The sequence below is a fragment of the Mus musculus genome, chromosome Y (assembly GCF_000001635.26).
Source record: "Mus musculus strain C57BL/6J chromosome Y, GRCm38.p6 C57BL/6J".
Classification (NCBI taxonomy): domain Eukaryota; kingdom Metazoa; phylum Chordata; class Mammalia; order Rodentia; family Muridae; genus Mus; species Mus musculus.
In genome coordinates, this window is record NC_000087.7 from 85,121,847 (window position 1) to 85,193,935 (window position 72,089).

Consider the following 72,089-nt stretch of genomic DNA (forward strand, 5'->3'; position numbering starts at 1 on the left):
GCATGTTCCATTTTCTTTGATTGTTGATCCGATGTTCTCTATGGGATCTTCTGCACCTGAGATTCTCTCTTCCATGTCTTGTATTCTGTTGCTGATGTTCAAATCTATGGTTCCTGATTTCTTTCCTAGGATTTCTATCTCCAGTGTTGCCTCACTTTGAGTTTTCTATATTGTGTCAACTTCTCTTTTTAGGTCTAGTATGGTTTTGTTCATTTCCTTCACCTGTTTCGATGTGTTTTCCTCTTTTTCTGTAAGGACTTCTACCTGTTTGATTGTGTTTTCCTGTTTTTCTTTAAGGACTTGTAACTCTTTAGCAGTGTTCTCCTGTATTTCTTTAAGTGAGTTATTAAAGTCCTTCTTGATGTCCTCTACCATCATTATGAGATATGCTTTTAAATCTGGGTCTAGGTTTTCGGGTGTGTTGAGGTGCCCTGGACTAGGCGAAGTGGGAGTGCTGGGTTCTGATGATGGTGAGTGGTCTTGGTTCCTGTTAGTAAGATTCCTACATTTACCTTTCACCATTTGGTAATCTCTGGAGTTAGTTGTTATAGTTGACTCTGTTTAGAGATTGTTCTTCTGGTGATTCTGTTACCGTCTATCAGCAGACCTGGGAGACTGACTCTCTCCTCTGAGTTTCAGTGCTCAGAGCTCTCTCTGCTGGCAAGCTCTCCTCTTACAGAGAAGGTGCACAGATTATCTTGTGTTTGGACCTCCTCCTGGCTGAAGAAGTGGGCCAAAAACAGGACCTTTTCCAGAAGCTGTGTTGCTTGGCAGGTCCCAGAAGTGCACACTCTCACCTGTGCAGGCTAAGTTCCTAAGTTCGGTGGCGTCCCAGAACCAAAGTGGCATCTGCTGCTCCTGAGGCTGAGGCCTTCCTAACCAGGCAGATACCTGTACTTTGGTTGGGAGGGTGGCTGGCTTTCTATTGCCTGAAAAGCGTGCTGCCTCAGTGGTTCTGTGGCTCCGCCTGTCCCAGAAGCTGTCCAGTTCTGTGGTGCACTCTCTTACCTGTTCAGATTAATTTCCTAAGTTCGGCATAGTCCCTGAACCCCCGCTATTATAATTAAGGCTGCTGTAAACACTGAAGGTTTACTCATGATATGGTAGAGCATTTTGGGGTATATGCCCATAAGTTGTATATATGAATATTCAGATAGACTTATTTCCAATTTTGTGAAGAAATGCCAGAATATTTTCCAGATTATGGAATCTGGAAAACACTTTGCAATCCCACTAGCAAAGATAAAGTGTTCTTTTTTATCTACATTTGCTCTAGCAGCTATTTTCACCTGACATTTTGGTCTCAACCATTCTGATTGGTTTAGGATGGAATCTCAGCGTGGTTTTGATTTTTATTTCACAATAAATGAGGATGTTGAACATTTCTTTAGGTGCTTCTCAGGCTTTTGAGATTCCTAAATTGAGAATTTTGTTTAGCTCTAGAGCTCATTTTTTCATTAGGTTGTTTTTTGTTTTTTGTTTTTGTTTTTTTTTTCTTTTTTGGAGTCTAGCTTCTTGAATTCTTTGTATATTTTGAATATTAGCCTTCGATCAGATGTAGGGTTAGTAAAGAACTTTTCTCCATTACTAGGTTGCCATTTTGTCCTATTGACAGTGTCCTTTGCCTTACAGAACCTTTTCAGTTTCAGAAGGTCCCATTTGTTAATTGACCAAGATATGCTTTCAGACATGAACATGGCATGACTGTCCTAATAGAGGCTATGCCATCAACTGACTGAGACAGATGCAGATATTTACAGCCAATCATTGGTCTAAACCCAGGAACCCCTATGGAAGAGTTTGATCAAAGACTGAAGGAACTGAAGGGAATTACAACCCTATTGGAAGAACAACACCATGAAAAAACTAGATTTCTCAGAATTCTCAGGTACTAAGCCACCAACCAAAAAGCATACATGTACTAGTACATAACCCCTACTATACATATGTAGCAGAGGATTGCATTGTCTGGCCTCAGTGCGATGAGGGTGTGTGCTTGTCCTGTGGAAGCTTTATGTCCCCAGAAAAGTTGAATTCTAGAGAGGTGGGTGGGAGAGTAACATTTTAGAGAATGGAGGGAAGTGTGGTAGGGGCCTCATGGAGGGAGTATGCTGAAGGGGATCACATTTGAAATATAAATAAATAAAATAATTAGTAAAATTGATAGTATGATATAGTTTAGAATATCTTCAAAACAGGAGCATGAAAGTAATTGGATATAGGAAGATAAATTTAATTTTAGAGATTTTAGGTATGGTAGTCAAAATTCTTTAAAGAAAAAACTGGAATAATTGTGTGTGTGTGTGTGTGTGTGTGTGTGTGTGTGTGTGTGTGTGTGTTTGTAGAGGGATTTATACACTGTGGTCCAGCCCAGGTATTTAAAAATAGATGTCTATGGTCAGATAGTAAAGGAATCCAATAGATCTTCTGTCCACAAGACTGAGTTTCCCAGATGTTCTTCAGTATATGTTGGGCTCTCAAAGAAATATACTCTAAAACCTTCAAAAGAACAAGCATACCTGTGAGAATGAAGACAAAAAGGCAAAAACCAAAGGGGTCTTCTATGTGCTTTACATAGGCTAGCACAAGAATATGTGTCCCAGAGTTAGGATAGGTTTTTAGACCTCAAATGAGGTAATGAGCCGAAAATCACTTATATCCAGTGCTTTTCACTTTCAGTTAATTCAATATTCAGTAAAGTTAACAACTAAGACTAGCAATCAAAAAGGTAGAAGTCATAGAAGTAATATGCCTGGCAACCTATCTCCTATAAAACAACCAAATAGACAAGTAATAAAGTTCAGACAAGTAAGCTTTATTCAATAATAAAATATTGGGAAGACAAACAAGGGAATAGGTGTTGCAAATTCTGTCTTACAGTTTAAACACAGTGTACACGTTTAAACAGGAGGTGGTATATTTATGCCCACCACTGACATGTTAACTCAGTGCCTGTTCTATGGTCACAGTTGTCCATTTAGTGTGAAAATATTACTCAGAAGCAATTTACGCCTCTAGCTGTCACCATAGCTTCAGTCTTATTATGATTTGAATATATAATATTTTGAGTAGGCTAATATATTTAAACAGTTGGTCTCCAGGTAGAGACAGTGTTTGGGAAGGTTATGGAACATTTAGGAATGTTTTTTATGAACATTTCACATATTGTTCTATAATGAATATTAGCAAAAAATCCAATATATCTAGAAAAGAAAGAAAAAGTAGTTCAAGTCTAAGTGGATCCCTGATGCAGGAACACAAAGTCTAACCCTTGTATGTTCTGTTCAACTATCTCAGCCAGGGAATCTACATTTCACTCTAGGTGTGCAATGGATTTTTCTAAGCATTGGCTGTCTTGATCTGTATCTAATATAAGGCTGTATAGTTATTCTCTTACAATGTTAGAGCTGCTATCCCAGTGCCTGCACTAGGTAGCCCTGCTCCCAAAATTATAGCCAACGTTAGGGAAATAGTTTCTCTCTTCTGTCTTTTGAGGTCTCCCCCAACATGCCCTATTAGGTTCTTCAGCACTATTTCCTCTGAATAATAGGTTATGGATGGCACCAATTGGACTAGAATAGAGAACTCCTTTGCAGTAGGGGAATTAAGAACCTCTCCATGCACACACAGAGTCAACCCTGTTGAACAGGCCCACCATGCCTGTTCAGGGGGAAATAACCCATTTGGAATGCACCATGAGGGTATTTTGGTTACAAATATGTTGATGTGACAAGGGAACTTTTCCCAGGCAGGTCCCCTGTCCTGATATGGTCTGTATGGTTAAGGTTCTTCTCTTGGGACCATATGCATGCAGTGTCTCTCTCGGACTCATTATATTTAGTCATAAAACCAACATCTTCATAAAAAGGGTTTCTGGCATAATAACAAAGCCAGCAGAAGATGGTTAGCTCTGGTTGGGAACTGGTCAAAATCTGAAAGGTTTTTAGCATCCTTGACCAGATCAGATCTACGGGGGCGCAGAGCCTGCTGGGGAAGGACTGGGAGGTCAACAAACACTGGTTTGAGAATAGACTTTGGCATAGGTTTTTCAGGGCAAGACCTCTTGGTATAGGTTTAGTGTTTGCCAAAATTCGGTTTGGTCCTACAGTCACATTCAGGGGGTTTACTATTGGTTTTATCAGGAGCCTAATTGTGAAAATGAGTTTGAGGTTTTTCCCCCCAATAATATAAAATCGGAGGCCCCAAGGTTTCCCAGTTTCCCAGCACTTTTCCTGCTTTCCTAGGCTGGTGAACTTTAGTTGAACTTCAGATTCCCTCCCCTGTCAGGTGACTGTAATAAAATTTTCCATTGATGCCTTCTATCCCGATGTTTCACAATCCCAAAAAGCATAATAGAATTGTTCTGGGTCCCCATATGCCACAGTTCTCTTTTCCCCAGACATATACAAAATTCTCCCTAAGTCTACTTAGTGTATGAATGTTGTAAAGTCTGTTGGGAGTCAGGCCATGAGTTATCAGCCAGCCGGCACACATCAAACGTTAAATATGGAAATCATGACATCCCAAGTGGTTTTTCTTTATTAGCCAGTTGGGCCCAATAACCCATTTCAGGATTCTCAATTGTCCTAGTCAAGTCATAAGGCTGCTGCTGGTTTTTGATCTCTGAATGGAGACATGGACTGGGAACAGCAGCACATGCAGTCAGTAAAAACAGCAATCTTAGGACCTAGTTAATTTTAACATGGAGGGATGAATAGGACTCCAGCTCTTTTAATAGTATGAAAAGTGATCATTGCAGAAAACAAGGATGAACCAGTTTTGTGATACCTTAGTTCTAGGATTGTCATAGACTTCATAAAAATGAAAATTTAGCACCAAATATGTGGAAACTAATGAGGGCAGGGGAAGGAAGGGTAGGAAGGATAGCCCACATCTGGCCAGAGTTCCTCCTATGCTCTGGGCAGGCAGACTTGGGAGAGCTGCTAACCCTCACGGCCTCTCTCCTGCCTTCCCATACCTGAATGTGTGCATTTTTTTCCTCCCCCTCCCATCTCCCACCTAGTTCTCCCTCCCTCCCTCCCTCTCTCTCTCTCTCTCTCTCTCTCTCTCTCTCTCTCTCTCTCTCTCTCTCTCTCTCTCTCTCTCTCTCTCTCTGCCTCGTGTGATTTCTTTCTTCTCCCTTACAAGTGTGATTGAAACATTCTCACTTGGACCCTTCTTGTTGTTAAGTTTGTTGAGTTCTGTGGATTGTATCTTAGGAAATCTGTACGTCTTTGGCTAATATCCTCTTATTACAGTTCATTTTTCTTTGAGATTTTATTTGTATTCGAAACAAGAACAGTGTTACATTTATGATAAAAATGATAAAATGTTGAATAGATTCACAAAAAGAAATCTTAGTAATTTACTGTTTATTTACTATTACCTGGACGTTTTAATCATTATCATAGAGTATAAAATAAAATGTGAATGTGAGAAAGAAATTTAGAGAATGAATTGGAGGGTAAGGATGGAAGGTGTCAAAATTTCAGTTTTGTTGTTATGAAGAGACACTATGGCCACAGTAATTCCTATAAAGCAAAGAACGTTGCTGGGGCTGACTTACAGTTTCAGAGGTTAATTTCATTATTGTCTTGCCAAGAATCATGGTAGTTTTCCGGAAGATTTTTGTTAGAGCCGGAGATGAAGCCAAGAGCTATAAATTTTCATCCACAGGCAGCAAAAAGAGGCTGTCTACACACTGGCCAGACATGAGCATATATGATCTCAAAACCTGCCTCTAGTGACAGCCTTCCTTGATTGAGCAGCAGAGTAGAGCTGGCCCTAGATTTGGGGCTTTCTGATGAGCTGCCTGGTGGGCATGGGCATGGGTACCTGGTCCTGCCTCTTGTTTGATGTGCAGTGGTTTGGACAAAGGAGAGACCCTTTCCATCCCTTCTGCCCTCACCACCCTTGGCAAGAGAGCTGTCCCTGATGGGGCCATGAGCCCAATCACCTCTTGCAGCACTTGGGAGATTAGGCCATGCACCTCATCTGAGCAGCAGGGAGGGAGTTGGCCCTGGTTTGGGGGGTTACTGGTGAGCATGCTCAGAGGGAGTGAGAATTAGAGACCTGGCTCCATCCCTTACCTGCTGTAGCACTGTAGAGTATGACCCCTCTACCTTGTCTGGGAAGCACAGTAAAGCTGGCTTTGATGGCAGGGGCACAAATGAGAGAGCACTGAGGGTATGGTAGCATGAAAGTTGTTTCTGCCCCTTTTTGGCTGCAACTTTGGAAAGGGAAGCTTGGGAAGGGCAGGAAATCTCTCCCAGATGGTGGTAGTGTGGCAGAACTCGTGGTCTGATTAGTCAGATCTCTCTCAGGCCCAGATCCTGGGGTTTGAATTGCCCCACCACAACATTGACCCCCATTGGTGAACTGCTGAAGTAGATTAAAATGGTCACCCTACAGATCCCATACTACAGGATCTCCATAAAAAAGGGCAACAACAGGATATCTGAGAGGAGTTACAGTTATGCATTAGTACTGATAGTATAGTAGAAGGCAGAGAGCTCTTAAGACTCATTAAAATGAACAACTTGAAAACAAAGAAGTGTAGATAAAAGTGCACACTGTGGGATATACACTGTGACATTATAAATTCCAGGATGAGATTCTTATTCTGGTGGGGCGGTTGCAATGATGGAAGCGGAATACAAGGTGATGAGGAGATAAGTGGGACTGGGTGCATGATTTAAAACTCAGGAAGATCAAACAAAAAGTTTGAAAAAGAGTACCAAATGTTCAAACCATTATTCATTTCTATGTTAAAGGGAAAAAGTAAAACATACACAGGGGTATACAACTATCTTCATAATATAAAAATAAAAAAATACTAACTTTTCTGACATCTAGGTTTCTACCCTAAAAATTGAACTAATATCATGTAAACATGACATTTTGTGAGTTAACATATTTTATTTTGAAGAGTTATAGTAAGCTATAGGTTTAGAAATAAGTTAGATACGTGCACAAGTGTGTGCATGTGCATGTGTGTGCGGACACACACACACAAATACACATAAGCTTATGCACATAATCCTGGATATATGGTATATAAATCATGATATTTTTTTTTCTGTTCAGGAAATGTGCAACAAAACTGAATTTTTTTAACATATTCTATTTTATTAATATTTTATTCTTCTTTTTCTTACAAAATCTACGGTGCAGATAACTATATCCCAGCTAATAGTTTTCTTGTAAATATCTAAATCAATTCTTGCTGGTATGGTAGTTAATACTCATAGCTACAGCCATAATTGGAAGACCTTTGAGTTAAAAAAAAAGCCTAAGGTAATTGTTGAGATTCTCTTTCAAGACAGTAAAATATGCACAAATACTTCATTACTCAATATTTTAAATGTTAGCAAGATAAATATCTATGTTACTATTTTAATTTTTTTACATATGTGTGGTTCATAATAAGAATGTCAGTGTTCAAATACAATTTTCTTTACTGATTTTTATTTTGGGCGTTTTAGTTTGCATAAACATTTTCAGAGTAGCAGAAGCCTTATGAAACAAAGGCTTGAAACATCTGTTATTTCTCCTAAATTATACGTCCCTACTGAATATTCATAAAAGGAAAGTATATCTCAAGCTTAATTATTTAATCTTCAATTTTTGTTTTAGATTATTTTTATATATGCAGAAACATTGTCAGGATAAAGTTTTCATATACCATTTATCTCTTTTTTCTTTAATAGTAATACTTTAAATAACCATAGTACATTTCTGAAAGTAACATCACTACTATACTACTTGCTAAAGTATAAAGTATAAAGAAATATGAAGAATGTCTTTATGCCAGGATACACCAAGAAAGTAAATCCATAGTCAGCTAAACTATACATAGACTAAACAAAACTAGATATAGACCTTTATGTTATGGGCAGTAGAGATGGTTCAACTGGTAAAGTGTTTCCTGCCAACCCTGATAGCCTGAGTTTGACTCTTATGTCCTATATTGTAGAGAAATAAAAGTGACATCTGATGTCATCTGAGCTATACATGCACACCATGGCATTTCTTCACAGACATGTGTGTGTTCACATGCAAACAAACACACACACACACACACACACACACACACAATCTCCACCACCACAACCACCACCATACCAAACCACACAACCGAGGGGGAGGGATGGAGGGAGAGATGAAGGAAAGGAGAGGGAGAGACAGAGACAGAGACAGACAGACAGAAACAGAGAAAGAGGGAGAGAATACTTCATTATCTCTCTTTAAATAATATATTTAGTCTCGACAGGTTTTCCCGTCCCCTTTGTGGGAGTATTTTAGCTAATGCCATCCTTCTGGAGTCCTGGGAAGCTCTTGCTTTCTTAGCATCTGGGACTTTCTGTTTTTTACCACCAGTTCCTCATCCCCCAGTTGCTATACACCCCTGTTCAATGTCCTTACCCTCTGAACAACTCTCCTGTCTTCTCCCATTCCTGATTCTTCCCCTCTTTTTTGCCCCCCTCTTCTCTTCTTCACAATTCCCTCCCATCATCTACGTCCCTTGATTATTTTGTTCCCCGTTTAATTAGGATGGAAGCATCCACTCTTTGGTCTTACTTCCTCCTGAAGTTCATGTAGTTCATGAGTTGTATCGTGGTTATTCCACACTCTATGCCTAATGCTAGAGCGGTGAGGTAGGAGTGGGTTGGAGGTTGGAGGATCACCCTCATAAAATCAGGGAAAGGGGAGATGGGATATAGGGGTTGTAGGTGGAAAACATGGAATGGAGATAACATTTGAAATGCAAATAAGTAAAGTGTCCAATTAAAAAGAAAGTATTTAGAAACAGTGTGAATAAGGATGGTCCCCATAAGGTTCATATATTTGAATAAGTACTGAGTAACATAATTGAAAGAGTAAGCAGGTATGGCCTTGTTGGAATAAGTATGACCTTGTTGAAATGGGTATAACATTTTTGGAAGTATTGACACTGGGTATTATTTTGATGTTTCAAAATGTACATTACAAGACCAGAGTTTCTCTCTTCTTTCTACCTGAAGATTCTCTCGCTACTGTTCAATTAACATGTCTGTCTACATGCTACTGCACTCCCACCACAGTAAGAATGAACTAAATCTCAGAAACTGTAAGCAAGTCATGATTAAATGGTTTCAGTTTACAATATTTTCCTGGTGATGGTATCTTGTATTAATAGAACACTTATTAAGCCATAGGATCTCACTACATAGCTCAAATTTCCTTGGAAAGTATGATTTTGCTGCATTAGCCTACTGAATACTGGAAATAAAAATTATGTCTTACCAATACCAGTTACTTTCCCCTATTGGAACAGACTAGCCTAAAGATCTAGTGTAGAAAATTATTTTCTCCACAAAAATTTCGTTTTTTAACAACTTCACTAACAATTACTATCTCTCATTTTAAATTCCATTTTAAAAATAATTTTGTAAATTAATTAGTAATGTCAAAACTATCTTCCATTCACTTTCCTATTCTGTTTATTTTCTTATTCTGTGTAATGCTTAAGACAAATATTCATGTATATTCTGATATGGTATAATTCAACATGTGAAGCATTAACCAAAGTGGAAAATGGTCCATGATCAAGCACTTACCTTTGCCAAACCTCTAATCATTAATAGGTCCTTATGATATCTTGTTGAAATTCATAGCTATCATAAAGCTCTAAAACTAGAAGAATTTTATTATTTGTCTGTGTTCACAAAAGAGTATTTAAAGAGATGTCTTAGTAGTTAACTGAGATTGCTATTGAATGACAAGGGCAGAGTTTGAATTTACAGCATCCATATTGTTCATACAGCAACAATTTGGGCAATGGGTGTAGGGATATGATTCAAATTTAGAAGGGGATATTAGCAATACTATTGTTAGAGTTTGCTGGCTTCAAATATAGCCAAATCCTGGGGTGTATAACTCCAGAGGAGACACCCCAACCTAACCTTCCTGGACTGCTTGGTTCATAACGCTTTCTCTTCGCACCCTCACAAAGTTCAAATACACTCACAGAAAGACACACACATACAATGCATACATACATATATACATACATACACATAATACACCCTATTTCAGATAATAAAGGACACAAGTTAAGGGCTTTTCAATGATCTCTCTGTTAAAATATAGTTCACTGCTAAAACATTTTATCACATAAGGTATCTTATGGATATCTTCATTGTGAGAATAATCATATGTTATATTTTGCATTAATTTTAAATGCATCAATTCACACAATAAAATCAGACTTCTTTTTTATTTTTTTAATTTTTATTTTATTTATTTATTTATTTATTTATTTATTTATTTATTTATTTATTTATTTATTTATTTATTATGGTTTTGTGAGACAGAGTTTCACTCTATAGCTCTGGCTGTCCTGGAACTCACTTTGTAGACCAGGCTGGCCTTGAACTCAGAAATCCACCTGCCTCTGCCTCCCATGTGCTGGGAATAAAGGCGTGCACAACCATGCCCAGCATAACATCAGACTATTTATTTAGTCTACAATAACCTGCATGAAAAATGAAATGAAAAATAGTTATTAATGTTGTTTAGTGACAGTTAACATTTTAAATTAATCTAGTATTTAAGGTACAGATGGGAAACATATTCTCAGACAATTAGCATCATGTTACAAAAGATTTTATCTATAATTTCCAATATAAGAACTTCAAGAAAAGACATCTTGTCTTAAAGAAATAATATTCTTGAATTGGAGAGATTGCTCAGTGGTTAGGAGTGATAGCCAGTACTCTTCCAGAGAAAACATTTGTTTCTCTACACATTCTTTGTAAGTTGAAATCATCCATGATTCCAATTTCAGGCGGTCTGATCCATGTACCAGACGTGTAATCTGGTGGTGGGGAGCTCTTAGGAACTCTAGAAAGTCCCAGAGAGCTGGGATGTGAGAGGCTCCCGGAACTGGGTGGTGATCTTAGCCGAAATGCCCAATAGTGCGGAGATGGAACCTGGAAAGACCACCTCCAGTTAATAGACAGGGCCCCTAGTGTCTCTAAAAACAACTGACTGAGACATGCAGATAATTATAGTTAATCATTGGACGCATACAGAAGAGTTAGAGAAAAGTTTGAAAGAACTGAAGAAGATGACAACCCCATAGGATTACCAAGAGTGTCAATTAACCCAAACTCCCAGGAAGATCTGAGAGACTAAGCCACCAGACAAAGAGCATACTTGGGCTAGTCCATGGCCCCTGGCACATATGTAGCAGAGTATTGCTTTTTCCAGCCCAGTGGGAAAGGATAGACTGAATCCTGGAGAGACTTGATGCATCAGGGATGCTGGTGTGGGATATGTTGAGGTGAGATGGGGTGGGTGTCTTGTGGAACACCCTCTCAGAGGAAATGGGGAAGATGAATGGGTTGAAGAACTGTAGGAAGTGGGATCAGGAGGTGGGATATTTGGAATGTAAATAAATTAAAATAAAATACAAACTTACTGCAGCATCAATAGCTAGTCAAGTCATTGCTTTCTTCATACTTGTCAGCAGTGTTGATGTTATGAAAATTTTAGAGAGAATATGATTTCATTAAATGCATCCATGTCTCAAAAGAAGGCATTCCAATTTTGGCATACTATTAATAACTCCAAAGATAAGCTAACGTTTTAGTGTGGGCTTTAGTCTGCTCATTGCCACATGCTTTCAAATAGTTTTTTATTAATAAATATTTCACTAAGTTTTGAAATTACACTTTTATTTAGCAAATGCTGTCTATTTTAATGTTTTGTGTGACTTTGAATCTTATGTTGACTTCTATCCCATTGTCACTATTTTTTCTACAGTCTCATGCAACATTAAACAAATGAGAAATTAAAATTTTCACATCCCACCTTTTAAAAAGGTTTTTTGTTTCATAGCTCTTTTGACCTTAATGTTGAAACTTTGCTGGTTTTCTCAATATTAGTTTCTGGTTTTGCCAATAAAGCATATTAATTAGGTTTACTTACCCAATAGTTAACTTAATTTTAATTTGTCTTGTTGTATTTATCTTCTAGCCATTCTAATCCAAAAGTTGTTAATCCAATCAAGACATGTTCATGCTTGCATCTCATGCAAACAAATATTATTTTTAATTTCCAGGTGCAGTATTTATAGTCAAGTGTTGGGAATGACTGTGGGTGAAGTTAACTGCCTTGTCAGCCAGAAGTCCTTACTAACAAAGTTTTGTCCTTAGTGGAAAAGTCCTATCTTAGTTGAGATTTCTGTGGGAAAAGTTGAGGCCTGTATAGGAAAGTACTAGTCCCAGTTAAGAACAAATAGCTATAGATCTTGTGGACAGGTACTTAGCAACCCACTCTGTTTTGTTCCTCCTGCTGAACTTTTTTTACCTAGTCAATATCCTGCTTTGGGGAACAGGTGCTTTCCCCCAGAAACAAAGTGATTTCGCATCATTTTCACTCCCCATTTCCTGTTTCTATTGGTATAAAACCTGCCTGGGAAAAACAAAATTTGTCAGCTTGATCAGGTTTTTTGTTGTTGTTGTTGTTGTTGTTGTTGTTGTTTTTTTTTTTTTTGTCTTGCTGTCCATTCTTTGTGTTTCTTGTTCCCCATTCTCTCCTTAGGTGGTTTCTCAGACCCTGTTCGATTGTTTCATGGGTCAGGACTGTTGAGATTCAAGAATGCTCATGGTAAAAAGAAATTCTAAATGTTACTGAAGGACTCACCCATCTCTAAGCTCAAAGAAAAAAATTACCCTAATTCCTTCCAGGGCTGTGTCTAATGAACATTAAGATATTTTTCTAACAGATGCAGAATATAAAAATTCCTTCAACATATTAAAAACATTGTAGTTATTTGGTGAGTATATTGATGATTTTAATATTCTTACACATCATTGTCATTCACAAAGAACAATTTAACAAATTAAGAATCTGTTGAATAATGCCTTGCTATGTAGTATAAGAGGTAGCATAAGATTTTAAAATTTGAAAAAAAGTGATTCAAAAAGCTTTAGTGTAGTAACCAATTGATTTAATATTAGTATTATAAAAACACAATAAGTATAAAAATCAAATCCAGTTTCCTCCCAGTCATCTAACATCTCTAGTTATTATTTCAGGCACTGAAATTCAGCATGTCATCTAATCCCAGATGCATAAAATGAAGACTATAATATCTTAAAATAGTATTGATGAATATGAGATACAATCTATATTAAGTAAAATTGTTACTTCACTTATGTTAATTTTATTAAGGCAATATTTTCTGATAGCAATCATACTTATTTTTATACCTTAGTAATTTTAATAAACAGTTATTTAATTTTCAAATTGGTAATGTCAGTTTTGAATTGATTTACCAAATCAGTTGAATTGTAAATATTTACCAATATTGGAAGATAACTAAAAGTTTACATTATTATATTAGTTATTTCGTAGTTGGAATGAACACATGTCTGTAATGAGATGGTCTCTTTGAAAAGAGAGATGTTATAACTCTAACAACAAATTTGTTCTTATTCTTAAGTGGAGAAAACTTATTTATTAAGTTTCATAAAAATATGGTTTCCTCTTCATTCTCTTCCAGACAAAATGGTGTTGAACATAAGAATTCACAAGACTGTGGTAGCACAAATGAAACCTGTACAAGTTCAAGATAGATGAGATCCCAACACTTAGATGGGGAAATGTACATAGACTCTGTTCTAAATTGAGACCCTCAGGCATATGAAAGAACTCTTTTTTTTCTGATGGAATACTGCTGTGCATGTCAACCAAATTCCAGAGTTGACTAATACCTACAGAGAGTTGACCAACACATGTTATTTTTGTGGACTTCTTTGATGTTGTTTGTTTTGGCTTTCTCTCTCTCTCTCTCTCTCTCTCTCTCTCTCTCTCTCTCTCTCTCTCTCTCTCTCTCTCTCTGTGTGTGTGTGTGTGTATATGTGTGTGTGTTTTGTGTGTGTGTGTGTGTGATTTTCTGAGGCTTTTTGATTTCATGATTTTTTGTTGTTGTTGATTCAGGCTTTTTTGTTTTTTTCATTTAGAGAGAGAAAGAAAAAGAGAGAGAAAGAAATAGAAAGAACATTAAATTGGGTATGATGGTTGGAAAAAATCTGGGAGGTATTCAGGGATGGGACACATGCTCAAAATATATTGTATGAAAAATTGTTAATAATAATAATAATACAAATTACTTTATCCTAATCTCTCTCTCTCTCACACAAACACAAATACACATGTAGTTATGTATACCTTTTAAATTCCCACAAATCATCATTGCAAAAAAGCCTCTTAAGTTCTTAGAGCAGCAACAAGGCAGTTCATCTCATTTTTCGACTCACCATGTTAACCCTCCAAAACTAGAGTAAATTCTGTTATTGAAACTCTTTGTTCAAATTAATGAGCTTTATTTTCTGTCAGACATAATTATCTCTATAAACTGGGCTTAGAAAAAAATAGCATAATATATGTAACAGGATAGGGTGTTGTCTTAGTCAGGGTTTTTATTCCTGGACAGAACATCATGACCACGAAGCAATTTGGGGAGGAAGGAGAGATTTATTGGCTTACATCACTAAGGAGGTCAGGTCTGGAACTCAAACAGGTCAGGAAGCAGAAGGTGACGCAGAAGCCATGGAGGGATGTTCTTTACTGTCTTGCTTCCCCTGGCTTGCTCAGCCTGCTCTCTTATAGAACCCAAGACTACCAGCCCACAGATGGTCCCACCCACAAACGGCCTTTTCACCTTGTTCATTAATTGAGAACATGTCTTAGAGTTGAATCTCATGGAGGCATTTCCTCAACTGAAGCTCCTTTCTCTGTGATAACCCCAGCTGTGTGAAGTTGACATAAAACTAGCCAGTACAGGTCTATATACTATAAAATCTGCAAGACAATATGTTTTTTCAAGGGTTGCAGATTTCTAAAGATATTTTGGTTACTTTGGATTTGTAGGAACTTGACTGAATATTATAAAATTACTTACCAGAACTTCTCAGGGTACCCTTAAATGTGAGTCAAACTCTATAAAGTAGAGAGCATATCAAATACTCGAAATAGTTTAAAGCACAGCACGATCAACTTGAGTTTTCCATCAAACAGAAATGCATTCTTTTAAACTGAATTGGCTTTTATTTTATTTTATTTTATTGAATTTGGAAAAAAATATTTTCAGAAAGAAGGTGTTTATCATTAATCCCCTTGAGTTAAGGCAACATTAAATGGAGAATGGAGGCTAGAAAATGTAAGACATATTGAGAGAATTTGGATGTCTGTGGACAAAACATTTCATTGTGCATACATTTTATGTTTTTTTTTTAACATCTTATGTTCATATTTTTAATCACAAAGTCACAAGTCCTTGAAATGGAACTTTGTACAATGAAGTTCATACCAAAAATATATATGTTGAATTTGTTTAAAAATAAATTAACATACCTTAGAATTGGGAATGATTAAAAAGCTTTGGGAACTCTGTATGTTTTACATTCGCCAATGATACTAGTGTTGATGAAACATGGTCAAACGTTTCAGATACATTAACTGAGATATGATGTTACAGCTATGGTCCAGTGAAACTAGGTTACCTCTTGGGCCAGTCATGAAATTTGGTGGCAATGTCTACATTTTTCTAAATTTAATATATGAAAGATGCAATACTAAGACAGTCTTTAAGAACAGCTGAGGCCAGAACTGTGTGACAGAGTTTGAATCCTGGCAAAGAAGCCCCAAGAGGCTGTTGCATGAAGTTATGAAGGTAAAGTTTAAGCTACTGTAGAGATTCCAGAGTATTAGAAAGGCCAGAATGATGGGACATGATCTAATATCTGGACAAGGACATCTGAAGGTGAGAAATGGAATCAGTTTAAATGCTGAGAAATTCTGTGTGTGCTGAAGATAGTATATGTAGAGGAATTGGGACACCAAAGCTGATTTCTCCATGGAAAGCCCCAGAAATGGAGGATTTCCTTTCTCTGCTTGATTTTGGCTTTTTGTATAATCATCACTTTCTATTCCTAATACTTATTTTTATTTTGTGATAATAATTTTTACATTATTCTATTACGCATAGCAATAACATAATTTTTTACAAGATATCACAATACATTTTTTGATGTGGTAAAAATTTTAAAGACTATGAGGACTTTTAAAGTTGAACTGTATTTTGCATTATTAAACACACAGAGAACTTTGGAAATAAGGGTTGGTAGTTCATGTCTAAAACATAATGTGATGTGTCTATGTGACCGGTTAACAATGAATGAAGCTGTGATGGTTAATGTTATATACATAAAACAATATAGAATTGCCTGGGAGGGAAATCAGAATGAAGGATTGTCTATACTACTTAGTCTGTGAGCATGGTTGTGTGCCTGCATCTTGATTACTTTTAATTTATATGGGAAGAACTTCCCTTGTTGTGGCACCATTATTTACGATGGGGATTCTGGAGTGTATGAGAATAAAGAAAGCAAATTAAGTTCTAGTAACCATACACGCATCAATTCCTTGATCTATACTCTTGACTTGTGTCAAGTTTCTGCTACTTCCTGTTGCACTGATGCCCCAACAGTGATGGACTATAGTCTGAATTTGTGTGTAAAATAAACTTTCATGTATCTTGTTTTGGGCAGGATACCTACAGAAAGTTATAAGGTGCTAACATTCTTAATGCAGTTCATGCTTGCCTCAAACTTTCAATACTACTCCAATTTCTCTTCCTCAGTGCTAGTTTTTTTATAAGCCTAATATAATATGACTGAATAAATTTTCTTTTCATTTTTAAACACATTTATTATTATTATTATTATTATTATTATTATTATTATTATTACTACTACTACTACTATTATTATTATGTGGTAGCATATGTGATCTATAGCACATGTGGAAGTCAGAGCATCACTTTGCTGAATGCAGTTCCCTCTTTACATTCATGTATGTTCTGAGAATGGAATGAAGGCCATCACAATTGCTTAGCAAGTGCTTTATTTGTTTAGCATCTCATTAACCTCCCGTTTTGTGTTTTTTTGTTTTGTTTTGTTTTTGATATTGTTTTTGTTTTTGTTTTGTTTTGTTTTGGACTCAGAACCTCCCTATGTAGCTCAGCATTGCATTGAACTTACACTCATCCTCCTGTCTTTCACGTACCAGAAACCCTAGACTGGAATTTGGAGCAGGTAAGACCTGAAGTAGAGGACATGTAGAAAAATTGCATACTGGCATATTCCCCATGTTTTGATCATCCTACTTTTTTTTTATAGCATCCAGTACCATCAGTCCAGAGCTGATACTGCCAACTGGGATATCCTTCTATAGAAATCATTAATTAATAAAATTCAACAAAGCCTTTTCCAGGCAAAAGTTTGGTGGGGTTATTTTCTCAATTGAAATTCAATATTCTCAAATGGTTCTGGCTTGTGTGAAGTTGATATTGATTTAGACAGAAGAGGACATTAATGATTATAGCCATAGGCATGATGTGTTAAGGGTAAGAAATGTTGTCTTGGACTTATCATTAACAGGAAGGCTTGCAGCTGCCGAAGTAGATTTGGTAGAGTACTTTATTCTCATGCATGAAGCCTTGGGTTTTATCTCTAAAACTGTATCAAGTAGAGCATGCTGGTACCTCTCTTTAATACTAGCTGTTCTGGAAAATGAAAGCAGGAGGATCAGTGGTTCATAGTCATATTGAGCTATTAAGTGAGATAAAGGACAGTCTGAACTATATGGAATATATCTCGAAAGCAAGTAAGGATTATAATACTATATAATACCAACACACAAACAAAAGCCAGCTTATATCACATGAGACTGTGACTCTCTCAGTTTTATTTGAGCCTCCCCTTACATAATCCAATAGCTCTACCATTGATCTCTATCCACAGTTTACCAGTGGACCTCATGGCTGCACATGTCTAGGGTGTAATTTATTTTTTTCCATTTTTTATTAGGTATTTAGCTCATTTACATTTCCAATGTTATACCAAAGTACCCCATACCCACCCACCCCCACTCCCCTACCCACCTACTCCCCCTTTTTAGCCCTGGCGTTCCCCTGTACTGGGGCATATAAAGTGTACAAGTCCAATAGGCCTCTCTTTGCAGTGGTGGCCGACTAGACCATCTTTTGATACATATGCAGCTTGAGACAGGAGCTCTGTGTTACTGCTTAGTTCATATTGTTGTTACACCTATAGGGTTGCAGTTCCCTTAGTTCGTGGGATGCTTTCTCTAGTTCCTCCATTGGGGGCCCTGTGATCCATTCAATAGCTGACTGTGAGCATCCAGTTCTGTGATTGCTAGGCGCTGACATAGTCTCACAAGACACAGCTATATCTGGGTCCTTTCAGCAAAATCTTGCTAGTGTATGCCATAGCGTCAGCATTTGGAAGCTGATCAGGGGATGGTTCTCTGGATATGGCATACACTAGATGGTCCATCCTTTCGTCACACTTCCAAATTTTGTCTCTGTAACTCCTTCCATGGGTGTTTCATTTCCTATTCTGAGAAGGGGCAAAGTGTCCACACTTTGGTCTTCGTTCTCTTGAGTTTAATGTTTTTAGCAAATTATATCTTGTATCGGGTATCCTAAGGTTCTGGGCTAATATCCAATTATCACTGAGTACATATTGTGAGAGATTCTTTGTGTTTGGGTTACCTCACTCAGGATGATGCCCTCAAGGTCCATCCATTTGGTTAGGAATTTCATAAATTCATGCTTTTTAATAGCTGAGTAGTACTCCATTGTGTAAATGTACCACATTTCCTGTATCCATTCCTCTGTTGAGGGGCATCTGGGTTCTTTCCAGCTTCTGGCTATTATAAATAAGGCTGCTATGAACATAGTGGAGCATGTGTCCTTCTTACCGGTTGGGGCATCTTCTGGATATATGCCCAGAAGAGGTATTGCTGAATCTTCTGGTAGTACTATGTCCAATTTTCTAAGGAACCGCCAGACTGATTTCCAGAGTGGTTGTACAAGCTTACAATCCCACCAACAACGGAGGAGTGTTCCTCTTTCTCAACATCTGCGCCAGCATCTGCTGTCACCTGAATTTTTGATCTTAGCTATTCTGACTTGTGTGAGGTGTAAGCTCAGGGATGTTTTGATTTGCATTTCCCTGATGATTAAGATGTTAAACATTTTTTCAGGTGCTTCTCTGCCATTCGGTATTCCTCGGGTGAGAAATCATTGTTCTGTTCTGAGCCCCATTTTTAAATGGGGTTATTTGATTTTATAGGGTGTAATTTATTTGAGTAGTGGCTCTGAGTCACCTAATTTGTGGAAGACTAGCAGATTTCATACTTTGGTTATGAGGCACCTCTTTTAAGTACATTCAACTCAAACTTCCTTTAAACTGATAGATAAAGCAAAGTACTTTTCCCTATTATTTAAATGTGTGTGTGTGTGTGTGTGTGTGTGTGTGTGTGTGTGTGTATGTGTTCGTACGTACATATGTATGTAAGGAAATGCACATGCCCACAGTTGCCAGAGGCCTCCTGAACCTCAAGGTAAAGGTGACTGTGAGCTAACCAATGTGAGTCCTGTGTAAGAGCAATACTCACTCCTCATTACTGACCACTCTAAACTCAAAGTGCTTTTATTCCCTGGCAACATAATCATGCCCCTAAAAATAACTCTTAAATTATTTTTGTTTGGGGAAATTCTTTTTATACTTTCTGGTACTGATAGACCTTGTACTTCTGATATTGCTCATGATTCAGTATCCAAAGTAGAGGATTCATAAAGATAAACTACTCGTTCTAGTTATTTCATATTTTCAGACAGGATGTCATATAGCCTAGGCTGGCCCCAACTTAGAATGTAACCAAGGATAGCTTCGAACTTCTAATCCTTCCAATACTAACTTGTTCCATGCAAACCATTCTATTTTTGAAAGCACCCATAGAGTAAATATTATTTTTTGTCAAATTTCTATTTATAAAAGGTCAATTCAACTAAAGACTATGTCATTTATATTCGACCTCTTTTGTAATCTTGTAAAGAATTCTTTGACAAACTATATAAATCTGTTCCTGTGACAGTTAGGACCTCTATTCTATATCATGAAAGAAATATCTGTGCAGAGGGGTTTTACTTCACCAAAGTGGACAAATATAAATTTTATTAACTATCTTTTCAGAGTTATTTATTATCAGCTATCTTTGTCTGGGCATCTCTAAGGGATAAAGTTTGATGTCTTGCTTTATCTATATATTATTCAGTAATTATGTTAGGGATATTATATACTTATTATAACTGACATACATTGTTCTGATAAGTTAGAATAGAGCCTGGATAGTTATCTCAATATATTTCAAAAGCCCAAGTACACATATTTCAGGGATTCATATCTAGGGGCTAAACAAATTAAGTACAGGACTGAAAAATATTATTTCTGATAATTAAATCAATGGAAAACATATTCTCACAAAAATATACTTACATATTTTTACTATATTTGTTTGTAATCGTTGATAGCTAAAAGCAGGTGTTTTATCTGGGAAATGACCAAAGCACTGGTGTGTCTAGTGCATAGATTATTTCTCAGCAAATAAAAAACAATGAGAACTCCCACCTTATCCTCTCTTTCTCCATTTATTGTTCTCCCTCTGATACACAGACGCAAAATTTTCAATTAATAGGAACTCCTCTGTAAGTATCAGGAAAGTGCTACACACTACAAAACAAGCATTGGGAAATTTCCAGGACAATACTCTCATTTTAATTTTGTAGGAAAAAAAAAACTCCCTTAGATACCTTAAAGAGGCAGAGACTTACCCCTTCTAAACATAGGTAGAATAATAGGTGAATGTTGATAAATATTCTGGAGCAAAGCAGCAAGTGAGAAATAGGAAGAGAAGGAAGAGGAGAAAGGAGAAAGAGAGAGAAAGAGAGAGAGAGAGAGAGAGAGAGAGAGAGAGAGAGAGAGAATGTACTCAAAAGAAAGAAACCTTTAAAAGCCAGTGTTCATTAAGAATTTATTTATTTATTTATTTATTTATTTATTTATTTATTTATTTATTTATTTATTTATTTATCTTTTTTGATTTATTTAATCTTTTCTTCATACTCCAGGTGTTATACCCCTCTAGGTCCCCCCTCTGATTGTTCCACATTCCATACCACCGCCCACCAATTCCACAAAATTGTCTTCAACCCCCACCTCACCAGAACTACCCAAGAGACTGTCTGTGGCCTCCAGTCTCTTGAGGGTTTGGTGCATCTTCTCTGACTAAACCTAGACCTGGCAGTCCTCTGCTGTATGTGTGTTTGGGGCATCATGTCAGCTTGTATATTTTGCCTGATTGGTGGCTCAGTGTCAGAGAGGTCTTGGAGATCCAGGTTAAATGAGACTGCTTGTCCTCATACAGGGTTGCCCTCCTCCTCAGCTTCTTCCAGCTTTTCCCTCATTGAACCAGAGGGATCAGCAGCTTCTGTCCATTGGTTGGGTGTAAATATCTGCACCTGACTCTTCCAGTTGCTTTTTGGGTCATTCGGGTACAGTCATAATAGGCCCCCTTTTGTGAGCACTTCATAGCCTCAGTAGTAGTGTAAGGCCTTGGGGCCTTTCCCCAAGCTGGGCCCCACCTTGATCCATTCACTGGACCTCATTTCCATCAGGCTCTTCTCTGTTTTTGTTCTTGAAGTTCTTTTTGACAGGAATAGTTCTGGGTCAGAGCTTTTGCCGTGGGATGGAAACCCCATCACTCACTTCATGCCTTCCTTATCTTTCTACTGGATGTGGATTCTACAAGTTCCTGCTTCCCATCTACAAGTTCCTACTCCCCACTGTAGGGCATTTCATCTAAGATACCTCCATTTAAGTCCTGAGAGTCTCTCACCTCCCAGGGCTCTGGTACATTCTGGGAGGTCCCCAACGCCATACTTCCATAGGTTGCCTGTTTTCATTCTTTCTGCTGTACCTCAGGGCTTCAGTTTTTTTTTTTTTCTAACCAATACCTGATCATGTTCTTCTCTAGTACTCCTGGTCCCCATCCCCACTTGAGACCCTCCCACCACCCCCACTCGCTCTGTGATTTCTTTTTCTCCCTTCCAAGTGGGATTGAGGTGTCCTCACTTGGGACTTGTGGCTTGATAACTTTTTTAAGTTCTGCGGAATGAATACAGGGTGTTCTGCACTTTTTTGGTTAATATCCACTTATTAATGAGGATATACCATGCATGTCCTTTTGGTTCTGAGTTGCCTTACTCAGAATGATATTTCCGAGTTACATCCATTTGCCTGAAAAACTCAGGATGTCTTCGTTTCTTAATAGCTGAGTAGTATTTCATTGTGTAAATGAGCCACATTTTCTGTATCCATTCTTCTGTTTTGGGACATCTGGGTTATTTGCAGCTTCTAGCTATAATAAACAAGGCTGTTATGAACATAGAAAAACATGTGCCTTGGGGCATGGTGGGACATCTTTTTGGTATATGCCCAAGAGTGGTACATCTGGGTCTTCAGGTAGACCTATTTCCAATGTTCTGAGGAATCTCCACACTGAATTCCAGAGAAGTTGTACCTGCTTCCGTCCCACCAGCAGGGGAGGAGTGTTCCTTTTTCTCCACATTTTCACGAACATGTGCTGTCATCTAAGGTTTTGATCTTAGCCAATTTGATTGGTGTAAAGTACAATTTCAGGGTTGTTTTGATTTGAATTAACCTGAGCACTAAGGACTTTAAACATATCTTTAAGGTTCCTTAGCCATTTTAGACTCTTCTGTCTTGACATCTCTATTTAGATATATACCCCATATTTGATTGGTTTATTTCGTTTCTTGAGTTCTTTATATATTTTGGATATTAGCCCTTTATCAGATGTGAGGTTAGTTGACATTTTTTTCTCCAGTCTGTAGGTTGATGATTAGTACCATTGCCTATATGGTTTGCTTACAGAAGCTTTCCAGTTTCATGAGGTCACATTTATGAATTGATGATCTTAGAGCATGAGCCATGGGAGTAGTTTTTAAGACATTTCCCTCTCTGTGTCAATGAGTTTATCTTCTATTAGATTCAGTGGATCTTATTTTATGTTGATAATCTTGATCAACTTGAAAACGAGCTTTGTGCAAGGTGATAAGTATGGATTTATTTTTATTTTTCAACATACAGACTGCAAATTAGAACAGCACCATTTATTGAAAATCCTTTCTTTTTTCCATCATATATATATATATATATATATATATATATATATCTTCTTTCCAAATATCAAGTGTCTATAAATGTGTGGTTTTCTTTCTGGTTCTTCAGTTCTAGTCCACTGATCCATCTGTCAGTCTCTGTATCAATACCATGTAGGTTTTTTTTTTATCACTACTGCTCTATACTAGAGTTTGAGGTCCAGGATTGCTCTGAGCCAGGATAGCAGTGGAGTCACAGAGTAGGACCCTGGCAATGCCTTTAAAATCGAAATGTCTCAGGGCTTTCTAGCTCTCAAATTGTACTGAAATGCTGATGATAACTTCTAAAAAGTACTTGGTTTTTCTGAGGGTAGGCTGGCTTAGGTGATTAACACCTGTAGCCTAACAGAGGAGGATTAAGCAATGCAGCCTTTTTTCTAGCTCAGCAGGAAATGCTGGGCTCTAACTTTGAGCCAACAAGCCAGGTGTCACTGGAAGAGAAGAAATTTAGAGAAGTGATTATAGAAGTTATTACTAAGTTATAAAAATATTTTTATGAAATTTATATAAGGGCAAAGCAGAAAGATCCTAAGTGCGGAAAGGGAAAAATTCTTCTAAGTGAGTAAAAGGAAAAAAAAAAATAGTCTAAGTGGAGAAAGGGAAAAAAAAAATTTTTTTTCTCTCTCGATTTTCCTTGTCTCTTTGTCCTCAGCACTTATAAATATTTCAGAATACATGACCTCATGTTACAAAGTTCATCAACTGTCTCAGATCAACAGGTTCACTGAAGTTATCAAACCATAACTATGATATTAGTGAAGTTTTGTATAGGTAAACCCAATCAATATTTTATCTTTTACCCTAGAACCTATAATAAATAATTAGTTCCCTTCTGATGACCTTTGGTTAATTGTTATACAACCTCTTGGAATGTGCTCTGAATAGGAGAAAGCCTAGTTACTATCTAATAGCAATTAGCCAGTGACACTAGGAAAACTGGCAGTTCTCATTGCAGTTTTGACTATCAGAAAAAGGACCTAATAGCCCTTTTAGTTTGGGGAGAATTTTATTGAGTATTTTGCATTGATATGCATAAAAGAAGTTGGTCTGAAGTTGCCTTAATCTGGAATCAATTCACCAATAAAAACAAATAGACTAACAGACTGGCTATATAAACAATATACAACATTTTGCTGCATAAAAGAAACCCACCTCGCCCTTCCGCTCGACTCGAGACTCGAGCCCCGGGATACCTTGCCAGCAGAGTCTTGCCCAACACCCACAAGGGCCCACACGGGACTCCCCACGGGACCCTAAGACCTCTGGTGAGTGGAACACAGCGCCTGCTCCAATCCAATCACGCGGAACTTGAGACTGCGGTACATAGGGAAGTAGGCTACCCGGGCTTGATCTGGGGCACAAACCCCTTCCACTCCACTCGAGCCCCGGGCTACCTTGCCAGCTGAGTCGCCTGACACCCGCAAGGGCCCACACAGGATTCCACACGTGATCCTAAGACCTCTAGTGAATGGAACACAACTTCTGCCAGGAGTCTGGTTCGAACACCAGATATCTGGGTACCTGCCTTGCAAGAAGAGAGCTTGCCTGCAGAGAATACTCTGCCCACTGAAACTAAGGAGAGTGCTACCCTCCAGGTCTGCTCATAGAGGCTAACAGAGTCACCTGAAGAACAAGCTCTTAACAGTGACAACTAAAACAGCTAGCTTCAGAGATTACCAGATGGCGAAAGGCAAACGTAAGAATCCTACTAACAGAAATCAAGACCACTCACCATCATCAGAACGCAGCACTCCCACCCCACCTAGTCCTGGGCACCCCAACACAACCAAAAATCTAGACCCAGATTTAAAAACATTTCTCATGATGATGATAGAGGACATCAAGAAGGACTTTCATAAGTCACTTAAAGAATTACAGGAGAGCACTGCTAAAGAGTTACAGGCCCTTAAAGAAAAGCAGGAAAACACAGCCAAACAGGTAGAAATCATTAAAGAAAAACAGGAAAACACATCCAAACAGGTGATGGAAATGAACAAAACCATACTAGAACTAAAAGGGGAAGTAGACACAATAAAGAAAACCCAAAGCGAGGCAACGCTGGAGATAGAAACCCTAGGAAAGAGATCTGGAACCATAGAGGCGAGCATCAGCAACAGAATACAAGAAATGGAAGAGAGAATCTCAGGTGCAGAAGATTCCATAGAGAACATCGACACAACAGTCAAAGAAAATACAAAATGCAAAAGGATCCTAACTCAAAACATCCAGGTAATCCAGGACACAATGAGAAGACCAAACCTACGGATAATAGGAATTGATGAGAATGAAGATTTTCAACGTAAAGGGCCAGCTAATATCTTCAACAAAATAATAGAAGAAAACTTCCCAAACATAAAAAAAGAGATGCCCATGATCATACAAGAAGCCTACAGAACTCCAAATAGACTGGACCAGAAAAGAAATTCCTCCCGACACATAATAATCAGAACAACAAATGCACTAAATAAAGATAGAATATTAAAAGCAGTAAGGGAGAAAGGTCAAGTAACATATAAAGGAAGGCCTATCAGAATTACACCAGACTTTTCACCAGAGACTATGAAAGCCAGAAGAGCCTGGACAGATGTTATACAGACACTAAGAGAACACAAATGCCAGCCCAGGCTACTATACCCGGCCAAACTCTCAATTACCATAGATGGAGAAACCAAAGTATTCCACGACAAAACCAAATTCACACAATATCTTTCCACGAATCCAGCCCTTCAAAGGATAATAACAGAAAAGAAGCAATACAAGGACGGAAATCACGCCCTAGAACAACCAAGAAAGTAATCATTCAACAAACCAAAAAGAAGACAGCCACAAGAACAGAATGCCAACTCTAACAACAAAAATAAAAGGGAGAAACAATTACTTTTCCTTAATATCTCTTAATATCAATGGACTCAATTCCCCAATAAAAAGACATAGACTAACAGACTGGCTACACAAACAGGACCCAACATTCTGCTGCTTACAGGAAACCCATCTCAGGGAAAAAGACAGACACTACCTCAGAGTGAAAGGCTGGAAAACAATTTTCCAAGCAAATGGACTGAAGAAACAAGCTGGAGTAGCCATTTTAATATCGGATAAAATCGACTTCCAACCCAAAGTTATCAAAAAAGACAAGGAGGGACACTTCATACTCATCAAAGGTAAAATCCTCCAAGAGGAACTCTCAATTCTGAATATCTACGCACCAAATGCAAGGGCAGCCACATTCATTAGAGACACTTTAGTAAAGCTCAAAGCATACATTGCACCTCACACAATAATAGTGGGAGACTTCAACACACCACTTTCTTCAAAGGACAGATCGTGGAAACAGAAACTAAACAGGGACACAGTGAAACTAACAGAAGTTATGAAACAAATGGACCTGACAGATATCTACAGAACATTTTATCCTAAAACAAAAGGATATACCTTCTTTTCAGCACCTCAAGGGACCTTCTCCAAAATTGACCATATAATTGGTCACAAAACAGGCCTCAATAGATACAAAAATATTGAAATTGTCCCATGTATCCTATCAGACCACCATGGCCTAAGACTGATCTTCAATAACAACATAAATAATGGAAAGCCAACATTCACGTGGAAACTGAATAACACTCTTCTCAATGATACCTTGGTCAAGGAAGGAATAAAGAAAGAAATTAAAGACTTTTTAGAGTTTAATGAAAATGAAGCCACAACGTACCCAAACCTATGGGACACAATGAAAGCATTTCTAAGAGGGAAACTCATAGCTCTGAGTGCCTCCAAGAAGAAACGGGAGAGAGCACATACTAGCAGCTTGACAACACATCTAAAAGCTCTAGAAAAAAAGGAAGCAAATTCACCCAAGAGGAGTAGACGGCAGGAAATAATCAAACTCAGGGGTGAAATCAACCAAGTGGAAACAAGAAGAACTATTCAAAGAATTAACCAAACGAAGAGTTGGTTCTTTGAGAAAATCAACAAGATAGATAAACCCTTAGCTAGACTTACTAAAGGGCACAGGGACAAAATCCTAATTAACAAAATCAGAACTGAAAAGGGAGACATAACAACAGATCCTGAAGAAATCCAAAACACCATCAGATCCTTCTACAAAAGGCTATACTCAACAAAACTGGAAAACCTGGACGAAATGGACAAATTTCTGGACAGATACCAGGTACCAAAGTTGAATCAGGATCAAGTTGACCATCTAAACAGTCCCATATCACCTAAAGAAATAGAAGCAGTTATTAATAGTCTCCCAACCAAAAAAAGCCCAGGACCAGATGGGTTTAGTGCAGAGTTCTATCAGACCTTCAAAGAAGATCTAATTCCAATTCTGCACAAACTATTTCACAAAATAGAAGTAGAAGGTACTCTACCCAACTCATTTTATGAAGCCACTATTACTCTGATACCTAAACCACAGAAAGATCCAACAAAGATAGAGAACTTCAGACCAATTTCTCTTATGAATATCGATGCAAAAATCCTCAATAAAATTCTCGCTAACCGAATCCAAGAACACATTAAAGCAATCATCCATCCTGACCAAGTAGGTTTTATTCCAGGGATGCAGGGATGGTTTAATATACGAAAATCCATCAATGTAATACATTATATAAACAAACTCAAAGACAAAAACCACATGATCATCTCGTTAGATGCAGAAAAAGCATTTGACAAGATCCAACACCCATTCATGATAAAATTCTGGAAAGATCAGGAATTCAAGGCCCATACCTAAACATGATAAAAGCAATCTACAGCAAACCAGTAGCCAACATCAAAGTAAATGGAGAGAAGCTGGAACCAATCCCACTAAAATCAGGGACTAGACAAGGCTGTCCACTTTCTCCCTACCTTTTCAACATAGTACTTGAAGTATTAGCCAGAGCAATTCGACAACAAAAGGAGATCAAGGGGATACAAATTGGAAAAGAGAAAGTCAAAATATCACTTTTTGCAGATGATATGATAGTATATATAAGTGACCCTAAAAATTCTACCAGAGAACTCCTAAACCTGATAAACAGCTTCGGTGAAGTAGCTGGATATAAAATAAACTCAAACAAGTCAATGGCCTTTCTCTATACAAAGAATAAACAGGCTGAGAAAGAAATTAGGGAAACAACACCCTTCTCAATAGTCACAAATAATATAAAATATCTTGGCGTGACTCTAACTAAGGAAGTGAAAGATCTGTATGATAAAAACTTCAAATCTCTGAAGAAAGAAATTAAGGAAGATCTCAGAAGATGGAAAGATCTCCCATGCTCATGGATTGGCAGGATCAACATTGTAAAAATGGCTATCTTGCCAAAAGCAATCTACAGATTCAATGCAATCCCCATCAAAATTCCAACTCAATTCTTCAACGAATTGGAAGGAGCAATTTGCAAATTTGTCTGGAATAACAAAAAACCTAGGATAGCAAAAAGTCTTCTCAAGGATAAAAGAACTTCTGGCAGAATCACCATGCCAGACCTAAAGCTTTACTACAGAGCAATTGTGATAAAAACTGCATGGTACTGGTATAGAGACAGACAAGTAGACCAATGGAATAGAATTGAAGACCCAGAAATGAACCCACACACCTATGGTCACTTGATCTTCGACAAGGGAGCTAAAACCATCCAGTGGAAGAAAGACAGCATTTTCAACAATTGGTGCTTGCACAACTGGTTGTTATCGTGTAGAAGAATGCGAATCGATCCATACTTATCTCCTTGTACTAAGGTCAAATCTAAGTGGATCAAGGAACTTCACATAAAACCAGAGACACTGAAACTTATAGAGGAGAAAGTGGGGAAAAGCCTTGAAGATATGGGCACAGGGGGAAAATTCCTGAACAGAACAGCAATGGCTTGTGCTGTAAGATCGAGAATTGACAAATGGGACCTAATGAAACTCCAAAGTTTCTGCAAGGCAAAAGACACCGTCAATAAGACAAAAAGACCACCAACAGATTGGGAAAGGATCTTTACCTATCCTAAATCAGATAGGGGACTAATATCCAACATATATAAAGAACTCAAGAAGGTGGACTTCAGAAAATCAAATAACCCCATTAAAAAATGGGGCTCAGAACTGAACAAAGAATTCTCACCTGAGGAATACCGAATGGCAGAGAAGCACTTGAAAAAATGTTCAACATCCTTAATCATCAGGGAAATACAAATCAAAACAACCCTGAGATTCCACCTCACACCAGTCAGAATGGCTAAGATCAAAAATTCAGGTGACAGCAGATGCTCGCGTGGATGTGGAGAAAGAGGAACACTCCTCCATTGTTGGTGGGAGTGCAGGCTTGTACAACCACTCTGGAAATCAGTCTGGCGGTTTCTCAGAAAACTGGACATAGTACTACCGGAGGATCCAGCAATACGTCTCCTGGGCATATATCCAGAAGATGCCCCAACTGGTAAGAAGGACACATGCTCCACTATGTTCATAGCAGCCTTATTTATAATAGCCAGAAGCTGGAAAGAACCTAGATGCACCTCAACAGAGGAATGGATACAGAAAATGTGGTACATCTACACAATGGAGTACTACTCAGCTATTAAAAAGAATGAATTTATGAAATTCCTAGCCAAATGGATGGACCTGGAGGGCATCATCCTGAGTGAGGTAACACATTCACAAAGAAACTCACACAATATGTATTCACTGATAAGTGGATATTAGCCCCAAACCTAGGATACCCAAGATATAAGATATAATTTGCTAAACACAAAAACTCAAGAAGAATGAAGACTGAAGTGTGGATACTATGCCCCTCCTTAGTTTTGGGAACAAAACACCCATGGAAGGAGTTACAGAGACAAAGTTTGGAGCTGAGATGAAAGGATGGACCATGTAGAGACTGCCATATCCAGGGATCCACCCCATAATCAGCATCCAAACGCTGACACCATTGCATACACTAGCAAGATTTTATTGAAAGGACCCAGATATAGCTGTCTCTTGTGAGACTATGCCGGGGTCTAGCAAACACAGAAGTGGATGCTCACAGTCAGCTAATGTCTGGATCATAGGGCTCCCAATGGAGAAGCTAGAGAAAGTAGCCAAGGAGCTAAAGGGATCTGCAACCCTATAGGTGGAACAACATTATGAACTAACCAGTACCCCGGAGCTCTTGACTCTAGCTGCATATATATCAAAAGATGGCCTAGTCGGCCATCACTGGAAAGAGAGGCCCATTGGACTTGCAAACTTTATATGCCCCAGTACAGGGGAACACCAGGGCCAAAAAGGGGGAGTGGGTGGGCAGGGGAGTGGGGGTGGGTGGATATGGGGGACTTTTGGTATAGCATTGGAAATGTAAATGAGTTAAATACTTAATAAAAAATGGAAAAAAAAAAGAAAAAAAAAAAAAAAAAAAAAAAAAGAAACCCACCTCAGGGACAAAACCAGACACTACCTCAGAGTAAAAGGCTGGAAAACAATTTTCCTAGCAAATGGTCTGAAGAAATAAGCTGGAGTAGCCATTCTAATATAGAATAAAATCAATTTCCAACCCAAAGTTATCAAAAAAGACAAGAAGGGACAGTTAATGATCATGAAAGGCAAAATCTTCCAAGATCAACCCTCAATTCTGAATATATATGCTCCAAATGCAATGGCATCCACATTCATTAAAGAAACTTTAGTAAACCTCAAATCATTCATTGCACTGCACACCATAATAGAGGGAGACTTCACAACCCACTCTTATCTATAGAAAGATCGGGGAAATAGAAACTAAACAGAGACACATTGAAGATAAAAGAATTTATGAAACAAATGGATTTAATAGATATCTACAGAACATTTTACCCTAAAACAAAAGCATATAACTTCTTCTCAGCACCTCATGGTACCGTCTCCACAATAGACCATATAATCAGTCACAAAACAGGACTCAACAAAAATATTGAAAGTATCCCATACACTCTATCACATCACCATGGAGGAAGGCTGATCTTCAATAACAACATAAATAATAGGAAGCCAACATTCATGTGAAAGCTGAACAACACTCTACTCAATGATAACTTGGTCAAGGAAGAAATAAAGAAGAAATTAAACACTTTTTAGAGTTTAATGAAAATGAAGGGACAATATACCCAAACTTATGGGACACAATGAATGTAGTCCCACAAAGAAAACCAACAGCTCTGAGTGCCACCAAAAAGAAACAAGAGAGAGCACATACTAAGAGCTTGACAGCACACCTAAAAGATCTAGAACAAAAGGAGGCAAATTTACAAGGGGGAGTAGATAGCAGAAAATAATCAAACTCAGTGCTGGAATCAACCAAGTGGGCACAAAAAGAACTATTCAAAGTATCAACCAAACCAGGAGCCTGTTCTTTGAAAGTAGTATCAAGATAGATACACCCTTAGCAAGATGAACTTGAGGGCACAGGGATAGTATCCTAATTAACAAAATCATAAATGAAAAGGGAGACATAAGACCAGAACCTGAGGAAATCCTAGGCATCATCACATCCTACTACAAAAGGCTATACTAAAAAAACTGGAAAACTTGGACAAAATGGACAATTTTGTAGACAGAAATCAGGTACCAAAGTTAAATGCAGATAAGAATAAAGATCTAAACAGCCCCATATCCCCTAAAGAAATAGAAGCAGTCACTAATAGTCTCCTAACCAAATAATGCCCAGGACCACCCACATGGGTTTAGTGCAGAGTTCTATCAGACCTTCAAAAAAGAACTAATTCCAACTGTTCTCAAACTAGTTCACAAAATAGAAACAGAACGTACCCTATTCAATTCATTTTATAGATACCACAATTACTCTGATAACTAAACCATATAAAGTCCCAACAAAATAGAGGACTTCAGACCAATTTCCCTTATGAATATTGATGCAAAAAATATTCAATAAAGTCCATGCAAACTGAATCTCAGAACATATCACAAAGATCATCAATAATGATCAAGTACGCTTCATCCCAGGGATGCAGGGATGGATTAATATAAGGAAACACATCAACGTAATCCACTATATAAGCAAACTGAAAAACAAAAACCGCATGATCATCTCCTTACATGCTGAGAAATCATTTAACGAAATCCAACACCCATTCATGATAAAAGTCATGGAAAAATCAGGAATTCAAGGCCCATACTTGAACATAATAAAAGCAGTATATAGCAAAACAGTAGTCAACATCAAACTAAATGGAGAGAAACTAAACCCAATCCCACTAAAATCAGGGACTAGACAAGGCTGCCACTTTCTTCCTATCTATTCAATATATCACTTGAAATCCTAGCCAGAGCAATTGGACAACAGAAGTAGATCAAGGGAGCACCATGGTCCCTGGACCGGGGGATTCTGTGGACACCCACAAGGACCCACACAGGTTCCTCCACGGGATCCTAAGACCTCTGGTGAGTGGAACACAACGCCTGGTCCAATCAAATGGCCCAGGACCCTAGACTGCACATTATTATTATGCACATCCGATAGGCATGTGTGTGTGTGTGTGTGTGTGTGTGTGTGTGTGTGTGTGTGTGTGTGTGTGTTTGTGTGTGCATATAAGCGTGTAGGTATGTAGCACTTGTGACCAGAGGAATGCAATCATGCAGTGTCTTTATTTCTCTCAGCCATTTTCCTATGATGCAGTGTGTTGATTAGAATATCTTTTGCCCATGGGATGTGGCACTATTACAAGGTGTTGGCTTGTTTGAGGAAGTGTATCATTGTGTAGGCTTGCTTTTATGTAGTGCACAATCTCTGCCCAGTGACAAAAATTGATCCTCTTCCTTGCTAACTGTGGCCACAAGCTTCCACATTGTTGCCTTCAGACTAAGATATAGACCAATTACTTCCTTCCCCAGCACCTCCTCTTCCTGGATGCTGCCATGCTTCCTACCAAGATAATAATGTACTGACCCTCTGAATCTGTAAGACAACCTCAATTAAGTTTTCCCTATAAGAGTTTCCTGTGTCATGATGTCTCTTCACATCAATGAAACCCTGTTGAACATAGGCAGTATGTTAGCCTAATTTTTAATGCTTACACGATAATTGCAACCAGCATGCAAGCACAAAGTAAAGATGATGAATGAGTTTCTGTATTTTTTGAACTTCTGAATTTTTGAATGAATGAGGGGATTGGGAAAATTAGAAAGTTTTGGGAAGGAGATAGAGAGAGGACCTTTTGGGCTCCTGCCACTTGCTTTTGCATTCAATATATCTATTTTAAAACAACACCAACAACTAAAACAACCAACGACAGGGCATCCATACAACAGATTCACAGAGAAGACACCAAAGGGCAATACATTCTTGTAAATCATTTTTCAGATAATGTCTGGTGTATTGAGCCTAAGGATTTTACTGTCAAACCCTGATGATTAATCACTAGATTGTATCCCCTAATACAATGATGAATGACACTGTGGTCAATAGGACAGTTAACGTGCATAAATACATCGTTTTTCACACAGTCAGTTTGAATTGTTACTATATTTCCCAGTTTGTTTTTTTTTTTTTTTGCATTTTATCTCCATTAGTGTGTTGTTTTCAGCCCTCACTTGCTACATAGAAAACGGAATCTTTTACAATATATTTCATTTAGGGTGCACAATGGAACCTAAAGACTATTTCAGTCCATTTCAAAGTAGAGCTCTCTGTTCTCTTTCCAAAATTGAATTTAAACTGTTTTCAAATATATTTTGCAGTTGTGTGGCTTAGTTTAATTAAGATTGGGGGGGGTTATTTCTCCCACAGTCCCAGTTGTCTAAAACTGGGAAAACTGTCTAGAAATGTTGTGGAACCTTTGTGACTGTGCCCTAGGAGAAGTAGATCCGTGGGGCAAGAAGGAGCGAGCTGGGTGGTTCTGAACTAAATCTTGGATTCTAAATCCAACCAAATGTGAGAAAGGCCCATTCAGGCTCTCAATGCCACATATGAACTTGTTGTTTCCTCCTATGTTCTCTTTATCATGACAGTCTGTTCCTCGTGAGTGTTTGCCATATACATCTCTTCCTGAACATTGATTGTGTCAGGAGTTTTGACAACTTGACTTAAAAATAAGTATTGTAAGTGTACATCTGTCTCTCCACCTCTTCCTCTTCCCCCTCCCTCCCTCCCTCCCTCCCTCCCTCCCTCCCCCCCTCTCTCTCTCTCTTTCTCTCTCTCTCTTTCTCTCTCTCTCTCTCTCTCTCTCTCTCTCTCTCTCTCTGTGTGTGGGTGTGTGTAGGTGTGTGTGGGTGGGTGTTGTGTCAAATATATTGCTGTCAATTTTGCCTTCATGTATTTTTTAATGTGTGTGTGTGGAATGATTTTTCACATTAAAAATTATTCTCACTTTTCATAAATTTCAGTGTAATCTTCAATTTTAGGGAGATAAGCTTCCAAATGGCTTTTTTTTCTGGAACTCAAGAAATTGGAATGCTCCATAGTTTTATGACCTGAGTGAGAATTGTCAATAGGTTCCCAGTGATGCTGTGGGGCCATACTTAAGATCTGTGTAGCAGCTAGAGGAGCCTCTGTGTTCTTTGAGGCCTGCATTTGGAGAATAACTACGAATTGTTTGTACAGTTGGCTCTAGCATAGAGACTCTTCTTTAAAATTGTTTTCTCTTTCTCACTAGATGCCATGCATTGGAAAGTCCTTCCACATGGAAACTACGGACCATATTGAATGGTGGAGAAAGGAGATTCACAGTAAATTATAAATGAAGAAAACAAAAGTTACAGCCCTATAACTGATACTCCCACAGCTAAAGCTGTGTGGAAGCATGGAGAATGTTGGAGGACTTGCAAAATTTGTTTGGATCTCATTCCTCCTCATTGCTCACATAATTTAGTACTTAATATCCTCGTGATTTCATAGATATATTTTTCTAAATACTTCTTAATTAAGTTGTGTGAATGTGTGTAACTCTGTGAATGTCTCTGTGCATATCTCTCTTTCTATGTATATTTTTCTCTGTCTCTGTGCCTACTTGTGTGTCTCTGTGTGAATGTTTATGTGCATGTCTCACTCTGTATGTCTAAGTTTCTCTGTCTTTCTGTCTCTGTCTGTCTATCTATGCCTTACATCTAAACTCATTTCTTCTCCTTGCTTACCTTCTTCTTCTATTGTTTTTCCTTCTTTGCCTTATCCTTCTCCTCCTTATTCTTTTCTCCTTCGCCTTCTCCTCCTACTCCTGTTTCTTTCTTTCTTTCTTCTTCTTCTTCTTCTTCTTCTTCTTCTTCTTCTTCTTCTTCTTCTTCTTCTTCTTCTTCTTCTTCTTCTTCTTCTATGCCTTTGACTTTTCCTTCTCTCATTCTTCTTCTCTCCTTCTCTCCTCCTTATTTAACCTTCTCCTTTTCTACTTCTCCAAGTCCTCCTCCTTCCTTTTGCTCTTCCTCTTCCTCTTCTCTTGTTCTTCTTCCTTCTCCTTCTCCTTGTCGTTCTGCTCCACCCATTCCTCTTCCCTTCCTTCTTCTCCTCTTCCTCTCCATATTCTTCTCCTTCTCTTTCTTTTTCTCCTTCTACTTTTTTCTCTATCTCACCCTCCCTCACTCCCTCCTACCCTTACCCTACCCTCCCTGATGCATTCACAGACTCTCCTCCAGTACTACTGGTCATTTGAATTTTGTCTTGCCAAGCTATGAAGACAAGGATGGTCTCCTGAGGCATCCCCTGTTACTGGTCTTTTCCATATGTCTTTTCAATTGTCCTTTCACTGTTTTACAGATTTCTTCTAAGATCATTTTACCCCACCCCACCTCCATGCCTCGATTTCTTCTGGTGGGAGTCTCCAGAGTTTCAAACTCACATCCTCTCTGATGGTGTTCTGCCTGAGAAACCACAAAATCTGGAGGCTAGAGTTAAATTTGATCATTGAGCTTGGGGCATTGTGCTATGTACCAAATGCCTGGTCTCCAGTCATGCCGAAGTCCTTAAACCTGATGAAACCTAATGGGTCGTAATTTTCACCTACATGGGAAGGAAGGCATTTCCTCCGTATTTCTGGAACCCTGGCTCCTGGTGAATTTACCATACCCACAAGCACTCCCGCCCTGCAGTGGCTAATGGCTAGCAGTCACATACAAAATGACCAAAGGTTCTGATCTTCAGGTTAGATAACTTCTAGTTACCTAGCAACAGCAAGATAACAAGCCCAATATATGAGAGGCTACTTGGCCCTACATCAGTCTCTCATTCTCTCTCTCTCTCTCTCTCTCTCTCTCTCTCTCTCTCTCTCTCTCTCTCTCTCTCTCTAACTTTTACAATCCTTACTCTCTGTAAACTTTTACCTCTTTCTCTAAGCGTTCAACTTTCTTACTCTCTAACTTGCTTTCTGTCTTTCCTTCTATTTCTTTCCCCATCTCTCCTTTTGGCCATGGCAAGTCTAACAATCTTTTTACTCTTTTTTTTCTCCTTGCTGTCTAAAATAAAGATCTAAAACATTAGACTGTCTATGTTTTTTAGGCCCAATATGGGATGCCAGAGACAAAGAATCTGGTAACATTGTCTTCCCCTAGTTCACCCCCATCCGTGTAGTTTCAGTGGATTTACACAGCCAGATGCACAATCAGGTATGCATGGTAATTATCCTTCACTCCTCCCATGTCAGCCTTCACAGAGCACAAAACCTTCTGCCGTCCATGTTCTCTCTCACTTCACCAACTTGCCCTACACCCACAGTTTCACACTGGACACTTAACATTACTACAAATTATTAAAATGTAACTGCATTTAAATTTAAAAATCATCTCCTCATTTGAGTTGGTAACAATCCAATGCTTAACAGATATTTGTTAGTAGTGCTTACCTGTTGACATTGATACCATGAACTTCTTATTACTTCTGGTGCTATGTGATTTTTTTTTTCAAGCAAGATGAGGACTTGAACAATTTCTGAAATCATGTCTTTGGACTCACAGCACTTACGTGATGTAGTTCTAGTTTCCCAGAGACTTCCAGTATCTGTGATGAGCCATGAACTTGGAACATCTGCAGCATGACCCAGAGTTTCATTGGGCTGAGCAGAGAGATCTCAAGATTTGATTGCTTTCTCTGTACAAAGTATATATATACGATTAAATTACAACTGCATAGTGGTTTTTATTACTCTGTGTTATTATCATTTCAAATCCTCTTATTTCTTGGCTGAGTTGCTAAATGATACCTTGTTCTGTGAACCAGCTGCCATTTTTGTTCTAAAGCGATTTGATGGATCTTTTCAGCTTTCCTAGTTCCATTTACTGAGAAAGGTAGCTTCTCTCTGAGGTTATGGTCTCAGAAGTTGTTGGATGTTTCAAACCCTTCCCTGGAATGTCTGGGACTCTGCAAAAAAGGAATTAAGAATTTTGAAACAAAAGTGAGGAACTACTTGGTGTCTTCTTCTTGTCCTGTGAAAATTCTGAGATCCATTCTTACAACTGGAAATATTCAAACACATTAAAATTATTCTACAATGAGAAAATCAACTGCATTATAATCCTGATACTTACTGACACATGAGTTATAAGGATGTTCTTTATTAAAAAATCAATTAGTTCTTACACTCTTTATTTCGTTCTAGAACACATTTTCCCCCTTTTAACAGCTGAAAAATCTATTTTACTTCAATTTCATTTTTAAAAATCCGTATTATTTTAAAAATTTTAGTGGTAATTGTAATAAGTATCTATAAAGTGTTGCAGATGGATCATGCCCCCTCTTTATGTGGCTAATGGAAGGTTATTTTAAAAAATTCTTCCTAATGAACATCTATTCTTGTTGTTGTTTTTGTTGTTGTTGTTATTGATGTTGTTAGATGTTATTACTTGACTTCAGGAATGTTTAATGCTAATGAGGGTCTTATTGTTCTCCAGATGTCTCCTTTCACCCTCCCAATATATATATATATATATATATATATGTTTGTAAAAATGTGGTGAGTCCCTGTATGCACATTATCAAATGTTTCTGATTCAACTTGTGCACAAAGCAATCTACATTTTGTCTTTTTACATTGGTGTTCTTTTGCAGGGAAATGAAATACCAAAGCCTATCTGAAAGTAAGGATTTTTCAAAAGTCTCATTTCCTTGGGAATTCTAAATAAAAGTTTATATTCATTATGGAGAATGTATTATGAGCTTGTCAAGGGCATTTGAATATGAATTTCTTTCCTGTTATGTTTATTTTTCTTTGGTGATTTGAAGTGGAAGCTACTCACAGGAAAAAAAAGAGAGGTATCTAAAACTACTTCTCATTATCTCACTTTCTTTAAATTGAGATTTCTGATGTTGAAGAGGAATGAAGTGAGTGTGCAGATTTTGTCCATATAACTCCTAAAAGAAAGAGCAATAGTCATGTTCCACAAACACATGTATTCAACACCCCAATTAAATTGCATGGGTACTGGCTGAATCTAAAGTCCCTGTAAATGAATGTGTGTGTGTGTGTGTGTGTGTGTGTGTGTGTGTGTGTGTGTGTGTGTGTGTGTGTGTGTGTGAATGTTTCCATGTGTGTGTGTGTCTGTGACTCAGTATATCTAGGTGTATATGTACATGTGTGTGTTAGGATTTTATTGCTGTAAACAGACACACTTATCAATGCATGTTTTATTAGAAAACCATTTAATTGGGGCTGGCTTACAGGTTCAGAAGTTCAGTCCATTATCATCAAGGTAAGAATATGTCAGGATCCAGGCAGGCATGGTTCATTTGGAGCTGAGAGTTCTATAACTTCATCTGATAGCTGCTTGGAAATGAATAGCTTCCAGGCAGTAGGCAGAGGGCCTGAAAAGTCTGTTTCCACAAAACACCAAATGTGTTTTTGAGTGTTTATGTGAGTATTAGTATGGGTTTTATTGCCATGAAGTGTCACCAGGATCATAGTAAATCTTGAACACTTTGTAACTTCTTTTCAGAGGTTTACTCCATTATTGTCATGGCTGGAAACATGGTAGCCTTCAGACAGACAAAGTGCTGGAGAAGGAGATGAGTTTTAGGTCTTGATATACAGGAAGCAGATGGAGACTGTGTCAAACTGAGGATTGCTTAAGGACAGCAGACCTCCAAGCCTACCACCACATTGTTACATTTCTTCCAACAAGATCACACCAACTCAACAAAGACACATCTCCATCAGTGTTCCAACTACTCCACCAATGTCACACCTCATGAAACTATTTCACACTTCCTGAGAGTGCCACACCTATTGGCACTATTTATTTGGGCCCATTAACATTATTCTTAAAACTGTTCAATGGACAAAAGGTAACTTTAATGAAAGAAATAAAGAATGTTTCAAAAAATAAACAGGAGTATGTATGTCTTGGTTACTGTTCTATGCTGTGAGAGACATCATGACCAAACAAACTTATAAGAGGAAACATTTAATTGTGGTCTTAGAGTTCCAGAGGGCAAGTCCAGGATATCATGGTAGACACCATGGCAACACAGAGGCAAAACATGTAGAGCAGTAGTTGAGAGCGAACAACTTATGATGGAGATGGCAGAGAGTAATGAAAGAGGGAGAGAGAGAGAGAGAGAGGAGAGAGAGAGAGAGAGAGAGAGAGAGAGAGAGAGAGGGAGAGGGAGAGAGAGAGAGAGAGAGAGAGAGAGAGAGAGAGAGAGAGAGAGAGAGAGAGAGAGAGAGAGAGAGAGAAAGAGAGAAAGAGAGAGAGATAGAGAGAGTCTGATGGGTTTTTGATATTTCAAGGCTCTGTGACAAATCTCCTTTAATAATAAAACAACTCCTAATTCATTCTAAACAGCCCATCACCCGGAAAACTAACACATTTGAACGTGTGATCATCTGTGGCACACAATTATTCAAACGAATAAAGGAATGAAAAAGAAAATGATATCAACTAATAAGTGGCCATGACACTTGGTAGTATAGTTTATATCATTACTTTTCATTTCTCTCAGGTTAGGGTTATTTGCATAACATATTTCTGATCAGCAATCATTCTCAAATAATCCAAAGGCATCCTAACCCCACCACACACACACACACACACACACACATTTCTACTTGATTAACGATATTGGCATTACTTATTTTTATGGAAACATATCCCTTATTCCTGATTTAGTTCAAATCGTGGGAAATGTTGATGTATAATTAATTCCTATTCATAATGGGATAATACAGAAGTCAACAATATTGAATCCATTGTTCCTTGGAGCTGAAGATTTTCCATCGATTTAGTAAAATATAAATATGATTTTAAAAGAAGGCAACACCCTGAAAAAGTCTTATTTTCATCTTTTCATTATTTACAGACCATTCTGTGGTATAAATAGGAATCTAGAGGAAGAAAGGTGTTTAAAGTCACTGACACACACACTTAACTTAGGTTTCCTTTGCACAGGAAGAAGATATATCAATCCTCTATATATGAAGAGTTTCTCCAGGACCATTAATATATAAAAGTCTTCAGGTCTCTAGGTTAAAACAACATTGCTTTTGCCTATAATTTATGCAAAGTAACCTCTTTTATACAGTTATCATATTGATGTGTGTATGCATACAGAATTATACAGGTAAGTCCAGAGGATAGGGAAGGGTATACTGTTTTCTGCTACTTCACTCCCTAATTTTCCCCTTGTGACAGGGTTTCTTGCTGAGCTAGGAGTGAGGCTGACATTCAGGAAGCCACAGTCATTCTTCTGTCTCTGCCACTCCAATTCCTAAGCACTGGTGTTTAGGTGAATGTTTGACCAAACACTTGGCTTTACCACTGGGCCATCTCCCTAGATTCTTCTTTATTTTAAATAACCTCTGGATGTCTTTTGCCCTCAATGTAATGAAACTGCTCTATAAGAATTTGTTATTTAGAAGATGGCAATATAAGTGGTCTGTGTGTGTTCAGTACATGGTATATTAAGAATTACTTCCCTTAATACCTTGAGAATTGCATACAAATATTTTGATGGAATTTACTTTCCAATTATTTTAGTAACTCCTCCCAGAACAAAACCTGGCCCACTCCCACCTAACTCCTCCTGCCAACTTCATATCTCGTCTTCTCCCCTTTGTTACAACCCATTCAAATCATTTGTGTTTCCCATAAACTCTTAGACATCTGGCTTCCAGTAGAGCATGAACAATCTATAACCTTCAAAGTCAATACCTTTGATGAAAACTTACTATTCATCCTTCATCAACTGTCTATACCTTATCAGATAGCGATAAGGGATAGTGAGCCTTCCCATTCAGTGATGGAAGACAGAATTTCCTGATTTTGTGCAGAAAGACACAGTTTTTCTCTTACCTCTGTGCCTTACAAGATTTTCATTCTCTTCTTTGAGGATTTCTAAGTTTCAGCTCCTCGACTTCTTGCCTCTTTCTGTGAGTATTTGTGAATATGCATGTGTGTCTATATTACAGATGTCTCAGTATATATACAACTCAACTCATAGTGGGATTTTGCAATTAACTGCTGGCACTATCTCACACTAGACCATATTCCTTAATGCAGACTTGGTGTGGGTAAGTACCAGAAAGGAACTGGAGATTGCTAGATATCTTCAGAGTTAGTTGTAGTATAGGTGAAGTTTAGACTTCTGACCTTACATTCTGGCTAGCCCCTATGGGTTTAAGATGCATGGATAAGGGATCAAGATCCTGAACTTGGATTGCATTTTTCTCCTTTTTGAACAAAACAGAGATATCCTTGAAGAGATAGATGGATCTTATCACTTTGTTTCAAATAAAGAATTCTGTGGTTAAATTGTTTTGAAATGTCAGTCATGGGTCTTAGATGAAGGCTTTGGTCCACAGTACAATGTTCATAGGTAGTACAATATGCACTCTGAAAAGTGATTGGAACCTGAGGGCTTTAATCAATGAGTTAATCAATCAATGGATATACAAGGAATGGGTAAGAAACTTGTAAATGAACGTGGTCATTTGGACATGTCTTCAAAGCTGTTTATTGTCTTTGTCCCTTCTTGTGTTAATGCTGACTAGCTGCCAATAAGTTGAACAATTTTGCTGCTTCATGCCCCTTTCATATTCATGTGATCATGGATCCTTCTTTCATTTGTGATAGTAACATGTCAGGTTCAGAGGAAACATGGCTTAATTCTTTAATTTTTTTTTCTAGAAACGGCATGCTAAGTGTAGAACCAATGTTACCTAGTTGTTGTAGTTGGAATATTCAGCCATGGTATCTGTTGTCTTTGAGACTCAAGAACTTTGCTGCTACCCACACCACTGGTCTTTCTTCTGAATTCACTATTGTATTTTAGTAGATTTCAATATCATATGAAGTACCAGAAAATGAGTGAAAAATGACAGTGGTGAAATGTGTTTAGAATCATTAAATTACACACTTAAAAATAAATAAATCAATGGATTTATTTAGTATATAAATCAAACTCCAATAAAACTTCTGAAAAGGCTTAATCAAATGTGATGCTTCTCATGTGAGTTGTTATTTGTCATAGCACCTGTGATTTAGCTGTTAATAGTAGTGGGTTTTATTACTTATGAATCAGACACCAATACATCCATGAAGGGGTTACACTCCATTCCCTCAGGAGAAAGAAATCAATTAAAAGTCATTGGATTTCTTGATGAGAATTTTTCTGGTCAAAGCTGAGTTGGCAGGAAGTTGGACAGACTGGGGTGTCTCCCAGAAAGTGTAACACAAATTAGAATGTAGGTGTTGTGAGGCTATAAGGCATATTCACTACTTGTCACCTATTATTGAGTATTCTTGCTGTTGGAGGTACTTACCCTTCACTTCTGCCATGGAGGGAAGTGGGTCTACACCTAGGCAGAATGAGGAGATTGTGATGAGTAATGTTTGTGTGGGTTATGGAGCAGGATAAACCTTAATGTGCTGGGATTTTATTTATCTCCAACTTGACAATCTAGCGTCACCTTAGGAGAGAGAACAATTGAAGAATTGTATCTATTCACTTGGTTTTTGGGTAAGTCTATGGGACATTTTCTTCCTTGATGGTCGATGTGTGAGGGTAGGCAACTGTGGGTAAGCTCATCAGTAGTCATTTATAAAAGGAAAGCTTTTACTCTGTATTTAAAATAAAATATTCGATCAAGCCACATGATTTTTGGTGGTTTGAATAAGAATATCCCCTATAGATTCATATATATGGATATTTACTCACCAGGGATTGGCAGTGTGTTTAAGGATTAGAAGGAATGAGAGAAGATGTGGCTTCATTGGAGGAAGTGGTTGTGTCAATAAGGGTGGTCTTTGAGTTTTCAAGAAACCAATGTAATGGCAGAATATCTGTTTCTGTCTAAGGATCAATAGTTCTCTATTGCTCCAGTGCTGCGGTCACTGACTTGATGTTTGACTAAACTTCTGTAAGTGTAATCAAGCCCCCAGTTAATGCTTTGTTTCATAATAGTTGTTTTATCCATGATGTCTCTTCACAGCAATAGAACAATGACTAAGATAGGGTCAAGCAATAAGCACTCTTTCCTGGTAATGCTTCAAGTTCCTGTTTTGCCTTCCTTGGTAATAGTCTGTAACATGTAAGCTAATAACCCTTATATTCCCAAGTTATGTTTGATGTTAGTATTCTTCAGTGTGAGAAAGAAGCAAACTAGAACAATTGCATGTCATTATATACATGAGAATATCTTACCTTTAAATTAAAATAAAATATCTACACATTATTTGTCCTTATAGGATAAGTGACAGTGGTAGTATTAGATATTTTGTTCCTCTAAGAAATTGTCTTACTTAAGGTTTCTATTGTTGTAAGAACATACCATGTCCAAAGAGCTAATTCCATAGAAAAAGTTTTATTCAGCTTATATTCCACATTGCTGTTCATCATCAAAGTAGTTTGGAAAGAAACTGAAACAACACAGGTTCCTGGAGCCAGAAGCTCATGCATAGGCCATGGAGTGGTGATGCTTATTGACATGCTCCTTAAGTCTTGCTTCCATAAGGAGCACAAGACTACCACCACAAGGGTGTCCCCACCCACAATGAACTGGGTCCTCTCCCACCAATTAAGAAAATTCCTAAAAGCTTGATCTTAATGAGGCATTTTCTCAACTGAGGCTCCTCCTCTTGCAAGACTCTAGATCTTTTCAAGTTGCTATGAAACCAGTATGGCACTCTGAATGTAGTTGGCCTATGAGGAGGTGTGGCCTTGTAGGAGTGGGTGTGGCCTTTTTGGAGGAAGCATATCACTGTGAGGCTTTAAAGCTCTGCTCAGTGTGGAAGACAACATCCCTGCATGCAGAAGACTCTAAGCTTCCTCTCCACCACTACATATGCCCAGACACTTGCATGTTCACTTCCTTGATGATAGTGGACTGAACCTCTGAAACTGCAATGAAATGTTGAAAAGCCCTAATGAAATGTCTCTAATGAGTTGTCTTAGTCATAGTGGTTTTTCACAGCATTGAAACCCTAATTAAGACATCCAGCTAGCAGAGAAACTCTCCCAGATATCAAAATTAATCAACAATAGAGAGTATTTTCAAGTCATTTGGCATTCAAACTTATTCTAGAGAAAAAACACAAATGATTGAGTCCATGACAAGCCTGACTAAAAACAAAAACAAAAAACAATACAAAAACAAACAAACAAAAAACAAACAAACAAACAAAACAAAAACAAACAAAAAACCTACAACAACAATAAAACCAACCAAACAAACAAACAAAAGAAACACTCAGAGTGCATATGGGACCCATTAAGACCCCCATGAAGCACAGGGGCTACTCAGGAGTAGTGACCAACATATTGGGCAACCTCATAGAGTTTGAAACCCATGAGAACTGGCATAGAAAAGAGATCAGCACATATGCATTGAGTACACCTTCACTGTTTTATGAGAAGGAGGTCACACATAAATTTGAGACAGGAATTTATAGGAAATAGACAGGCTGAAATGGTACATAGGTATGTTGGGAGTCAGATGTTTGGAGGAGAGCCAGGGGAACAGGCCAGTGGTGAGCTTTTTGATGGTCATCTGGGGCACTCAACAGAGACCTCCAAAAGATCACAGGATTCATCCCAGGCAAAGATTGCACAGGGAAAGAACTCAGGATCCACGCCCCACCATATATTATCTCACAGTTTATTCATTTTCTCTTTTAAATTACTCTTTGATCTGATCAGCTGGCTATTTGTTAAGAAACCAAAGAACCTAATGTGGATATGCCCAATTTTAACTATTTGCACAAAATTTCTATTCTTCCTGGGTCTCCTGCTTCACATTTTGAGAACTTCATCTTAGAATTCATTTGTCCCTCAGTGTCCTCTAGTCCTTTTTGGGTCCTTTATTGTTTTTAAAGGTCACCATCAATTTAATCTTTCTTAACTTCTACCTGGTCTCTTTTCTGCATGTTAATATTGGATTTCTTAAAAAGATATCTTAATGGGAATAGAGAGATGACCATGTTGTCAAAGCACTACTGTACCGCAAAAAAACTGGATTTGTTTTCTTGAATTCATATCCAATGGTTAACAATCAGCTTTAATGCCAGCTCCATGGGATCTGACAACTCATGTCTCTGTGGTCACCTATACTCTCAAGCTCATGCCCTACTCCCACCCATATAAATAAAGATAATAAATCTTAAAATGAGAGACAAGTTTCATTTGGTTTCATTATTCAAATGAAACCTTATTTTGTCTGATTTCTGAATCTCTTTGGATCAGTTTTCTGGGTTGCACTTTGTGTAACAAGGCCACATTCCTTTTATCTATCACTCTTTCCCCAACTTGTTGTTTCTCCCTCAGACTTCATACCAGAGATTCTATCTATGTCCTGTCTTTCTCCACTTCTTCCTAAAAATCCATTTTTTGCTGCCATACCTGCTCCTCTAAGTCATATCTCCAATTCCTTGCTCACTATGCAGACCACAGAATCTAAGTCCTGTCCATTTTAGCCTGTGTGATATTAGATGTATGCACTGTTCACAGCCTGCGTTGCAACTTTCATCTTCCTTTGATGTTCTTTCTACCATAGTCCATCTCTTCCAACAAAGTGTTCACTAAAAGCATGTCATGTCACACGTATTAATTTTTAGAACAAAACAAATTTTATTGACAAAGATACTGAGGTTGTCAAAGACCCATAGGTACCCAACACAGGAAAACAAACATTTTTTTTTCAATCCTATAAGTTTACATTTCTGTACTTTGTGATTTTTTTCAATTTAAGTGATATTTGACACCAGAGTATAGACATAGATATGGAGGTCACCGAGAAATTTGATAAAGTACACAGTAGGATTGGCTAGAACTTTGTAAACAACCTTTCCGAACTTTTTGGATCCATCATCTCTGGTGTACTGCACCCAGGAACCTATTAAGAAGTCATTGTCATCACCTGATCTCGCCTCAGCCAGAGGGGTCTCTGGAATGATGTGGAGGTTACCTTCCTTGTAGTCATCCAGGAGCTGATAGACGTAGAGGACCGGATCCTTCTTGTAGGAAATGTAAAAATAGTCCTGTAAGAATGGCACCTGGGCTAGCACCATCCCACTCCAGTTGTCCTCAGAGCCATCTTTCCCCTCAAATTTGTGTTGTACCTCTCTGCCAACCAGTGCGCCTGCGAGGTGGACATCCCTCACCTGAGGAAAAACTACTTTGTGAGGCAAGACCTTAAGATTTAAAATCCTCTCATCGCTGTGGAGCTCCTGTCCGTAGACACTGTCAATTCCGTCATACTTCACCAAATAAAGAGAAGGGTTTGTTGGCAGTTGACCTAGAATGATGGCCTTCCAATGGGTGACAGGCTCATTACCTTCCTTCCACCCGTGAGAAATTCTGCAGCCAACAATATTACCCAGGGCCTGGGAAGAAGGCTTCCTCCTACTCTTCTTCTTGAGTGATGTCATGCTCAGACTCTTCAGAAGTATTGTCTTCTACCTGGCTGTAGACCTGTTGTGGTAGATCACACTGTCTTGTGGCTTCCATTCCCTTCAAATATCATACTTGCTTATTGCCTGGGACTGAAGATCTTGCCCGTTTAAACCAGACACAATGCTGTTGCCTCTGTCATATATATGAATTCCTGATGGGCAATGGTTATGGGTTGGGAGTGAATGCTGGACCAAAACTCTTCTCTAAGAGAACTTCTGAGCAGGTGAAGAAGATTATGCTAAACAGTTTTGAGCTCCTAAAATTAATTTTATAAAAATAAGAAGTTAATAATTCAGCAATGGTGGTACACGCATTTAATCCCAGAACTCAGAAGGCAAGGACAGGCAGATTTCTAAATTAGAGACCAGCCTGGTCTACAAAGTGAGTTCCAGGGCAGTCAGTGCTATAGAGAGGAACCCTGTCTCAACAACAACAACAACAACAACAACATCAAGTAAAAGAAAACAAACGAAAATCAAACGAAAAACAAACAAAACAGAAATACAAACAAAAAATAACAAAACAAACAATCAAATGGAGAAGTTAATAGGAAGTGGTAGTGACCCATAACTTTAATCATAGTACTCAAAAGGCAGAGTGAGGCAGACCTTAGTGAGAGAAAGACTAGTCTGGTCTACACAGTGAGTTTCCTGACAGCCAAATCTAAACATACAGAAACTCAAATAAAATTAACCAAGCAAGCAAACAAACAAACAAAGAAACAAGGGAAACAAGGAAATAAAAATAGTGTAATTAACAAGTAATTCTCTAGAGCTCAGAATAACATACTCAGATCAACATTTATTTCTTCAGACCTGAGTAAATTTGTCTCTGATGAGGATCCTCTCCTTGAATTTCTATGTCAATTTAGGTGGTGCTATGACAATTACCCCCAATGATCAAGAAGAAGAGAAAAAAAAAAAGGCCAGAGGGGTCACCATGATTCTCTTGTACGCGTAAGCTCTGAGCTAAGTTCTTGCATTCACAAATATCTTCCCAGGGACACAGCACACCACTGTCCTTCTTTATTGTTTCTCCTGACCCAGCTTCAGAATTATTCGATGAAGCCATTGCATCACTGAACTCAAGAACAACTCAAAAATTCGAGGCAATATCAGCCTTTTAGAACTAATAACTTCTAACATGCACATGGACAAACAGGAGCTTTGGCATTTTAGTGGAATTGTGATCTAGATATGGTTAGCAAGGATAATAAATTCAGGAGATAAACTAACCTAGACCATTCATCTCCCTTGCTAATAAACATGGGGAAAGTAGAATGTACAGTAACTCACTGTAGGAGAGAAAATTTTTAGCTTTCTGTAGCTATGAGGGTCCCAATTACTTCATAAATGTACTTACCCATAGAAAAATATCCTAGTCGTCAAGATCTCCTGATAGAGACCAGGCACCAAAAGCCTGTGGGAAAAAATGACCTGGCTTTGACACACCACTGTGAAGATAGTGAACTCACCTTGAATGGTTTCTAGCGCCTCCAAGTGGAATAGATGCGCAAACTCCAGCCAGTGCTCTGTGACATCACCCTAGTTCAGCTTACATCATAGAACCCCTCTCAGGCTGGTTCCTTCCCTAGTTACACTCAGAAACATTCAGCATCTCGAATTTACCTTTTCATATGGCCTCCTAGAAATAATAAATGAAATCCCAACTGAAAGGCCTGATGATCTGAGTAATATTCTGCCAAAGAATTACACCCTTGCATGGTTTTTATTGTTTGGTTGTTGAATTTTTATTTATTTGTTTGGTTTGTGTTTTGTTTTGTTTCATTTTTGTTTTTATTTTCGTTCTGAGAAAGTCTTCGGTTTCTGCCTTGACAACATCCATGTGGTTATTTTTCATGTTCCAACCTTTCCCTTGGTTATCTTTAAGCTGTGCTTCTTATCATAAATATTGCCAGATTCATTTGAGGCAGCACACTGGATAGCACACCAATTTTCACTTTATGAAAACCCACAGTTAGAGGAGGACTATTTTTATGCAAACAAACCTGGAATTTGACAGGGTTAAATGACATGTATTGAAACCAATGGCAATCATGAATTATGGATTCTTTGGAAAGTAAGAGGACAACATAGATCTTGGGCATGCTTACAAAGTTGTGATAAAATTAAAAAAAAAAACCTGATATCTCCCAGTCATATTTTAAAGGTTTTTAAAATTTACCAGCACTTCTGATTATAAGTAATTTCATAGATTAAATGCAGTAAAACAGGATGAAATAGATGAGGTAATTTTACTTTTGAAATATGTGTAGACAGAATACTGGACACAGGTATGTATAAAATTTACTTACAAATTAGAGGACACTTTAATTGTTCATGGCACATAGATCTTCAGTTCTTCAAAAAAAATCCTTTTCAGTACCTTCCACGGTCCCCACCGTACCCTGTACATCATCTTCATAGAATATGTCACTATCCATAGAGAGCTAGATCCTTCAACAACAGTCATCAAAAAAAAAAATCATTCCTTAAGGTGTGGCCACAGGCCAATGTGATGGAGGATCTTTATCTGAGATTCTATCTTCCCAGGTTGATTTAAGTTCACAAAAAAAAAAAAATCTAAGAAGGACCACTACATATCTATATCATCAATATTGATTGCCTCACTGTATGAAACATACATGCTATGGAGTGATTTAAGATGTCAACTACTGGATGAATGCCTTAAAAATGAGAGACAGAAGAAGAAGAAGAAGAGAGAGAGAGAGAGAGAGAGAGAGAGAGAGAGAGAGAGAGAGAGAGAGAGAGAGAGAGAGATAAATATATTTCTCATCTATGTGTATTAGTGCAGCGCTTTGTTTTCAAAAAATGGATGGAATGGTTAAATACTATATATTAGGTTAGACAAGTAAAACTCAAAATGACTCTTGTAAAAATATAAATTTAATAAGGGACATTAAAAAATAGGAGGTATTTTGGAAGAGTAAGCGCAGCAGGAGGGGGGAGATCTGATAGCAATGGAGGATAGTGGGGAGGATGAAGATGGTAAAAGGACACTGTAAACCTGTGCAAAGGGTCACAGAAAAGGCCTGCGACTTGTACACTTAAAAAAAACACTGGTATAAAGTAACAGAGTCCAAATAATATTTTGATTAATTTGGGGATTTTAGCTTCAAGACACTAAAAAATGTATTTGTATTTTTCAACTCACTTGTGGTTCTTGCTATGTTGAACATGATATGGGTGACAGGATATGGTAAGGTGCTTCAAAGTTTGTGTATCATTTATCATCAAATGCACATGTCACTCAGTGAGCTGCAAGGCTATCACAGGGAAGGAGGTATCTAAAGATCTTAAGTGTACATGACGTAGGGAGAATAATGCCCCCACACTACTATAGATGTTGAAATAATCACATGTTTTTCCCAAAAATAATTTTCTGAAGATTAATCCCCAGGTGTGAATTTTAAATAACTGCCCTAAAGTCTGGATTTAAGATTCCTTGAGAATCTTCCAAAACAAAAGGAAATGAAGAATCTTGGTGCTGTAATTGGAGAAACAAGAGAAAAGCAAACAAGAATTCATCACATAAAAACAGACAGAAGACGTAGGAATAAAGACATATTTAGGCAAGATGAATAGTGAAGTAGAGATTAGAGCAAGCAGAAAGGACTGAGGAGATAGCTCACTGCTTAGGCCCACTGATTGCTTTTGCACAGGACCAGGGTTCAATTTCTAACACCCACATGGTTGTTCACAACCACCTGCAATTCTAGTTCTAGACGATCTGATGACCTCTTTGGACAACACACACACACACAGACACACACACACGCACACACACATATACTCACCCACAGAGAAAAAAAAAATATTTTAGAAAACAATTATACAAACAAAAAGGAAAAAAGTATAGTTTTATTCCCCTTTCATACCAGCACTCAGAAGCAGGCTAAACTCTGTAAGTTGAATGACTGCCTAGCTAATAGGTGTGTTTTCAGAATTTTATTTTTCTCTTCTTTTTCTTTTTTTCTTTTTCTTTTTTTTTTTTTTGTATTTTAGGACTATTTCAGTATTTGTTTAAAGATTCTAGATTTTTTTTTTCTTTTGATTTACTTTTTTCTAATGTTTTAGGCTTTTTTCGGGCTTTTTAGTATTTTACAGTTTTCAGGTTTTTTTTTTTTTTTAGAGGGGGGGTGTGCGGGAGGGTAAAGCCCTTTGTGTTATTTAGAGTTTTAGGGTTTTAATGGTTTTAAATTTGGTAGGTTTTTTGTCCTTATAAGTTTTTTGTTTGTTTGTTTGTTTGTTTGTTTTGGGTAGGGTTGAGGTTTATTTTTATTTTATTTATTTATTTATTTATTTATTTATTTATTTATTTATTTATTTATTTAAGGTATTTCAGGGTTTTAGGGCTTTTTAGTGTTTATAAATAATTTTAGGATAATTGTAGTTTTTTGTGTGATTTTGTTCTTCTTGTTGTTGTGTTTTCTTTTGTTTTTGTTTCTTTTTATACTTTTAGTGTTTTATAGGGTTTTAGGATTTTGTAAGGGTTTTTTGTTTTCTTGTGTGTGTGTTTGCTTTTTTTTATAGGCTTAGGATTATTTTTTTATCTTAGGATTTTAGTTAATGTTTCAGGGTTTTGTAGGTATTTTGGGGGAGGGTAGGATTGATTTTATAGTCTCAGGATTTTACTTAGGGTTTCAGGGTATTGTAGGTTTTTTGTTGTTGTTGTTTGTTTGTTTGTATGTTTGTTTTTTTGTTTTGCTTTTTTAAGCGGGTTTTCAAGGATTTTATTTTGAGTTTCAGAGTTTTGATGTGTTTTTAGAACTTTTTAAAGGAACTTTTTTTAGGGTTTTACAGTTCTTGTGGGTCTTTTTACTGTTGTTGAGTGAGTTGCCAGGTCACTGCATTGCAATGTAAGCCTGGTCCCAGCAACTTTTCTCATAACACTTGTACAGTACTGCTTTTCAACTTGGCTTTGTTACAAGGTTTAATGAGTGTCTTGGTCTGAATAAGACAACCTCACTTAGGCTTATATGCTTGACTGCTTGATTCCCTGGTTAATGGAAGTGTTTGGGAAGGATTAGGAGGTGTGGCCTTGTTGGAGCAGGTGTGATCACTCCTAGTAAGGAGTGATCTTTAAGGTTTCAAAGTCCATACCAGGACTTTGAAACTATGTCTCTGTCTCTGTCTCTGTCTCTGTTTCTCTCTGTCTCTCTCTCTCTGTCTCTCTCTCTCTCTCTCTCTCTCTCTGTCTGTCTCTCTCTCTCTCTGTCTCTCTCTCTCTCTCTCTCTCTCTCTCTGTCTCTCTCTCTCTCTGTCTCTCTCTGTCTCTCCCCCTCACTCTCTCTCCTGGCTGCTTTCAGATCAGGATTCGAAGCTCTCAGCTACCTCTCCGCCACCATGCCTGTCTGCTTCCCACCATGATGATAATGGACTAACCCTTTCAAACTGTGAGCAAGCCCCCAAATAAATGTTTTTTTTATAAGAAAAAAAAAAGAATTTTAGGGTATTTCTTTATTTTTTAGTTTTGTTTTGTTTTTTAATTTAATTAAGGAATTTTTAAAAATTGTTTTAAGCATTTTTTTTAATAAGGTTTGGAAAATGATTTTCTTTTCCAGTGTTTTTGGCGATTTTTTAAGGCAGAAGAATTTGTAGTTGTTGGGGTGGTGGTTTTGTATCTTTTCATTTTCTTTTTTTTTTTTAATTGCTTTTTTATTGTCTCATTAGGGATCTAGACTTGTAGAGTTTTTGGATTTTTTTTTTAGGGTTTTATAATTTTTTTAGGGTCTTTTTAGAGTTCTTGTGTTTTCTTATTTATAGAATTTAGGGTTTTAAAAATGTTAATTAAGAATTTTAAAAAATAGCTTTTTTGGGTCATTTAGTGTTTGTTTAATAATTTTAGGGTTTTTTAGGGTTTTAGGTTTTGCTTTATTGTTTTAGGGTTTTTTTTTTACGGTTTTTAAATGATTTTAGGGTTGTTCTCAGTGTATTTGGCAAGATTTTTTTTTTAAGGCTTAGTGTGGCTATTGTTCTTTCCTTGTTTGTTTGTTTGTGGTAATTATTTTATGTTTTTTTGGGTCTTTGTAGAGATCTAGAATTTTTTTGTTGATTTTGTTTGTTTGTTTGTTTTTCTTTAGGGTTTTAGGTTCTTTTAGTTTTATTTTTTCAAAAATTTTATGTTTTTTTTTGTTTGTTTGTTTGTTTGTTTTAGGGTTTTTATTGTTTATTTAAAGCTTCAAGTTTATTTTCTTTTCTCTTCTTTTTTCTTTTTTATTTTTTAGAGTTTTTAGGGTCTTTAAGGTTCTGTCTCTAAGAACATAGAAACTGAACCTATTGCTTTTAGATTATTTATAAAATGTATTCCATTCTGAAAACAAGAAACACTATAAAGTCATGTTTGTTCATTTGCGTGTATGTCCCCAGGAGCTATAGATTATGTGTGCCTAATGCAGAGCTCTAAATATGTCCTGATCATACAGATTTAATTGTCACATCATGAAAGTTCAAGAACTATACTATAAATCTATATCTATGTATCCTAGTTTATTCATCTTTCAAACAAATATAGTAGATATGTCACAGAGGGCAGAATTTATTGATCATGATTTCGAAAAAGGACCTCAAAAGTCATTAAATCAAGTATCTTATACTAGCCAAACTCTACCCATCTATCCAGTTCACTCCTGTAAGAATAATTGCACCTGGGTTTTGGTTAATTCTAATTAAATTCTCCAGTTAAAAAGGGTCTTTATTAGCCCCCTTCCAGCTTAGTGAAAAACTCCATTCACTCTCCTTCTGAAAGCAAAAGCATTTTTCTTTCACAGACTATGTTAATTTTACAACATTTGCCCCTGGATGGTTTCCATTTCCACAGTTGTGTTTGCCATGACTCAATATTTCATCTCTATTCAGACAACTCCTCTCATATACCACAGGATAATACACAAAGGCTCATTTGTGAGTCATGCCAAGAAAGCGGAATGAACTTGGGGGATACAGAAGAGGGAAAGACACAAGAGCAACAGAAGTATCATTAAGCTGGATACTACTCTAGAATACTGCATGCTATTCATGTATCCTGGGGATCCAGAAATTCATCTAGACTGGACCCTATTTATCCATTGGTAGTATGTAGTCTGAAGCTTAGCCTATTAACTGGCAGCTCCCAAAGCTTTGAACTGATCCAATGATTGTTATCTTCCACACAATACCCAGTAGTATCCAAGCTACATTCCCTGTCACAGGCAAAAGCCCGGAAAAAGAAAAGAAAGCACTGTACTGTGTGCTAGGGTAGTGCTCATAGTGTCAATCTGCACTGAATCTATTACCACAACTGCAAAGGTATATGGCACAGGCAATCCAAGGATCACCATGCTTCCCATTTTATCTCTCCAGTCTATATATCCTCTCCCAACTCTACACACTATGCTCCTATTCCTAGGGATCATTTAGAGGTCTCATAAATACCACCATGTATAACCCCGGAAGATGAGAGATGTTTGAAGCACATCAATAGATTTTAAGTCTGACAATTGTTGATGTCATCAAAACAATTTTCTGAGGTGTGCTGTGCTTTTGTCAAACGATGGGGCTAGAATGGCCCTGCCAAGATCTAAAGCAGAAATACTAGTTTTTTGTTTGTTTGTTTGTTTTTCTATTATTATATTGGAACATGTCATCATCAATTGCACTTCCTCAGTCTAAAATAACAGGTGATACTTACAGTTATTTGCTGCCATCTCTAAAGTCTGGGCAAGGCAACTCCTGTGATTCTCCAAGCCTTGCTTCTTACCAGTTCTGGGCTATATGCTGTCAGGATAATGTTCTAAACAGGGAACTCTATGGATAACCAGATTTCAATAGTTTTCCCTTCAAAAGTATAGTAAAAAAATTCCAATTGTACATTTATTTTAGTATTTCTGGTCAACAATTTCCTACTGAAGTGACAGCAATATTTACTATTTTTATATCTTTATACTAACATTATATTTCTGTTTGATTTGTAGGGGACAGGTTTATTTGAGACAGTCCTACATTACTCATGCTGACCTCAAACTTGCTATATAGCTATGGACAGTCAAAGGCCTTGATCCTCTTGCATTCAACTGCCAAGTGCTGGGATTACAGATTACAGTATCATAGCTATTAAAAGATTTTCTATGACTGATAAAAGAGGTGAGGATTTGACTTTAGGATTTCAGTATTTTTCTAATTGTAGTCATAGTTTACATTGAATAGAGTCATTATGTGAAAGGCAACAGAGATTCTGGTCTTTCAGATTTCTACTCATTAGTAGATCAGTTAATACATTTAAATATCTGCTAAAAATGTCATGGCCTACAGGAGAACAGTAGTTTAAGATCTTGCCTAGCGAGGTTTCTGATTTTTAAGAGATTCAGAAAATAGGAGTAGATTTATGAGTTTAACATGAATGAGCATGTTTTATCTAATTTGCCAATGTTATACATAATAATACAAAACATGCATTTTAAGTTTTTAGAATTATTTTCCTAAAAACATATATATTTATGACCAAATGAGCTAGAATTACTCATAACAAATATTTAATATTATAAAAAGCCTAAATTTTTTTGAAATAAAATGAAACTGATTCTCTTGAATTTATTGTAGTCTGTTATTTTGATAAGTTTTTCTGAGGTTTTTAGAGATCTAAAGACAAAATATTCAGCGTATGTTTTTATGATAATTTTCAAGTAAGTTAGTATACTGAGACTAGGATGGTAAGCCCAATGCCAACACTACAAAGAGGTTCTAGCTTTTGGTATGTAAATGACTACAGTGTTTTTTGCCATGCTATGAAAGGTTTAAAAATTGCCTTCATTTGGAGTATTTATTTATTTTTTATCTTTAGTCCCTATCTGTTTCCTGAACTGACTCAAAATGGCAGCTCCCTCCACGTTGTTCTCATGCAGGAAATGATCTCCTGTTTATTTCAAATTGAATACCCCCCAAACAATTAACCAACCAAAAAAAAATGGTTAATATGGTAATTGCCTCAGATCTTACTTGGAAACCATTTGATGACTACAATGATTGTTACATTAACGGGGAGACGATCTAAAATAGTTTGGTGATATTATTACACAGGATTATTTTGCCATGGTTGTTAGGAAAGTTGTTTCCATACACTTTTTTTTTTTCTAAATAGGGACTAAGTTTAGGATTTTAAAACTACTTTGCTAGTTTGATTTGGTTTTCTAAAATTAACGACAGAGTCCAGATGACAACAGTAAGTAATCTTTCTCTATCTTTCAACTATACCTGAGGCTGACATATTGTAAAAACTGGTAATCCTCTCTTCATCTCTCAGCAAATGTCTGTCTCTTGGAAATTTATGATCTCGTCTCCATTAAAATTCTTAGTGGTTTTCATTGGTATAGTATGTGACCATACCTCTCTGATTTACAATTCAGTAGGACTTGAACAGAACCAAGGATAGTTAGATAATGAGACTTAATTTAGTTTCAAGTGTCGAACACAAGGCTAGTTTCTCCATTCCTAATTGATACATAGGTATACGAGGTTAATTATAAAGTTACTTACTATACCAACCACTTGTTTTTCTTGTTCTTTATCGAATTTCTCTACACCCACATACAACTTCTGAAACATATTTTTATACTGCTCATATAATTTGTTGTTGATCATGACCCTGTAAAGCAAAGTAATGAAAGCAGTCAAATTTATACAAATAGGAAAAGAACGCTCAAAAAAATTAAATTGTTCTTTTCATACTATAAAAAGAAAAATAGCAGTAAAAAATCATCTAATGGGAAGTAATTGCAGATTTTTTTTCTAAGAGATTATCAGAGAAGTTTTATTTTATGTTTTAGATTTTCAAAATTAAAGTTTACAGACAGACAGATAGATAGATAGATAGATGATAGATAGATAGAAAATAGAGAGGTAGATAGATGATAGATAGATAGATAGATAGATAGATAGATAGATAGATAGATAGATAGAGAGATAGGTAATCTTTTTTAGTAAATTAATTGTATTTCAAAGTAGGGTTTTATTCTGTTCTACCAAATAGAAAGTCTAATTTTTTTTCCTATATTGACTCAGTTAAGACTTAGTGTAAAACATAATTCAATTAAAATATACAAATTGCCTGATTATGTAACTGATTTTTTCTATACTGTTAAACATAATAAACCATAAAGTACATTTCTAAAACTTTGTGCAATACTTCCGTATTTCCACAACAAATGTAAATCAAAATTTAAAGTCTCATTAACATTTACTTAAAGTAGAAAATACTTTTCTGTTACTCGCACCAAGCAAGTGAAAGATCTGTGTGACAAGAACTTCAAGTCTCTGAAGAAAGAAATTGAAAATCTCAGAAAATGGAAAGACCTACCATGCTCATAGATTGGCACGATTAATTCAGTAAAAATGGTGATCTTGCCAAAAGCAATCTATAAATTCAGTGAAATCACAATCAAAATTCAAGCTCAATTATTCATAAAGATAGAAAGAACAATTTACAAAATCATCTGAAATAAAAAAAAAATCCAGGATATTGAAAAACTATTCTCAACAATAAAAGAAGTACAGGGGGAAACATCCTCGACCTCAAGCTGTAGAATAGAGCAATAGAGATAAAAATATATGCAAATGATACAAAGACAATGACTTTATTAAATACACAGGCAAATGGAAGGATATCAAATATATCATCCTGTGTGAGGTAACCCAATCCCAAAATTACAAACATGGTACACACTCACTGATAAAGGGATATTATTCTAAAAATTCAGAATATCCAAAATGTAATTCACAGACCACATGAAGCTCAAGCAGAAGGAAGATGAGAGTGTGGGTGTTTCAATCCCTCTTAGAATGGGGAACAAAATACTCCTTGGAAAAAAATATGGAGACAAAGTGCAGAGCAGAGACTGAAGGAATAACTATCCATTGTTTGCCCAACCTGTGGATCCATCCCATATACAGACACCAAACCCAGTCACTATTGTGGATACCAACACTTGCTTGCTGACAGGAGCCAAATATGGCTATCTCCTGAGAAGCTCAGCCATTTCTTGGCAAGAAAAGAGGCTGATGCTCACAGACAAATATCAGACTGATCATGGGGTTCCCAGTAGACAAGATACAGGAAGAACTGAAGGAGCTGAATGGGTTTGCAACCTTATAGGAATAACAACATTATGAACCAAACAGACTGTCCAGAGCACCCAGGGACTAAGCACCAACCCATGGTTCCAGCTGCATATATAGCAGAGTATGACCTTGTCAGACATCTGTGGGAGGAGAGGTTCTTGGTCCTGTGAAGGCTTGATTCCCCAGTGTAGGCATGTACCAGGGTGGGGAGGGTAAAATTGAAAGATGGAGGAGACCCTCATAAAAACACAGAGAGGGTAAATGGAATAGGGATTATCTGGGGTGAAACAAAGAAATGACTAATATTTGAAATGTAAAGAAACATAATATCTAGTAAAAATAAATAAATAAATAGATAGATAGATAAATAAATAAAAATAAAAATAGTTACAAAATACTACATATAAAAAGAATAATTCACTATGATGTCATACAGTATATTAACTAATATTTCCTAATATAGAAATTATGCTAATACTATATAGTTTAAAAAATTATATATCCAAAAATGTACCTTCAAATTTTCCCTGAAGATTTTGTACTGGAAATCTATAAAGAAATTAATGTTTTAAAAAGTACAGATGCAGATCTTAGAGTTTGATGGCTCAGCTTTTGACATACAGGCATGACAATGAGAGTTTGACCCACAACACTATACCCTCCAAGAAAACCATTAAAATTAAAGATTAATCATACAGAATTATTGTTTGGAATATACATCATATACAAAATGTTAACATAGATTACTTGCTATACAATCAATTATACTTTCATTGAAATACTTACACTAAGAAGGAAATAATAAGTTTGAACATAATACAGTGTATCTCCAATTACTTCTTCAGAATTTGCATTTTAATTATCATTAGTTACTGAAGATTCTGTTCTTGTTTGGTAATACAACAAGATATATAAACAATTATTATTATTATTTTTTTTTTGCAAATATTAATGAAATACTTTTCGCCTGACTGGACTTATATTTTAATGCTACACAAAGAAGCTCTGGATTCAATCTTCAACAATGAAAAAAATAAATAAATAAAAAATAAAATTTAAGTATAAAAAATATAGAAGACATGTTTCCTTAGGCCCCAGTAAATTTGTAAGGCTGAGTACTTCATTTTCAAGGCCAGTCCAAACTGCACATGTGCTAAGATAATACTGAGATACAGAGTTAGAGCTTACCTTCCTATACCAAAACAACACATACATAAACACAGCCTTCCCTGAATCATATCTGAAGTACCAGCTCTTCTGAGGTTGAGAGGAGCCTCTGGATTTGGAAGCACTTTGGCGCCTATATACGCAAATTTTGGAAATCTGGCCTTTCAAAACCAGGTAAAGGAAAATGAAGACTGGTCTTCAGTTTGTTTTTTGAATTCCTGGTGGGCAGCAGCAGTACAGAAAAGGATCTAGTCTGTTTCCACCAGTAACTGACCGCCAGTTTACTCACAACTCACATCCCCAGGCCCCAAGAATACTTTTAGGGTCTCCAATTCCCTAGCCTTCCTGGTTTCAGCTAGGTGATAATTTGTTCAATCTCCTGCCCATAGCGAAAAAGTTCTCTGTTTTTCTTGGGTAAAGTGGATTGTGAACCCAGAAGCATTAACCACAGGAGTCCAATGAGGGTCACCTGCTCTCCTTTCTCCTTTAGTAACACCTCCATCCCTCCACCATCATCCCACTGGGACCCCAAGCTGAACCAGGATTAACCATCTTTCAACAGTTCACTGACTCCCTCCACAGAGACTTCTGCCTACCATGCTTCCTCCAGAACTTTACTTCCTCAGGAACTCAGCTTCCTGGCCACCACAAAGCATACTGAGTAACAGGGTTTGGACAGCAGGAAAACAATCTTAGCCAAACCCATTGCTGATTGTTCCTGTTTACACATTCCTACAAAGAGTGAGAGAGGATTTATCAGTCATCTGTCATCACAGTAGCAAAAAGGTGGTAGTATTTTAGCTTCCACTTCTACTCTGAGTTTTTCCATTTTTCAAGTTTGCAATAAAGTTACTATTATTCTGAGATGAATGCTTTTGCAAAAAACATCACATCCAATGAAACTGAATTCTATCATCAACTAAAGTCTGTGACACTCTCGAAGCAGAACAATTCTTCATTGAAACTGTTGATCAATGACATCATGGATAGACCATCTTAATAAACACCCATTCCTTAAGTGAATGTACCTTGTTACCTGTGGCCTGAGAATGACAACAATCACTCAAATCAAATAGCTTTGTACATAGCAGGAAATTAGTATCCAAAAATAATGCCTACAGTTCATTCCTTGCTGCAGCAGATATGTCAACTCTTCCCTTAGCTACTATGGAGGTAAAATACTTTGGTGATGTGAGGGACATTCAAGTACAGCCTTATTACAATGAAATCCAGTGTCCATAAACTGTTCTTCTTTTTTTCTTTTTTTTTTTTTTGTATCACAGTAAGCCAAGATTTTATATTAATTTTATATTTATTAGATACTTTCTTCATTTACATTCCAAAAGTCCCCTCCCGCCTCCCCTCTCCCCCCTCCTTGATCCCCAAAATACCTATTCCCACCTCCAGGCCCTAGTAGTACCTTGAGCTGAGGCATATAACCTTCACAAAACCATAGGCCTCTCCCCCCACACATGGCCTACCAGGCCATCCCCTGCTACACATTCAACTAGAGACATGAGCTCTGGAGGTACTGGTTAGTTAATATTGTTGTTCTTATTTAGGGTTTCAAACCACCTCAGTTCCTAGGGTACTTTCTCTAGCTCCTCCATTGGGGGTCCTGTGTTCCATCCAATAGATGATTGTGAGCATCCACTTCTGTATTTGCCAGTCACTGGACTATCCTCACACAAGACAACTTCAGGGTCCTGTTAGCATAATCTGTAAGTCAAGAATTTTAAGATCTCCTAAAAACAAAACAAACAAACAACAAACAAACCAAAAGACTATTTATGTTCACCAAAAAAACTAATAGTGATATATTATTTTAATATATCATACAGTTAATATATTTGGAGTTATTTAAAATTTATGAGAGAAATGTATTTTCAGTATTGCTGCAGACAAACATATCAATAAGACTATTCAATTGATTGTTGTTTTATATCAAACAACTTTTTTAATATTCATTTTTATTGTTAAATATTTTATAAATATTAAGGAACATGATATAAATGAAAGGTTTGATAGGTTTTGAGTGGGCATCAGCTGGAGGAGTTGGGGTACAAAATAAAAAGAAGAATGTGATGTAAGTCTGTTTACTCAAAATATGTTTTTAGTTGTTAACAAATTCAGATAAATTGAAATTATGTATATTTTCTTATCATAATGCAATAAAAATTAAATCAAAACATATTTCTAGAACTGGTGGGATTGCTTAGCAGTTATGAGAAGGGGCTGTTATTTTACAGTTGCTGATTTCAATTCCCAGCAATAACATGGTGGCTTACTACCATATATAAAGTGATCTGATGTCCCCTTCTTTCATGAAGGTGAACCCATAAACAGAGCACTCATACATTTTAAAAATGATAGACTTAAAGACATTAAAATGTTTATATTATTATTATTATTATTATTATTATTATTATTATTATTATTATTATTATTAAAGTGCCTAACTACTTCCTTTCATTTCTTTTCACCAAACCAGCCTTGAAAATCTAATGCACAAGTAGGAAAACACTGCAAGTAAATGGGCGGAATGCTCTAGGATACATGAAATACACACTAGACTAGTTGAAAAAATGGAAAAACTAGCTGTTAAGAGCAACTGTTGGTTGGGCAGTGGTGGTTCATGCCTTCAATCACAGCACTTGGGAAGCAGAGGACAAGGATTTTTGAGTTCAAAGCCAGCCTGGTGTAAGTTCCAGGAAAGACAGTGCTACACTGAGAATCCCTGTCTTGAAATTTAATAATAATAATAATAACAATAACAATAATAATAATAATAATAATAATAATAATAAAAACAAAAAAGAAAAGTAAAGCACCTGTTCTATGTAGAGGACCAGGCACAAAGCACTCACATTGTGGCTCATAACATATGCACAATCACAGTTTCAGAGAATCAGTGCTCTCTTGCGGCATAAGTGAGAGAGAGGGGCTTCTCAGCCTAGCACATAAGTGAGAGAGGTGACCTGGGCAGCTAGCACATAAGTGAGAGAGAGGCCCTGCCCAGCCTAGCACATAAGTGAGAAAGAGGGCCTGCAAGGACTAACATCTAAGTGAGAGAGAGGTCCTGGGAAGCCTAGCATATAAGAGAGAGAGGGGCCCTGGGCAGTCTAGCACATAAGAGAGAGAGAGAGGACATGTGCAGCCTAGCACTTAAGTGAGAGAGAGTGAGAGAGAGAGAGAGAGAGAGAGAGAGAGAGAGAGAGAGAGAGACAGAGAGACAGAGACAGAGACAGAGACAGAGACAGAGACAGAGACAGAGACAGAGACAGAGAGACAAAGAGACAAAAGAGACAAAGAGAGAGACAGAGAGAGAGACAGAGAGAGAGACAGAGAGAGACAGAGAGACAGAGAGTGCCTGCCCAGCCTAATGCCTAAGTGAGAGAGTGGGCCTGAGTGGCCAAGCACATAAGTGAGAGAGAGAGGGCCTGCACTGCATAGCATACTCTTCTAATCAAGCTGAGGACTAGGAAAGTAGAGACAGGAGAGTACCAGGGGTTGAAGGAAATGTGCATGCTCCCTTCTGAACTCTTAGGGCAGCATAGACTCTTCTGGTGTGCGTGTGTACATGCAGAAGTCCACATTATTAAATGTTTATGCACATAAATAAATAAAAAACCAAAAATGCGTACAAGAGCCTCTACAGCTGAAATTAAGTAGAGCCATTTGCTGTATTTCATATGTTTCATATTTGTTCTGGATTTTCAAGTTTGTAAGCACTTATCAACCAACAAACTGGAAATCATTTGCCTTAAAGCCAGTGGCTTATTCCCACCTTCTAAAATCTCCCTTCAAAGTGTTGGTACTTGGTATTCCATGAACGCATGTGCAGGGGGTATTTAGCCAATCAGCACAGTCCTTTGGTGAGACCTGTTTGCTCCAGCTGGCATCACAAAGGATCCTCTGAGGCTTCTGTCCGGGTCTGGCTCCTGACAACTTTTTTTTTTTTTTTTTTTTTTTTTTTGCCATTGAGGAGCTAAGCACAGAAGGGTGCAGTTGTGAAGGTGTTCTCCTCATACATGACCTGTAAGTGATAATCTGCCCTGATCAGGGTTGTTGTACAGTTAATCGAGGTGTGACAGGGTGGGGAATCTCAGGCCCAGGAGGCCACTAAGTGAGGAAAAGCCTCCTGATCACCATTTCCTGTGGAATCTGAGGGTGAATGGAAGGTGGAGGACCATATTCATGGCAGAGGATTGAACAGGTCAGGGCAATAGAGAATTCGGAACCCTTGGAAGAGAAAAGCTTTGGGCCTGGGGATAGGATCAGAGAACCAGCTGCAGGACTGTGGGTCAGGGAACAGGGAGCCATGGATGAGATGCCTTGGCGCTTGTCCTGTGTGCTGTACAGGATCCCTTAGAAACACACTGAGGATTCGTCCCTCCTCATTGTCTTCTCTATGGTGTGTTCCTTTGGTATAGACTGTATGAACATTGCAGACAGTAGAATGGCATAGGAAGATGAATGAAAAGAAGAAGAGGAGATATTGTAAGAGATTCATAAGTCATTGGGGATGGATTCTGACCACAGATCCTTCTGTCCCAATCTCCCATGTATTGGGATTAAAGACTTGCACCACCAAGTTCAGCTTTTTCTCTCAGTTTAGGTTCTGTAGGATGGGATCTATCTTTGTAGTTTCAGCTGGCCCAGCTTGGTCTGGCCTTGAACTTACAATCTTCAGATGTTTGAAATCCTCGGCTTCCCCAAATCCCTAATTTCTCCAATATAAGGTCTTTCTGTGTGGGTGGTGGTGGTAGTTCATGTTTTTTGTAGACTTAGTGGTGGATCTTTTTTATATGAATATACAGTTACCATGTTCTTTATCTTTCTGGATAGAACTGTGAGTATACCTTAGACTGAGATAAACTGTTAAACAGAATTGCTGATGTTTTGTTTAAAAAGAATCTGTGGGAGATAGGACCAAAATTCAGATGCCTCAAAGGTTAAAGGATGTTGCTCATTGTTTATTGGGAGGAGGGGAGGACTCACATGTTGAAGGTTGGCCAGTTTTTGTTTTGTTTTTTTTTTTTAAACTGAGAAATGGCAGATTGATAACTTTGGTTCTAAAGGAGGTTTTTAAAGAAGTGAGATAAAAAAGTTTTTAAAACAAGTTGTGAGGGAGAGGGACATGATAAATGGGATACATGGAGAAAATGGTACGGGTAAGTATATATATATGCATCACCATATTGAATATGTATACAGAACTCTCTGAAAAAGGCAATTGATTAAAAATATACATGTTAAGTAACAAAAGAAATTATCTTTCATTGAGCTAAAATAATTATTTGATGTTTTGTTATTTTTAATTATTTAAATGATAATTTTTAGTCAGGTAACTAAGTTCTTCTTTTTCCTTTTTATTTTTATTGTTTGTTTTTTAACTAAGAATACTGAGTTCTTAAGAGAAGAATGGCACTTAAGAAATTGATGGTGATACCAAAGAAAGGTTACTTATTACACTTGGACTTTGATGATGAAAATGATGACATAAAAGTTTCAGAGGAGGCTCTTTTGGAAGGTATAGCATTTCCAGTGTCAGGTATTAATTGTGTCCTGCAGTTCATTAGATTTTACCTAGTCACCTGAAATGGAGGATGTCTTGTTAAGTTTACATATACTTCATTTCTAATTTTACCTATATTTATCTATTCTTATATACAAGGTTTAGCAGCACATATACCTACTCTTGGAACTATATCACCATATTTTGAGAAAGAAGAACTTTCTTGATTTTGCCTCAACAAAAGACCTGAACATTGTTCGTATAATATGTTTGCCAAACATGAATTTATCTCATAAAACCTTCAAATAAATTATTTCCTTTCTTTTTCTATTGTATATTTTCCTTATTTACATTTCAAATATTATCCCCGTTTCTAGTTTACACTCCAAAAATCTCCTGTCCTCTCCCTTCTCCCCCATCTCCCCAACACACCATCTAACAATTCCAGCCCAGGTATTCCCCCATACTGGGGCATAGGATCTTTACAGGAAAAAGTGTCTCTCCTCTTATTGATGCCTGACTAGTCCATCCTCTGCTACATAGAAAGTTGGAATCATATGTCCCATTGTTTGTTTTCATTGATTGGTGGTTTAGTCCCAGGGAATTGTGGGGTACTTATCCACACTTTGGTCTTTCTTCTTCAGTTTCATGGGTTTTGCATATTTTACCTTGGTTATTCTGAGCTTCAGGGATAATATCCACTCACCAATGAGTGAATATCATGTGTGATTTTTGTGATTGGGTTATCTCACTTAGAAAGATATCATACAGATCCATCCATTTGTATAAAAATTTCATGAATTCATTGTTTTTAATAGCTGTGTAGTAATTCATTAAATAAATGTACCATATTTTCTATATACATTCCTCTAAAGAGAGTCATCTGGGTTCATTTCAGCTTCTTGTTATTATACATAAGGACATAGTGAAGCATGTATCCTTATTACAAGTTTGAACTTCTGGGTATAATCTTATCAATTTTATGAGGTCCCATTTGTCCATTTTTAATCTTATAGCACAAGATATTGCTGGTATTTTTTTTCAAGAATATTCCCCCTTTGCCCATGTATTCCAGGCTATTCCCCACTTTCTCTTCTATAAGTTTCAGTGTCTCTGGTTTTATGTGCAGTTCCTTGATCGACTTAGACTTGAGCATTGTACAGGGGATGAGAATAGATCAATTTACATTCTACTACATGCTAACTGCCAATTAAGCCAGCACCATTTGTTGAAAATGCTGTCTTCTTTCCACTAGATGGTTTTAGCTCTTTTGTCAAAGATCAAGTGACTATAGGTATGTGGGTTTATTTTTCTGACTTCAGTTCTATTTCATTTATATACCTGCCTACCACTAAACCTGTACCATGTAGTTTTTATCACAATTGCTTTGCAGTGCAGCTTGAGTTCAGGCATGGTGATTCCACAAGAGGTTCTTTTATTGTTGGGAATAGTTTTTCTTATACTAGGTTTTTGTTGTTGTTGTTGTTGTTGGGTTTTTTTTTTTTTTTAATTCCAGGTGAATTTGTAAATTGCCTTTTCTAACTCAGTAAAGAATTGAGTTGGAATTTTGATGGGGATTGCATTGAATCTTTAAACTACTTTTGGCAGAACACACATTTTTACTATATTAATCCTTCCAATCCATGAGCATGGGAGATCTTTCCATGTTCTGAGATCTTGTTTCATTTCTTTCTTCAGAGACTTGAAGTTTTTATCATATGTATCTTTCACTTTCTAAGTTAGAATCACACCAAGCTTTTTTATATTATTTGTGAGTATTGTGAAGGGTGTTTTTTCCCTAATTTCTTTCTCATCCTCCTTTTCCTTTGTGTAGGGAAAGCCCACTGATATGTTTGAGTTAATTTTATATTCACCTACTGCACTGAAGTCGTATATAAGGTTTATGATTTCTCTTTTTTGCATTTTTGGGTCACTGATACATACTATCATATATTCTGGAAATAGTGATATTTTGACTTCTTCCTTTCCAATTTGTATTCATTTGTTTTCCTTTTGTTGTCTAATTGCTCTGGTTAGGACTTCAACTACTATATTCAATAGGTATGAAGAAAGTGGGCAGTCTTGTCTCGTCCCTGATTTTAATGCGATTGTTTCATTTAGTTTAATGTTTCCTACTGGTTTGCTGACTTTTTTTTTTTATATTAGGTATGGGCCTTGAATTCCTGACCTTTCCTGGACTTTTATTATGAATGGGTGTTGTATTTTGTCAAATGCTTTCTCAGCATCTAATGAGGTGATCATGTTGTTTTCGTCTTTGAGTTTGTTTCTATAGTGGATTAAGTTGACAAATTTCCATATATTAAACCATCCCTGCATCACAGGGATGAAGCCTACTTGACCATGATGGATGATCGTTTTGATGTATTCTTTTATTTGGTTTGCAGTGATTTTATTGAGTATTTTTGCTTCGATATTCATAAGGGAAAATGATCTGAAGTTTCCTTTCTTCATTGAGTTTTTGTATGGTTTGAATATAATTGTAATCTGGCTTCATAGAACAAATTCAATAGTGTTCCTTCTCTTTTGATTTTGCATAATAGTTTGAAGAATTTTGGTCTTAGGTCTCCATGTGTAAGACCCTGAAGATGGACCTCCTCTCAAGTCCATTAAAGTCCTCAGATGAGATGGCCAGCACCCAAATGACTTGAGAGAAATCCACACCTGATGCAAACTGTAAGAGGTTTTATTATCAGCTAGCTAAGGACAAACTCCTTCCACTGTGCAGGGCAGGGGCGTATGACTCTGAGATGTGACAGAAGAGGGTTTTTATTAGCTACCTGAGGAATTGAGATGAGTTGGGAGGAGAGTTTGGAGAGTTGGGAAGAGTCGGGAAGAGGGTTCTTCTCTGCCCAGATGTCCTTGGCAAAACTCCAATTTTCGAATCTCTAGCTGTAAGGCTCAGAAACCAAAATGCTTTTTGGTGGCTGTAGAGAACATAGAGCTTCTTTCTGGCTGTATTTTTAGAGCTCAGGGAATACAAGCTTGGAGAATGTCCAGGGGCTTCACCTTCCAGGGAGAAATGCTCTAAGTTGGGGTCTCACATTTCCCACTCCTTCTAGTACATAGTTCTAATTTTATAAGTTAGAAAATTAAACCTCTGGCCCAGCTGCCAAATAAAGCCAACCTGAGGTCACAGCTTTAGGATTTGTAAGATTGAGAACCTCAGAAGCCCCTTGAATGAGACGAAAGAGACTCTTGCCAGTGGGAGGAGGGAAGAAGGGGGGATCCTGTGCAGTGCCCACTGTGTGTGAGCAGTGCCAGGCCAGTGGGCCATGGCAGGACAGAAGCGGTTACATGCTGGAGGTGCGGCAGCAGGGCTTGTCAGAAGCACCAGGGAGCATCCTTTTGATCTGAGTTCAAGTTTGCCAGAATGGTGGCACCGGACCCGGACAGGATCTTCTGTTTGAAATTTATGTGGCACGAAGATGGTTCCTGGTTAGTATGTTTTTTTGTTTTTTTGTTTTTGTTTTTGTTTTTTATTGTGTTTCAGCATTTCCAAGGCATCTTTTCTGACCAATTGTAGGGCCTTCAAGTGAGCTAGAGGGGGTTCTGAAAAAGAAACATCAAGTTCAAACATTGCACCTGCTTCTGTTAAAGGGAGGGGCGTCCCAAGTTGAGGAGTTTGAATGGTGTAAGTTTAAATTTCCCTGTGGTGTTCCATACTCAGAACAAGGCAAAGGGAAAAAGAGCTGCATAATCTTTTCTGTAGGTCTCTAAAACCAATTTAGTCAAGGTTTCTTTTAATGCTCTATTCATCCACTCTACCTGTCCTGAAGTCTGGAATCTGTAAGAACAATGTATCTTCCAATGAATCCCCCATTGTCTGGCTAACCCTTGGCTTACCTGGACAATGAAGGAGGGGCCATTGTCTGATGAAAGTACCTTAGAGATGCCAAATCTTGGGAAATTTTCCTCTAATATCTTCTTTCCCATGGTATGGGTGTTCTTGTTATTAGTGGGGAAGGCTTCGACCAAGCCTGAAAAGGTGTTTACAAAAAAACAAATAGATATTTATTACTGTACTTGGCTTGTTTAACTTCAGTAAAGTCTACTTTTCAGTATGCTCACGGCCAGTCAACTCTTATCCACCTTCTGGGGGGGGGTGTTCTTGTGGTGCCCAGCAATGGTGAGGGCACATGCTTGGCATTCATTAACAATCCCCTGGGCAACATCTGGCAATCTTATAACATTGCAGTTTGAGCTCTCAACATTTTCTTTGACCTTCTCAATTTCCAAGTGCATGAGGTGGTTTAGATTGGAGACATATTGTTACCTTTCTATTGTGGGCAGGACAGAGCAACCATCTTGGTCCTAGAGACTCCCCGGGTAGTACACCCACATATATCAGGTATTTTGCCTGTTAATTTCTGATCTTCTGGAGTATAGTCAAAGCCTGCATCTTTGAGTTTATAATGGTCTTCACGTTCTTTATTTTATTCATTTATTTTTTTTAGGCCAGTCAGTTCAGGCATCAGATTTCCCTTCACTATGGCCTCATGGACTTTGTGGTGACAATGGCAATGTATGATGTCCAGTTTTTTGCAAAGTGTATGGCTTCTAATAGTCTGAAGGTTTCCTTTTTATTTTTAATATCTTCCCCAGTAGAAGTGAGTAGCATCCTTTTTCTACAGATACTACCAGGCATGTGGCAAAGGCATACATGCTGTCTGTTTAGATATTGATGTTCTTTTCTATGGCCAGCTGCAAGGCTTGGGTATGTGTGATTAGCTCTTCTCTCTGGACTGTCATTTCTTCAGTAAAGCTGCTTACACGGATGGTTTCTTTTCCGTTGACCACTGCTGGCACCACTTTTCTTTTACCTTCAATCAAAAAGCTGATACCATCTGTGTACCAATTGGGGCAACCTGACCATGGCTGGTCAATGACTTCTTTCTTAGTTTTGGTTTCTTCTGCCAGGATGTCTATACACCTTCACTGGTAGGGAGTTGTCAGCTTCAGGCAGCAAGGTGGAAGGATTCAGGATAGCAGGGGTGCAAATTACACTCTCTCTACACTCTCTCAGTCAGAAAGAGGCTCTGATAATGGGTCCTGTGAGCATTAGTCATCCAGCAATCTGGCAGCTGCCTAACAATGCTTTCTAAGGCATGGGGGCAGAGGGGGGCTACTACTATAGTTCCTTGACCTAGAGTCAGTTTGTCAGCATCTTTGAGAAGTATTGATATCTTTTAAGAAAGACGGCCATCCACTGGGCATTGGGTCTATTTTTTTTTTACAAGTAGGCCACAAGTCTTTTCTATGTCCCCAGAGCTTAGTTCAGGACCTATCTCACTATTTCTGCTCTTTTATCTAAATAGAGAGTGAATGGCTCGGTCACATCTGTCAGGACTAGGGCTGAGGCACTAAGCACGATTTTTTAATCTTTTTAAAGGCCTCCCCATATATGGGGTCCATGAGAAAGTCCCAGTCTCTTTAGTAAGGGGGGATTATTAGGGAGTGCCAGGTGGCAAAGCCTTGCTTTTTAACTGGTAGCAACAGAGTATTCCAGGAAGACTGACAAAGGACCAAACACGCCTAGTTCTAAGAGCCTTTGAAGGTGAGGTCTGATGCCCTCACTGGCCTCTTTGCTCATGGTGTATTGTTGTACCCCGAAAGGAATCTCACCAGTTTTCAATGTCACAATGATGGGGGGGGACACCATTTTTGTCTCAATTATACCACCAGTCTCTGCCCAGGCTGTTGGATATCTCTCTAAATAGGTCCTTTCTAGTACTTTTCTTGACGGGGCTTGAGACTCATGTAATCTATATTCTTCTTCTAATTTTAAAGTTAAATTTATAGGGACAGGCTTGCCAAGGGATTGAAGTTCCTTCCAAAGAGCAGCTTATTTGGGATTTTAAATATGCTAGTATGTCTCTCCACAACAATGTGGTGGGGCTTGAGGAATGATGAGGGAGGAATGAGTTACTTGGCTTATTCATAGATTAACTTTCTTATCAGTGGTCTAAGAGTATGGTTTCTGACCAGTAGCCCCGAATACTAAGGATTTCTGGGTCCTCAATTTCTCCAGTGGCTCTGTCAGGACTAAAAACTCTGCTCTGATATCATGAAGGGAAGCTATAAGGGTCTCTTCCACAGCTGGGGTTACCCTAGTGTCACGTAGGGTGTCTGTTCCCCATATCATGTAGTCATCATCCTCTGAGAAAAGGACTTAGGTGGTCTGGTATCTGTCTCTTTCTTGGGGCAGACTCTTGCTCAGTGTCTCTTTTCTTAACAGTACCCACATTGCAAATAAGTCCTACCCTCCCCAACTTGTGCTTGGGTTATAGTTTTTGGTGACAGCAATAGAAACATTAAGACATTCAACATTACATATGTGATGGCCTGTCTACAATCTGTAGATCCAGTGAAGTTAGGTATAGAGGAAGGACTTGGGTGCATATATGGATGCCCATGGTATGGAGAAATAGAATGGATTTATTAGTGTACAAAGGTGGACAAGAAGGAGAAGATCAGGTGGCATGGTGGAGGGAGATGGGGTTGAATAAGGAAATGCAGGAAGAGATATTTGAAAGAGAAGTATTTGATGAATGATGACCGAAAGGGGGAGGAACTGGAGAGGATGGGAGGTAGTAAAAGAACCGTGGGGAGTAAAATTTGGGGGGACTGTAAGCAGGGTCTATTAAATGAGAAATTTATATTATTTTTAATTTTATTAGAATATTAAGCATGGCAGAGGGGCTCCCCAGAATGTACATTTTACCTCCAAAATACAGGGCTTTGATGGATTCTTGGTGAGGTGAACCACTTAAAAGCTCTTACCACTCTTAAACACTTAAAAGCTGGTACCACTCTGTTACCACTCATGCTGTTGTAGAGTTTCTCCCTACTTGCTGCCCTCACATCACATCCCTCATAATCTATGGAGAGTATGAAAATTTAAGGGGGGTTCCAGCCCCTCACTGGGCAATATCATTGCCACCCACAGTGTTATTTAGATCGAACTTTCTCAAGGATTGCAGCTGATGCGATTAATACTTCAACCACAATCTTGGAAAGAATTACTACAAAAAACATGCCTTTTTTTTTCAAAGTCAGGCTGGTGTTCAGATGATTATTATTTCCTTGTACCTATTTCCTCATTCTGATTCCTGATATGATTTAAGAAAAACATGGTTAATGAACAGATGTGCACCCTGAGGATTCAAAGTAGAAAGGGATGATAGGTTTTTACATAAAAGTTTAGTTTTGTGATTCTTTTAAGATTTTTGAAGGATTAATTTTTGAGATAGATAAAAACTAATCCTTTCTGTATAACGGCAAATTTCAGTCTACCAG

The 72,089-nt window shown here is 37.6% G+C and overlaps 1 pseudogene; it reads right to left on the bottom strand.

Annotated features, from left to right (window-relative positions):
- Positions 1 to 46,267: 46,267 nt before the first annotated feature.
- Gm20856 lies at positions 46,268 to 46,951 on the bottom strand (annotated as a pseudogene).
- Between the last annotated feature and the right edge of the window lie 25,138 nt (positions 46,952 to 72,089).